The 71,821-nt window shown below is 45.0% G+C and overlaps 3 protein-coding genes and 1 long non-coding RNA gene across 11 annotated transcripts; all 4 read left to right on the top strand.

The window, feature by feature from the left end:
• Positions 1-33,185: 33,185 nt before the first annotated feature.
• Positions 33,186-36,050, top strand: LOC123114941 (uncharacterized). Of its 8 annotated transcripts, none has more exons than XR_006456575.1 (4): positions 33,195-33,469; positions 34,169-34,301; positions 35,432-35,642; positions 35,727-36,050. XR_006456575.1 is itself a non-coding variant. In XM_044536297.1 (4 exons), the coding sequence occupies exons 1-4, from the start codon at positions 33,451-33,453 to the stop codon at positions 35,744-35,746; spliced, it is 378 nt and encodes a 125-aa protein (XP_044392232.1). In that variant the 5' UTR covers positions 33,195-33,450; the 3' UTR covers positions 35,747-36,050. The 8 variants fall into 8 exon arrangements, 1 of the variants encoding a protein (XP_044392232.1); XM_044536297.1 differs by having other exon boundaries at positions 35,732-36,050; XR_006456576.1 differs by having other exon boundaries at positions 33,186-33,469; positions 34,182-34,301; positions 35,432-36,050.
• Positions 36,051-38,868: 2,818 nt separating this feature from the next.
• On the top strand, positions 38,869-43,076 carry LOC123114929 (axoneme-associated protein mst101(3)). Its single transcript, XM_044536294.1, has 3 exons — positions 38,869-39,579; positions 41,974-42,229; positions 42,427-43,076. Exons 1-3 carry the CDS (start codon positions 39,262-39,264, stop codon positions 42,789-42,791), a joined length of 939 nt encoding a protein of 312 aa, XP_044392229.1. The 5' UTR covers positions 38,869-39,261; the 3' UTR covers positions 42,792-43,076.
• A 287-nt stretch (positions 43,077-43,363) lies between these two features.
• Positions 43,364-45,651, top strand: LOC123114976 (uncharacterized). Its single transcript, XR_006456580.1, has 4 exons — positions 43,364-43,511; positions 43,545-43,932; positions 44,043-44,144; positions 45,103-45,651. It is a non-coding gene; the product is annotated as an uncharacterized lncRNA (long non-coding RNA).
• Positions 45,652-45,950: 299 nt separating this feature from the next.
• Positions 45,951-50,908, top strand: LOC123114918 (RNA polymerase-associated protein LEO1-like). The gene is made up of 3 exons (XM_044536288.1): positions 45,951-47,414; positions 49,809-50,061; positions 50,259-50,908. The coding sequence occupies exons 1-3, from the start codon at positions 47,097-47,099 to the stop codon at positions 50,621-50,623; spliced, it is 936 nt and encodes a 311-aa protein (XP_044392223.1). The 5' UTR covers positions 45,951-47,096; the 3' UTR covers positions 50,624-50,908.
• The last annotated feature ends 20,913 nt before the right edge of the window (positions 50,909-71,821 follow it).

The raw sequence follows: 71,821 nt of genomic DNA, 5'->3' as shown, positions 1-71,821 counted from the left end.
TTATCCAAAGGGCTAGAGAAGTGACCCAGAAGCGTTGGTATGTATTGCGGCGGGTTATCTGTTCGTTGAGGCGGGTCCGCCACCCATGGCTGACCCGGCGCTCCTGTCCCAGGTGCCTCGGTCCGGTTCACTGCTGCCGGGTCACTTGGTCCAGCTCCTGGCATATTGAAAAGATTCATTCCTTCATAAACCGGCGGCAGACGAGACCGATGCCTCCTCCTCAGCACTTCGTTTGATGCGTTCTGATCCAGCATGAGCCGGTAATTCTGCGCCCGGATCTGCTGTGAATGAGCATCTAAAGCAGCCCGTTCTTCAGCCATCCTGGTTTCCTCAGTCGCCAAGTCCTCCTTGGCATGAGTTATCTGTTCCCGCAGCTTTGTAACCTCGGTGTTATGCTGATCCTGAGTCTCTGGGGTAACTGTTGTGGTCAACAATGTCGTCCAGTCGTCCAATAAACCGGACAGAACTTGAGTCGGCCGGCGCGCAGGGCCTCCTGCCCCGGCTGCCGATCCAGAAACCATTGCTGCTGCAGTTGAAGATTGCAATGTGGGCTGCGTACCGGCCATGAAGATTGCAACCCGGTTTGGTGGTTCAAAGGGGTCTGGAATACTGTCGCCATCGGAACAGCCCCCGATCCGGTCGTCTTGCAATTGGTACATCGACTCGGTTTCGCCAGTAGATTACTCGCCATCTGAGTAGACGGCTGTCTCACTGTCGGACACCAGTTCAGATTCCGCACCATGGATGAATCCTACGAACGCACTCTTCATGGCAGGCTGGACCCGGGCAGGACTCGCACGCTGAGCCGTCTCGACGAGGTCGGTGGAGATGTTCGGCTCAGGGCCCGGTTCGCCGATCTTGCCGATGAAAACATAAATTCTGCCAAAGGGGACCCGGTACCCGTACTCAATTGAGCCGGCCTCGAGGCCCCAGCCTGCATCATCGATGTAGAGCTTGTCGTGACGACTCTTGGTCATCCGGCCCACCGCGTATCCCTTGAGTCCTTCAAAGTTGCCCTTTAAGAACTCGAAACCATCATGCAATAGCCCCACGGTGGGCGCCAACTGTCGTGGAATTAACACGTCAGATGTCCTAGTGAGAGGACTTAGTCGTGGAGCCATCGCAACGAGATTAGCTTAAAGGGGTTAAACCGGACAAAGGACATGGGGAGTTTATACTGGTTCAGCCCCTTGCGGTGAAGGTAAAAGCCTACGATCCAGTTGTGGTGGAATTCATGGGGTCTCGATAAGCAGGGAGCGAATCCGCTTTACCTATCTCTCGAGTTGTTGTTTCTTGTCCCTGAACCGCCGCCGGGTCGTCCCTTTATATACATAGGTTGACGCCCGGCGGTTTACAGAATACCAAGGCCGGCTCATACACGTGTCCGGCTCGGTTTCTACCTTTCCCTAACTTACAACACAAGTTATACATCTCATGGTAGTTTATGACTATGGGCCCTAATCCGCCCTTGGGCCCTAGGCCTCTAAGCTTCAATAGTACAGCACCATATTCCTTGTCTTCATGGCCTTCAATACGGACGAGCATAACCCGGCCCCTCCTGTGCGGTTTATACTCAGTAGTTATATCCCCAACAGAACCCTTGGGAATAACACGGAGGTTCATCTTGCAGAATTCTGGAGGAGGGGGAGCAAGTGCTCCAGGAGGAACAATATGGAGGTTCAGCTTTCTGAATTCTTCAACAAGCGAGGGCTGAACTTTGTGAAACTGGAGGTGGTTGCAGTAAGACTAGCGGCTCAAGGCATCAGCCATTATATTAGCCTTGCCTGGGTATACGAAATACCCAAGTTAAAATCTACTATAGTCTCCATCGATCTCTGCTGATCGAGGTTCATGTCTGCTGAGTAAACAGAAACTTCTGACTTTGGTGGTCAGTGAAGATCTCGCAACGATTACCGAGAAGGTTAATGTCGCCACTGTTTTAGTGCACATATAACAACAACAAGCTCGAGGTTGTGAACTAGATAGTTCTCTTCGTGAGGGTGCAGTTGACGAGAGGCATAAGCAATCGCTCTGCGCTCTTGCATTAGGACAACGCCTAAGCCTTGACGTGAAGCATCGCAATAAATGACGAAGTCCTTCTTAGAATCAGGTGGAGAAAGCACTGGGGCAGAACTCAACTTGTCTTTGAGCGCCTGGAAACTTTCCTGACACTTGTCAGTCCATCGGAACTTGACGCCCTTATGCAACAGGTTAGTCAGAGGTCTAGAAATCTTGGAGAAGTTCTCGACGAATCAACGGCAATAGCTGGCAAGTCCGAGAAAACTTCTGACTTGCTTGACATTCTTCGGAGGAGTCCAACCGAGAATAGCCTGAACTTGTTCGGGGTTGACGGCAATACCATCCTTGGAGATGACATGCCCAAGATAGGTTACTTCAGGAAGCCATAATTCACACTTGGAATACTTAGCATAGAGTTGATGCTCTTAAGCTTTTCCAGAACAAGACGAAGATGTTCAACATGTTCTTCCTTATTCTTGGAATATACAAGGATATCATCCATATAAACCACGACGAATTTTTTGAGGTATTCCATGAATATGTAGTTCATCAGACGAGACAAAGTTGCTGGAGCATTGGTCAAGCCGAAAGACATGACGGTGTACTCGTATGAACCCTATCGAGTCACGAATGAGGTCTTTGGGATATCCTCTTCACGAACATGGATCTGGTGGTAACCCAACCTCAAGTCGAGTTTGGAGAACACTAATGAATGAGCCAGTTGATCATACAGATCACTGATCTGAGGAAGGGAATATTTATTCTGAATGGTAGCTTGGTTGATAGGACGGTAGTCTTGGACCGATCGGTTTGTCCCATCCTTCTTCTTGACAAAGAGAGAAGGTGCTCCCCAAGGAGAGCAACTTGGGCGAAAGAAATCACTTCAAACAGATTTGTCGATTTCCTACTTAAGCTCAATGAGCTCATGCAGCAACATCTTGTAGGGTTGTTTGGCTATAGGAGTGGTGCCTCGTTTCAAGTCGATGATGAATTTGACAGCTCTAGCAGGGGGAATCCTTGTAAGTTCTTCAGGAAAGATGTCGAGGTATTCGCGCATGATGGGAATGTTTTCAATGACCTCGAGTGGTGTAGGGTTCAATGCATTAAATGCATAAAGCCTTGCCTCGGCATTCTGAACCAGACAAGCATTGTAGCTTATTATTTCACTGGAAGGGTGTAGCAGTATGCGCTTTCAACCAATCCATTCCCAGAATGAGATCAATGCTACAAGACTTTAGTATGATGGGAGAGTCAAGGAATTCCAGTCCTTCGATTTCAACGGGGACGTCATTGCAAATCATGAAGGTTCGACATTGGCCCGCAGGGGTGTGTGCTAATAGCGAAGCGTTCATGTCTTCGCTTTTATTGTCGTGCATGAATGCAACTTCTGACATGAATGAATGCAATGCACCTGTATCAAATAAAACGGATGCTGGTACTTAATTTACGAGGAGTGTACCCATCACAGTAGCAGGCTGGTCCTGAGCTTCATTCAGATCAACGTGGTTGGCATGAACTTGACCATAAGGCATGGCATTGTTATTACAGGGCTGATTGTTTCCATGGCCAGTTGCCGGAAAGTCCAGTTGATTCTGGTTCTGATAGCAGTTCCTGGCAAGGTGGCCTGATTTACCACACTTGTAGCACAACCCATCATTGGGAATGGGAGCAGGAGCTCAGGGTGGTACAGCTGGAAGTCTTGGCTGCCTAGGTGGTGGAGGAGGCAGACGCGATGCAGCATAAGACTGCCTTGGAGCAGGTGCAGTTGGACGGTACATGTTGTTCGGAATCCAGATCCTACGCTTCTGCGAGGGCGGGCCCGAAGATGAGCCTGTCTCACGGTTGCGCCTAAGAGAGCCCTGGTGTTCCTGCAGACCAGTCTCGACATTGATGGCCTTGTTCACCAAGGTGGCGAAATCGGCAAAGTCATGCACTAGCAGTGCGAGCTTGATGTCAGCTTGTAGTCCATCACGGAACTTCTCCTGTCTGCGAGCATCAGTTGCAATGTCCTCTTTAGCATAGCAGGATAAGTCCAGAAATTCCCGCTGATAAGCTTCCAAAGTTTTGTTGCCCTGGGTGAGGTTGTGGAACTCACGCTTCTTCTAGTCCATGACTCCCTGAGGAATGAAGCATGCACGAAAAGAAGCTTGGAAGTCTGGCCAGGTGATGATTGTTCCAGCTGGCAGAGTACGTCGGTAGCTATCCCACCATTGAGCAGCAGGTCCCTTTAGAAACAAAAGCAAAGGTGACATAGCTGGCAGGGGTTACATCAGCAGACTCCATCTCATAGGTGATGTCATGGAGCCAGTCATCAACATCCAGAGGCTGAGTTGAGCTGCGGTAGATAGTTGGGTTGAGGCACATGAAATCCTGCAAAGTTACTGTGGCTGGCTGTTGGTTCATATTGGGGCGAGGAAACTGAGCCAACATATTCTCCATGAACTGTCGGTTCAGATCGAACTGTTGGATAATACTAGCCATGTACTCAGGCGGTGGTGGGGCGTCGCCACCACGACCATGACCACATGGTCTAACCATCCTACTAATATATAACAGGGGTAGTTCAGCATTGAGAAATTTACAAAGACAAGAATCATTCATGATGAAACATGCATAATGAAAGGAGCACGATAGATACTACATAGTAGTCGGCATAACTTACAAAAGGGTCTTGCATAGAGTTCGGTACACAGAGTTCGGTACATAGACTAAAGACATCATAGGCGGCACCAGGCTCACGGCGAATGCATCTAATACTAATAAGCAAGACTACATCAGTCCCAGGAGGAACTGTGAAGGTAGGTGTTGATATGTCTCCAACGTATCCACAATTTTTGATTGTTCCATGCTATTATATTATCTATTTTGGATGTTTAATAGGCATTTATATGTTATTTTATATTATTTTTGGGACTAACCTATTAACCGAGGGCCCAGTGCCAGTTTCTGTTTTTTTGCCTATTTTAGAGTTTCGCAGAAAAGGAATACCAAACGGAGACCAAACGGAATGAAACCTTCGCGATGATCTTTCTTGGACCGAAAGGAAACCAGAAGACTTGAAGATGAAGTCGGAGATGCAACAAGGCGGACACGAGGCAGGAGGGCACGCCCAGGGGGGTAGGGCGCGCCCCCTACCTCGTGGGCCCCTCGTGGCTCTCCTGACCTAGTTCCTTCGCCTATATATACTCTTATACCCTGAAAACATCCATGGGAGCCACAAAACCACTCTTTCATCGCCGCAACCTTCTGTACCCATGAGATCCCATCTAGGGGCCTTTTCTGGCATCCTGCCGGAGGGGGATTCGATCACGGAGGGCTTCTACATAAACACCACTACCTCTCTGATGAAGCATGAGTAGTTTACCACAAACCTTTGGGTCCATAGTTATTAGCTAGATGGCTTCTTCTCTCTCTTTGATTCTCAATACCATGTTCTCCTCGATGTTCTTGGAGATCTATTCGATGTAATATTCTTTTGCTGTGTGTTTGCCGAGATCCGATGAATTGTGGATTTATAATCAGATTATCTATGAATATTATTTGGTTCTTCTCTAAATTCTTATATGCATGATTTGATATCTTTGCAAGTCTCTTCGAATTATCATTTTAGTTTGGCCTACTAGATTGATCTTTCTTGCAATAGGAGAAGTGCTTAGCTTTGGGTTCAATATTGCGGTGTCATTTCCCAGTGACAGTAGGGGCAGCAAGACACATATTGTATTGTTGCAATCAAGGATAAAAAGATGGGGTTTTCATCATATTGCTTGAGTTAATTCCTCTACATCATGTCATCATGCTTAAAGCGTTACTCCGTTCATTATGAACTTAATACTCTAGATGCATGCTGGATAGCGGTTGATGTGTGGAGTAATAGTAGTAGATGCAGGCACGAGTCGGTCTAATTGACACGAACGTGATGCCTATGTTCATGATCATTGCCTTAGATATCATCATAACTATGCGCTTTTCTATCAATTGCTCGGCAGTAATTTGTTCACCCAACGTAATATTTGCTATCTTGAGAGAAGCCACTAGTGAAACCTATGGCCCCCGGGTCTCTTTTCCATTATATTGAATCTATTAATTTCCCGTCAATTTGCCAATTTTTGTTGCCGTTCCTTTTAATTGCAATTTTTACTTTCCGTTCTATAAACCAAAAATATTTGCTTTACCGTTTATCCATCTCTATCAGATCTCACTTTTTGCAAGTGATTGTGAAGGGATTGACAACCCCTTTATCGCATTGGGTGCAAGTTGTTGATTGTTTGTGCAGGTACTCGGTGACTTGTGCGTTATCTCCTACTGGATTGATACCTTGGTTCTCAAAACTAAGGGAAATACTTACGCTACTTTGTTGCATCACCCTTTCCTCTTCACGGGAAAACCAACGCAACCTCAAGAGGTAGCAGGTGTAGCCTGACAGCTGGTAGTGACGCGACGGAAAGTCCTCCACGTCAGTAGCCTAGGGTCCGCGGGATACTCTGGTGCAGAACCCGACGCTCAGGTGGAAGAAGAGGACCAAGTGCGGGAGTGTAGCCTCCCACATCTGGTCAACCGACACCATGGGGCATCACGGTCCTGGCTAGGTAGATCATAGAACGCGGTAGCTCACAAGATCGGACAAAGGGGTGCAACAGCGTCAGGGCACTGTAAAGGTGCTGACGGGTGGTGTACAACTCATGGCGAAGAGCTCGGTTAGCTCGATCCAGCCCATCAGCATGCAGAACCAGGTTCTGATGGTGGAAGGGCTCTCGGGTGATGGCGGAGTAGGCAGCAGTGTAGTATCCCTCCGCACCAACGTCGGATGTGATAGCAATGTGCCTGAAAGGGGAAGTGTCCAATGCCCGATACTCTCCACGAAGACGTGCCAGAGCAGCATAAGTAGCATTGTGGAGTGCCATATCAATGGTCACTCCAACACCATGAGCGGTGTGCAACACAGTAGTGGAGTCATACTCCCGAGAGTAGAGGTGGACGATGGCACTGTACTGCTCCTGGTTAAAGTCCTGGTACTGCTCGTACATGGTGTACTCAGGGTGCCAGCGATAACCCGGATAGGTCATCATCTCAGCAAGCACAACAGGTGATCCTGAGGCACCAATGGCCATCTGGGGTGCATGACCTGCCTCGCGGGTTCCATCTAAAAACAAAGATGTTACAATGGAGTCAAATGACAATGTGGGTATTAATCAAAATACTATTCTAAGGTATAACTATGGCTTATCTAACTTTGGGGTGAATGTGGTCACGGGATGCTAATGTTAGAGTTAGTAAATTCGTTTAACCCGAGTAGAAGAGACTTCAGAATCACAGAGTATAGATGAGGAATAAAAGATCCTAATACCACCCAATGGCGATGTGGGCCCATAAGCCGCACAACCATGTTAGTAAAAAGTTTTGCAATGACTAGACTCAACTTCGGCCAAGGAGTTTGGAAGGGGATTCCTATAGGCAGTCGACTCTGATACCAACTTGTGATGCCCCCGATTGACCGTACACTAATCATGCACGCAAACATGTACGATCAAGATCAGGGACTCACGGGAAGATATCACAACACAACACTAAAAGTAAAGTAAGTCATACAAGCATCATATTACAAGCCATGGGCCTTGAGGGCTCAAATACAAGTGCTCGAACATAAACGAGTCAGTGGAAGCAACAATATCTGAGTAAAGACATAAGTTAGACAAGTTGACATAAGATGGCTAGCACAAACCGGGATACAGATCGAAAGAGGTGCAGGCCTCCTGCCTGGGATCCTCCTAAACTACTCCTGGTCGTCGGCGGCCTGAACGTAGTAGTAGGCACCCTCGGTGTAGTAGGGGTCGTCGTTAATGGTGGCGTCTGGCTCCTGGGCTCCAACATATGGTTGCGACGTCCTAGAAAATGGAAAGGGCGAAAAGAGGGAGCAAAGCAACCGTGAGTACTCATCCAAAGTACTCGCAGGCAAGGATCTACACTACATATGCATGGGTATCTGTGTAAAGGGTAATATCGGTGGATTGAACTGCAGAATGCCATAATAAGAGGGGGATAGCTAGTCCTAGCAAAGGATATGCTTCTGGCAGCCTCCATCTTGAAGCATATAGAAGAGAGTAGCTGGTAAGTGTTGGAAATATGCCCTAGAGGCAATAATAAAAGTATTATTATATTTCAATGTTCATGATAAATGTCTTTTATTCATGCTATAACTGTATTATCCGGAAATCATAATACACGTGTGAATACTTAGACCACAATATGTCCCTGGTGAGCCTCTAGTTGACCAGCTCGTTGTGATCAACAGATAGTCATGGTTTCCTGACTATGGACATTGGATGTCGTTGATAATGGGATCACATCATTAGGAGAATGATGTGATGGACAAGACCCAATCCTAAGCATAGCATAAAAGATCGTGTAGTTCGTTTTGCTAGAGCTTTGCCAATGTCAAGTATCCCTTCCTTAGACCATGAGATCGTGTAACTCCCGGATACCGTAAGAGTGCCTTGGGTGTATCAAACGTCACAACGTAACTGGGTGACTATAAAGGTGCATTACAGGTATCTCCAAAAGTAGCTGTTGGGTTGACACGGATCGATACTGGGATTTGTCACTCCGTATGACGGAGAGGTATCTCTGGGCCCACTCAGTAATGCATCATCATTATGAGCTCAATGTGACCAAGGTGTTGGACATGGGATCATGCATTACGGTACGAGTAAAGTGACTTGCCGGTAACGAGACTGAACAAGGTATTGGGATACCGATGATCGAGTCTCGGGCAAGTAACGTACCGATTGACAAAGGGAATTGCATACAGGGTTTGATCAAATCCTCGACATAGTGGTTCATCCGATGACAACATCGAGGAGCATGTGGGAGCCATCATGGGTATCCAGATCCCGCTGTTGGTTATTGACTGAGAGCGTCTCGGTCATGTTTGCATGTCTCCCGAACCCGTAGGGTCTACACACTTAAGGTTCGGTGACACTAGGGTTATTAGGAAGACTAGTATGTGACTACCGAATGTTGTTCGGAGTCCCGGATGGGATCCTGGACGTCACGAGGAGATCCGGAATGGTCCGGAGGTAAAGATTTATATATGGGAAGTTGTCAAACGGACACCGGGAAGTTTCGGGGTCATACCGGTATTGTACCGGGGCCACCGGAAGGGTTCCGGGGGTCCACCGGGAGGGGCCACCCCTCCCCGGGGGCCACATAGGCTGCGTGGGGCAGGGAGCCAGCCCCTGGTGGGCTGGCCGCACCCCCCTCCCTTGGGCCCATGCGCCTAGGGTTGAGGGGGAACCCTAGAGGGGGCGCCCCCCTTGGCTTGGGGGGCAAGCCACCCTCTCCCCTCTCCCCTAGGCCGCCGCACCCCCCCCCTAGATGGGTTCTAGGGGGCCGGCCCCCTTCTCCCTTCCCCCTATAAATAGAGGGGTGAGGGGAGGGCAGCCGCGACCACCCTCCAAGGCGCAGCCCTCCCCTCCCCAACACCTCTCCTCCTCCGTTGTGTGCTTGGCGAAGCCCTGTCGGAGTACTGCCTCTCCACCATCACCACGCCGTCGTGCTGCCGGTGGAGCTGTCTTCCTCAACCTCTCCTTCCCCCTTGCTGGATCAAGAAGGAGGAGACGTCTCCCGTCCCGTACATGTGTTGAACGCGGAGGTGCTGTCCGTTCAGCACTTGGTCATCGGTGATTCGAATCACGTCGAGTACGACTACATCATCACCTTGCAAGCTTCCGCACGCGATCTACAAGTGGTATGTAGATGCAAACTCTCTCCCTTGACTCATTGCTTAGATGAACTCATAGATGGATCTTGGTGAAACCGTAGGAAAATTTTTAATTTTCTGCAACGTTCCCCAACAGTGGCATCATGAGCTAGGTCTATGCGTAGTTCTCTTTGCACGAGTAGAACACAATTTTGTTGTGGGCGTGGATTTTGTCATCTTACTTGCCTCTACTAGTCTTTTCTTGCTTCGGCGGTATTGTGGGATGAAGCGGCCCGGACCAACCTTACACGTACGCTTACGTGAGACCGGTTCCACCGACTGACATGCACTAGTTGCATAAGGTGGCTGGCGGGTGTCTGTCTCTCCCACTTTAGTTGGAGCGGAATCGATGAACAGGGCCCTTATGAAGGGTAAATAGAAGTTGACAAAATCACGTTGTGGTGATTCGTAGGTAAGAAAACGTTCTTGCTAGAACCCAATTGCAGCCACGTAAAAGATGCAACAACAATTAGAGGACGTCTAACTTGTTTTTGCAGCGATTGATCATGTGATGTGATATGGCCAGAAGTTGTGATGAATGATGAATTGTGATGTATGAGATCATGTTCTTTCTAATAGGATTCACGACTTGCATGTCGATGGGTATGACAACCGGCAGGAGCCATAGGAGTTGTCTTTATTTTTTGTATGACCTGCGTGTCATTGAATAACGTCATGTAAACTACTTTACTTTATTGCTAAACGTTATCATAGAAGTAGAAGTAGTCGTTGGCGTGACAACTTCATGAAGACACGATGATGGAGATCATGATGATGGAGATCATGGTGTCAAGCCGGTGACAAGATGTTCATGGAGCCCCGAAGATGAAGATCAATTGAGCTATATGATATTGGCCATATCATGTCACAACTATATAATTGCATGTGATGTTTATTATGTTTTTGCATCTTGTTTACTTAGGACGACGGTAGTAAATAAGATGATCCCTTACAAAAAATTTCAAGAAGTGTTCTCCCCTAACTGTGCACCGTTGGTACAGTTCGTCGCTTCTAAGCACCACGTGATGATTGGGTGTGATGGATTCTTACGTTCACATACAACGGGTGTAAGACAGTTTTACACAGCGAAAACACTTAGGGTTAACTTGACGAGCCTAGCATGTGCAGACATGGCCTCGGAACACGGAGACCGAAAGGTCGAACATGAATCGTATGGAAGATACGATCAACATGAGAATGTTCACCGACGATGACTAGTCCGTCTCACGTGATGATCGGACACGGGCTAGTCGACTCGGATCGTGTAACACTTAGATGACTAGAGGGATGTCTAATCTAAGTGGGAGTTCATAATTTGATTAGAACTTTATTATCATGAACTTAGTTTAAAACCTTTGCAAATATGTCTTGTAGATCAATGGCCAACGCTAATGTCAACATGAACTTCAACGCGTTCCTAGAGAAAACCAAGCTGAAAGATGATGGCAGCAACTATACGGACTGGGTCCGGAACCTAAGGATCATCCTCATAGCTGCCAGGAAACAATATGTCCTAGAAGGACCACTAGGTGACGCTCCCGTCCCAGAGAACCAAGACATTATGAATGCTTGGCAGTCTCGTGCTGATGATTACTCCCTCGTTCAGTGCGGCATGCTTTACAGCTTAGAACCGGGGCTCCAAAAGCGTTTTGAGCACCATGGAGCATATGAGATGTTCGAAGAGCTGAAACTAGTTTTTCAAGCTCATGCCCGGGTCGAGAGATATGATGTCTCCGACAAGTTCTACAGTTGTAAGATGGAGGAAAACAGTTCTGTCAGTGAGCACATCCTGAAGATGTCTGGGTTGCACAACCGTATGACCCAGCTGAACATTAACCTCCCAGATGAGGCGGTCATTGACAGAATCCTCCAGTCGCTCCCACCAAGCTACAAGAGCTTTGTGATGAACTACAACATGCAGGGGATGGAAAAGACCATTCCTGAATTGTTCTCGATGCTGAAGTCAGCAGAGGCTGAAATCAAGAAAGAACATCAAGTGTTGATGGTCAATAAGACCACTAAGTTCAAGAAGGGCAAGGGTAAGAAGAACTTCAAGAAGGACGGCAAAGATGTTGCCGCGCCTGGTAAGCCAGTTACCGGGAAGAAGTCAAAGAATGGACCTAAGCCTGAGACTGAGTGCTTTTATTGCAAGGGGAAGGGTCACTGGAAGCGGAACAGCCCCAAATACTTAGCGGATAAGAAGGCCGGCAACACCAAAGGTATATTTGATATACATGTGATTGATGTGTACCTTACCAGTACTCGTAGTAACTCCTGGGTATTTGATACCGGTGCCGTTGCTCATATTTGTAACTCACACCAAAGGAGCTGCGGAATAGACGGAGACTGGCGAAGGACGAGGTGACGATGCGCGTCGGGAATGGTTCCAGAGTCGATGTGATCGCCGTCGGCACGCTGCCTCTACATTTACCTACGGGATTAGTTTTGAACCTTAATAATTGTTATTTAGTGCCAAGTTTGAGCATGAACATTGTATTTGGATCTCGTTTAATACGAGATGGCTACTCATTTAAGTCTGAGAATAATGGTTGTTCGATTTATATGAGAGATATGTTTTATGGTCATGCTCCGATGGTCAATGGTTTATTCTTAATGAATCTCGAGCGTAATATTACACATGTTCATAGTGTAGATGCCAAAAGATTTAAAGTTGATAATGATAGTCCCACATACTTGTGGCACTGCCGCCTTGGTCACATTGGTGTCAAGCGCATGAAGAAGCTCCATGCCGATGGACTTTTAGAGTCTCTTGATTATGAATCGTTTGACACGTGCGAACCATGCCTTTTGGGCAAAATGACCAAGACTCCGTTCTCCGGAACAATGGAGCGAGCAACCAACTTGTTGGAAATCATACATACCGATGTGTGCGGTCCAATGAGCGTTGAGGCTCGCGGAGGATATCGTTATGTTCTCACTCTCACTGATGACTTGAGTAGATATGGGTATGTCTACTTAATGAAACACAAGTCTGAGACCTTTGAAAAGTTCAAGGAATTTCAGAATGAGGTAGAGAATCAACGTGACCGAAAGATAAAATTCTTACGATCAGATCGTGGAGGAGAATACTTAAGTCACGAATTTGGTACACACTTAAGGAAATGTGGAATCGTTTCACAACTCACGCCGCCTGGAACACCTCAGCGAAACGGTGTGTCCGAACGTCGTAATCGCACCCTATTGGATATGGTGCGGTCTATGATGTCTCTTACCGATTTACCGCTATCATTTTGGGGATACGCTCTAGAGACAGCTACATTCACTTTAAATAGGGCACCGTCTAAATCCGTTGAGACGACACCGTATGAATTATGGTTTGGAAAGAAACCTAAGCTGTCGTTTCTAAAAGTTTGGGGATGCGATGCTTATGTCAAGAAACTTCAACCTGAAAAGCTCGAACCCAAGTCGGAAAAATGCGTATTCATAGGATACCCTAAGGAAACTGTAGGGTATACCTTCTACTTAAGATCCGAAGGCAAGATCTTTGTAGCCAAGAACGGATGCTTTCTGGAAAAAGAGTTTCTCTCGAAAGAAGTAAGTGGGAGGAAAGTAGAACTCGATGAAGTACTACCTCTTGAGCGGGAAAGTGGCGCAGCGCAGGAAACCGTTCCTGTGATGCCCACACCAACTGAAGAGGAAAACAATGATGATGATCAAGGTACTTCGAATCAAGTTACTGCTGAACTTCGTAGGTCCACAAGGACACGTTCCGCACCAGAGTGGTACGGCAACCCTGTCCTGGAAATCATGTTGTTAGACAACAATGAACCTTCGAACTATGAAGAAGCAATGGCGGGCCCGGATTCCAACAAATGGCTTGAAGCCATGAAATCCGAGATAGAATCCATGTATGAAAACAAAGTATGGACTTTGACATACTTGCCCGATGATCGGAGAGCGATAGAAAACAAATGGATCTTTAAGAAGAAGACGGACGCGGATGGTAATGTTACCATCTATAAGGCTCGACTTGTTGCTAAGGGTTATCGACAAGTTCAAGGGATTGACTACGACGAGACTTTCTCTCCCGTAGCGAAGCTGAAGTCCGTCCGAATCATGTTAGCAATTGCCGCATACTATGATTATGAGATATGGCAAATGGACGTCAAAACGGCATTCCTTAACGGACATCTTAAGGAAGAACTGTATATGATGCAGCCGGAAGGTTTTGTCGATCCTCGGAACGCTAACAAAGTATGCAAGCTCCAGCGATCCATTTATGGACTGGTGCAATGTGACGCCCCCGATTCAATCGTACACTAATCATGCACGCAAACGTGTACGATCAAGATCAGGGACTCACGGGAAGATATCACAACATAACTCTAAAACATAAATAAGTCATACAAGCATCATAATACAAGCCAGGGGCCTCGAGGGCTCGAATACAAGTGCTCGATCATAGACGAGTCAGCGGAAGCAACAATATCTGAGTATAGACATAAGTTAAACAAGTTTGCCTTAAGAAGGCTAGCACAAACTGGGATACAAATCGAAAGAGGCGCAGGCCTCCTGCCTGGGATCCTCCTAAACTACTCCAGGTCGTCGTCAGTGGGCAGCACGTAGTAGTAGGCACCTCCGGTGTAGTAGGGGTCGTCGTCGACGGTGGCGTCTGGCTCCAGGGCTCCAGCATCTGGTTGCGACAACCAGAAAGAAAGGAAAGGGGGAAAAGGGGGGAGAAAGCAACCGTGAGTACTCATCCAAAGTACTCGCAAGCAAGGAACTACACTACATATGCATGGGTATATGTGTAAGGAGGCCATATCAGTGGACTGAACTGCAGAATGCCAGAATAAGAGGGGGATAGCTAATCCTGTCGAAGACTACGCTTCTGGCAGCCTCCGTCTTGCAGCATGTAGGAGAGAGTAGATTGAAGTCCTCCAAGTAGCATCTTCAAGTAGCATCTCCAAGCAGCATCTCCAAGTAGCATCGCATAGCATAACCCTACCCGGCGATCCTCCTCTCGTCGCCCTGTAGAAAAGCGATCACCGGGTTGTCTGTGGAACTTGGAAGGGTGTGTTTTATTAAGTATCCGGTTCTAGTTGTCATAAGGTCAAGGTACAACTCCAAGTCGTCCTGTTACCGAAGATCACGGCTATTCGAATAGATTAAACTTCCCTGCAGGGGTGCACCACATAGCCCAACACGCTCGATCCCATTTGGCCGGACACACTTTCCTGGGTCATGCCCGGCCTCGGAAGATCAACACGTCGCGGCCCCACCTAGGCTCAACAGAGAGGCCAGCACGCCGGTCTAAACCTAAGCGCACAGGGGTCTGGGCCCATCGCCCATAGCACACCTGCACGTTGCGTACGCGGCCGAAAGCAGACCTAGCCTAGTGGCGTTCCAGTCCAATTCGGCGCGCGCCGCTCCGTCGCTGACGTCTGAAGTGCTTCGGCTGATACCACGACGTCGGGATACCCATAACTACTCCCCGTAGATGGTTAGTGCGTATAGGCTCGTAGCCAGACTCAGATCAAATACCAAGATCTCGTTAAGCGTGTTAAGTATCCGCGAACGCCGAACAGGGCCAGGCCCACCTCTCTCCTAGGCGGTCTCAACCTGCCCTGTCGCTCCGCCACAAAGATCCACACAGAGGGCCGTCGGGACAAAGGTCCTTTCAGCCCCCAATCCGTGAATCACTCGCGGGTACTCTTCGAGCTGACCCGACTTTAGTCACCATCTGTATAGTATGTATGTATGTATAGTATATACCCGTGATCACCTCCCGAGTGATCACGGCCCAATAGTATAGCAAGGCAGACTGACAAGAATGTAGGGCCAATGATGATAAACTAGCATCCTATACTAAGCATTTAGGATTGCAGGTAAGGTATCAACAGGTGTAGCAACAATGTCAGGCTATGCATCAGAATAGGATCAACGGAAAGCAGTAACATGCTACACTACTCTAATGCAAGCAGTATAGAGTAGAATAGGCGATATCTGGTGATCAAGGGGGGGGGCTTGCCTGGTTGCTCTGGCAAGAGAGAGGGGTCGTCAACTCCGTAGTCGAACTGGGCAGCAGCAGCGTCGGTCTCGTAGTCTACCGGAGAGAAGAGGGGGAAGAAATAATGAATACAGAGCAAACAAAGCATCACAAAATATAACAAGGCAATACGCGGTGTTCGGTGTGCCCTAACGTGGTAGTAGGTGATACCGGTGAAGGGGGGAAAACATCCGGGAAAGTATTCCCGGTGTTTCGTGTTTTCGGGCAGAGGAGCCGGAGGGGGAAAGTTGCGAGTTCGATAGGTTAGGGGTGTGTGGCGGACGAACGGACTGCGTATCCGGATTCGTCTCGTCGTTCTGAGCAACTTTCATGTTGAAAATATTTTAATCCGAGTTACGGATTAAAAGATATGATTTTCTAAAGATTTTATTAATTTCTAGAATTTAATTAATTATTTAATTAATTCGAAAAATGGATTTATGACATCAGCATGATGTCATGCTGACGTCAGCAGTCAGCGTTGACCGTTGACCTGGTCAACCTAACATGTGGGTCCTGTGGGTCCCACCTGTCATTCTCTGTTTAGGTTAATTACAGATTAGTTAATTTAATTACTATTTAATTAAGCTAACAGGTTAATTAGATTAATTAATTAAGGTTAATTAACTTAATTAATTTAGTTAATTAATTAATTAATAAATTTATTTTTATTTTAATTATTGTTTTATTTATTTTTATATACTTTTTTTTCATTTTCTTTTTTTAAGTCCCAGGGGGTGGGGCCTGCCTGTCATTGGCTCTAGGGGGCCTAGCGGGTTCGGTGGGTTCGGGCGCTGGAGCGGACAACCGGCCAGGGCGACAGGGAGCCCCGCCCAGAAGGGCGCGGCCGCGCTGGCGGGTGTCGGGCGCGCCGGCGGGCGCCGGGCGCGGCGGCAGGCGGCGCGTGAAGGGGGGGGGGCGGAGGCCACGGCAGGGCACCGCGGCCGTAGGCGAGCGGCACGGGGGAGGTGGCTGGAGGCAGGCAAGGCAATGGGCGTCGGGGACCTGCACGCGGACGGGGGCACGGTGAGCGCGCATCGGGCGCGATCGGAGATGGCGCGGGCGTGCACGACGATGGGGACCGGGGCGCACGGTGACGAGGCGAGCCAGGGAAGGCGAGTGCGCGGCCGACACGGGGAGAGGAGGAGGGAAAGGTAGCTGCTCACGGCGGGGAGTAGGGTCCAGGGCAGCGGGGGTCGAGGTAGTCCGGTGAGGGTGAGGCCGGGGAAGCGATTCGGCGAAGTCCGGCGATGTCGAGGCATCTCGGGTCGGGGGCGACGGGATCGCGGCGGCGTCCGAACCGCCGACGAAGAGGGCGGTGGGGCGATGGCGCGCAACGGGTCGGGGGCGTCGGTTGCCCCCGATCCAGATCCACCCGGGGGCGGGCGCGCCGGCGGGATGGGGCTCCAACGCGGGGAGCGCGGCGGCGACGGAGGGGGGGGGCCCTTCCGGTCCAGGAAAGGGGGAGGGGGTGAGGACGACGGCGAGCGACGGGCGGGGCGGCGCCGGTGATGCGTCCGGGAGGCGGCGATGGGTTCGTGCCCGATCCCGATTGGATCGGGGGGGTGGGGGCGAGAGGAGAGATGGGGATCGTGCGGGTGAGTGGGGTGATGAGGCTAGGGTTCGGTCGGGGGGGGTGGGGGGTTATGCGGGGAGAGGTGGGCCGGCCGGGGTGGGCTGGCCGACTGGGCCGGCCGGTTGGCTAGCTGGGTCGGTTGGCCCGGGGGTTTGGGGGGTTTCTTTTCTTTTTTTTGTTAGTTTGTTTTTCTATTTTATTTCTTTTCTTCTTTTCTGTTTTATTAAATTTCGGTGTTTATGAAAAACCCAAGTTGCACCTAAAATATTTTTAATACTTATGCCACTACCGCAATTAACTTGGCACCTAATATAAAACCATTTGTAATTGTTTATTATTTTATAATCATTTAACTAATTGTTTTGCTACTATTATATTCATTTTGAGTATTTACATAGTTTATACAAGTGTGGTTTCTCCACCATAATTACCTACGCATTATTTGGCACCACCAGAACATTTTAGTTTTATTATTTGAAAACTTTTGTTGTTTGCCTATATTTTAAATTTGAATTTGAATCGTTTTGAACTAACACGAGTTTACCAACAGTAAACGAGGTGACGTGGCATCATTAGCAGAGGTTCACTGTAGCTTAAATACCCGGGCGTCACAATTCTCCTCCACTACAAGAAATCTCGTCCCAAGATTTAGGAGCAGGAGTAAGGGGGAATGGATTTGGTTACGAAATTTTAACGAATCTCCTCATTGTGGCTTGCTCTTCTTGAAGAGACCGGTCCAATACATTGATGTCTTCATTCCTTTGTTTCCAGTCATCATGATGAAGTCGATGTCCTTCCTTCGGGATCTTCATCGTACTTACGAATAGGTTTCCGGAAGAACAGACCTCTGCAAGGTCGATCATCTGGTCGATAGCATCGAGGAAGGTGGCGGAAGTACTCTCGAATTCAAACTTAAGAAAATATCGAGAGCAAAGTAAGGAGGTGCCATGAGAAGTTTCAAACGGATAGGCAAGCGTTTGATGCCTAATTAGAAGGTGAAAGGGGTTCAGAGCAACGAGAATAAGTATTGCGTCTGATACCAGAATTGATGATCTCATCGGTAGGTGGCTCATGAATTTCATACGAGTCCACGCGCGAGGAATAACTTTGGAAACATGAGGGTGTACAGGAGAGTCAGGTTTCAATCCTGGTGGAACTGTGGGTTATGGGCCCACCATGTGGGTTAAAAGTAGGAAGGGCGGAGACGTCTTGCGCGATCATGCAAGCAAGGCATGTTAGAGGGTAGCCTGTCGATTAAGTCGGCAACAACATCGATACCAAGGGCGAGGGACGAAGAGAACCATTTTCCTGCTCGTTGGACGAGGCGGACTAATAGGCAAAGTTCCCGTCCATCGGTGGTTACCGAAATGTCATCAACAAAAGTAATAGGGTCTCACTGGCAGAGTTGTACACCGAGGTGTTTACATAAGAAGTAAATTATTACTGCTTAGGTTATATAGATCACAAGAAAGGTCAAACAAACCAATGGAAAGGAAAATGTGATCATCAGGTTAAACAGAACAATGGGAAGGAAAATGTGTTTAAACACATATTTCAGGGGTATATCCTTCCCAAGGATAAGCAGAGCATGATATCCATGACAGGATATAATGTAGAAAACTCTTTAGGTAGGGGAGAGAAATTTCATGACATTACGCAAACAACGGTGTTTGGATAATCGAGCGAGAAACATTTAGTATTGGGTTCAAATGTTCTTGTTGAAAATCGGTTTACCAGAAACATGCTTCGAGATAGCATTGACATGGTCTTCAAGCAAAGTTCGGACTACAGATACTCATTGGATCCATCAGGAACAGCTTATAAAATAGGTCTTACCACTTCCTCCAGGAGGAATGGTTATCCTTGCAAAAGAAATCATAATGATAGGTCCTCCAGCCAGGGGGGGTGCTAGGCATGACATCATGTTACCGGGCCATCAAAGGACAAACAACATAATTCCTGGAAAGTTGTCCCAACCATCATATCTAACCGAGATTCAGATCCAATTGGTGTCATGATGCCTCAGACTCAGGATGTCCGAGAAGAAAAGGCACAACACAAATCATTGAAATGGCATTGCAAGATTCTCGGGAAATGAACTATGGGAGCGGGTTCCTGAAACAATAGTTCATCATTAAACCAAGGAGAGGTGAGGAGGTGGCTGATTGACTCAGCGACAATTCATTGAGATTTTCAAAAGATGGATTTCCACAATAATGTGAACAAGAAGATGACATTTGTCAGATCAAATGGTATAAAATGTATGCTCGAGGAAAACATACACAATTAAACATTGGTTGAAAGGTGCACCCGAAATATGGGTTGGGTTGCACGACCAATGTCAGAATGGTGATTCAATAGTCAATAGCCTAAGAATGAACTTTCGACCATTAACTTCAAAAAAATAGGGTTGCTAGAAGGAAAGAATCCAAACAACACCATTCACTTGTTGGAATTAACACGGGGACCAAGAAAGAATGGTGATGGTGAGAAGTATTTCTATGTCAAGAATTCTCAAGAGGTGGAACAAATCTCAGAACATTCTTGACATAAAGGATGGTAATACTCCAAGGTAAAGAAGAACAATTGCTGGATAGCAAGGAACTCAAGGTATAACACCAAACATGAACAAGCTTGTGTTGGTGGGAAGGCAATAAAGTGGTCGACGATAATACAATTCATCGAGGGCAAGGATGTTATTTCTCATCATGAATTCAATTGATATCCTGGATGAGCTCAGAATGTTGATGATCACGACACCTTTGTCGCGAGAGTTCATGAAGATGTAATCGATCGGTAACGACATCAAGTCAAGTAATGATGAAGTGAAAGGTTATTGGAACCAAGGGTACGACACAAACTCGAAACCAAGCTTGTTGTTCAAGGCGAAATGATATGACGATGAGGATCGACGTAAGGTTAGTTCATCGTCGAAAATTGGTGCTCCGAGAATAAGGACCAGGTAGCACAGTTAGAATCGTCACGACAATGATATAGCCAAACAGGCTAGGAATGGCGTGATCGGGTACAAACTCGTACTTATAGAAGCTTACTGAAGAGTTGTTGAACCGTAGAGCGGACTCGGTTCAGTTATCGGTGTCTTTGAGTGTTCAATAACTCAGAGCCCGCGAAAAATTGGAATCAGTGGGAAGGTAGCACTTGATGAAGAACTCATAAAAAGTTATGCAGTTCCATGATAATCTCGAGATACCAGGGGGGTAATACTCGACACAAGATCAAAGTAAAGGTTGGACTGGTGTATTGATCCATAGAAGACAATTGTTTTAACTTGTCCGAGAAATGAGATCAAAGAAGAACAATCATGGTCGGAACCACGGTTGCAAGGGATCAATTCACAGATACCATAGGTTAGTTATCAAGGAAATAGTTATTGTTACAAGAAGCTTTCATGATAGGATATATATCGCGTCCATGGGCATGAACACAAGTTCAAGGTCGACTCCCACTTCTCCAATGCATAACCTTTCATTCACTTCTCACGTTCGATGAAGTTGTAGTGTTGAAATTTTGTCTGGTGAAGCACCAGAAGGGTATGACTCGTGAAAACTTTCGGGTTCACACGGTTTAGAGAAGGCATATGTTCAACCCATAGGGGCTTCTTAGAAACATATACCACAAGTTTCAAGAGTAAATAACACAAACTCGATGGCAGAGCATGGTTGAGAAAAGCAGAGGATACAATTTACCAAAGGCATTATGTATCCGAGGAAAGGCTCACAAGGTTATTGAATATGAAGGGCGTTGTTAGATAAATCCAACAAAGGACTTGATGGTCCACAAGGGATCTGATACGAGTATCGGTACTCAACTAGAGGAAGAAGAATGCAAGGAGATCAGATTATAGAAACAACTGACTAACTCAATTGTCAAAGGCAAAGGAATTATGATTTCCAAATCAAGGGATCAAAAGCAATGCTCTGATTAGGGATGGATAAGTTGAATAGCCTTAGGGTACAACCAATCGACAATTGGATTGGTCGAGAACCAACTCCAGTTAAAAGAATGGAAGCTCAGCCGGAAAGGTAATTTATAAGGATCAATGATGATTGCGTGTGTTCGCAAACATATTGAGTCAACAGACTCAAAATGATAATGACAATGAATGTCATTAAGACTACGAGACTTATGGGATTAACCATAATGCAAGCAAGCAAGAATTTCAAGAGCCAAAGGCTCCAGAGGGTTTTCGGAAGATCGAATATTATTTTGAAGACTTTTGTGAAACACAAGAACAACTGGGGATGAGCGGATACTCGGCAAGCGCGAGTAATTATCCGTAGGGGTATTCATGCAGCAAGGAACTGCAGGGCAGTAAGCGTAAAGAATTCTCGGAATATCGAAGAGTATTTCAGGACATCTTGTAATAACAAGAGCAACTGGGGATGACAATATGAACGATAGGTGTAAGTAGTTATCCAGAGGGATTTATCGATGGAAGTGAATTGCAAAAGCGATGGCACATAGTCTCGAGAGCACATCGTAGAGTATCTTCGGAATCTTCTGGTGCAGCAGGCGGTCATCGGTAACAAGTGGCTCTCCGGGAGAAAGTACTTGCGAGAACCTAAAGTTAGTTTGTTTTAGCAAAATCATTTAACCCGAATAGAAGAGAGCTCAGAGTCCCAGAGTAAAGGTCGAGGAGTAAAAGATCCTAGTACCACCCAATGGCGACGTGGGCCCGTAAGGCCACACAGCCAAGTTAGTAAAAGTTTTGCAATGTCTAGACTCGACTTCGGCCAAGGAGTTGGAAAGGGGGATTCCTACAGGCAGTCGGCTCTGATACCAACTTGTGACGCCCCCGATTCAATCGTACACTAATCATGCACGCAAATGTGTACGATCAAGATCAGGGACTCACGGGAAGATATCACAACACAACTCTAAAACATAAATAAGTCATACAAGCATCATAATACAAGCCAGGGGCCTCGAGGGCTCGAATACAAGTGCTCGATCATAGACGAGTCAGCGGAAGCAACAATATCTGAGTACAGACATAAGTTAAACAAGTTTGCCTTAAGAAGGCTAGCACAAACTGGGATACAGATCGAAAGAGGCGCAGGCCTCCTGCCTGGGATCCTCCTAAACTACTCCAGGTCGTCGTCAGCGGGCAGCACGTAGTAGTAGGCACCTCCGGTGTAGTAGGGGTCGTCGTCGACGGTGGCGTCTGGCTCCTGGACTCCAGCATCTGGTTGCGACAACCAGAAAGAAAGGAAAGGGGAAAAGGGGGGAGAAAGCAACCGTGAGTACTCATCCAAAGTACTCGCAAGCAAGGAACTACACTACATATGCATGGGTATATGTGTAAGGAGGCCATATCAGTGGACTGAACTGCAGAATGCCAGAATAAGAGGGGGATAGCTAATCCTGTCGAAGACTACGCTTCTGGCAGCCTCCGTCTTGCAGCATGTAGGAGAGAGTAGATTGAAGTCCTCCAAGTAGCATCTTCAAGTAGCATCTCCAAGCAGCATCTCCAAGTAGCATCGCATAGCATAACCCTACCCGGCGATCCTCCTCTCGTCGCCCTGTAGAAAAGCGATCACCGGGTTGTCTGTGGAACTTGGAAGGGTGTGTTTTATTAAGTATCCGGTTCTAGTTGTCATAAGGTCAAGGTACAACTCCAAGTCGTCCTGTTACCGAAGATCACGGCTATTCGAATAGATTAACTTCCCTGCAGGGGTGCACCACATAACCCAACACGCTTGATCCCATTTGGCCGGACACACTTTCCTGGGTCATGCCCGGCCTCGGAAGATCAACACGTCGCAGCCCCACCTAGGCCAAACAGAGAGGCCAGCACGCCGGTCTAAACCTAAGCGCACAGGGGTCTGGGCCCATCGCCCATAGCACACCTGCACGTTGCGTACGCGGCCGAAAGCAGACCTAGCCTAGTGGCGTTCCAGTCCAATTCGGCGCGCGCCGCTCCGTCGCTGACGTCTGAAGTGCTTCGGCTGATACCACGACGTCGGGATACCCATAACTACTCCCACGTAGATGGTTAGTGCGTATAGGCTCGTAGCCAGACTCAGATCAAATACCAAGATCTCGTTAAGCGTGTTAAGTGTCCGTGAACGCCGAACAGGGCCAGGCCCACCTCTCTCCTAGGCGGTCTCAACCTGCCCTGTCGCTCCGCCACAAAGATCCACACGGAGGGCCGTCGGGACAAAGGTCCTTTCAGCCCCCAATCCGTGAATCACTCGCGGGTACTCTTCGAGCTGACCCGACTTTAGTCACCATCTGTATAGTATGTATGTATGTATGTATAGTATATACCCGTGATCACCTCCCGAGTGATCACGGCCCAATAGTATAGCAAGGCAGACTGACAAGAATGTAGGGCCAATGATGATAAACTAGCATCCTATACTAAGCATTTAGGATTGCAGGTAAGGTATCAATAGGTGTAGCAACAATGTCAGGCTATGCATCAGAATAGGATCAACGGAAAGCAGTAACATGCTACACTACTCTAATGCAAGCAGTATAGAGTAGAATAGGCGATATCTGGTGATCAAGGGGGGGGCTTGCCTGGTTGCCCTGGCAAGAAGGAGGGGTCGTCAACTCCGTAGTCAAACTGGGCAGCAGCAGCGTCGGTCTCGTAGTCTACCGGAGAGAAGAGGGGGAAGAAATAATGAATACAGAGCAAACAAAGCATCACAAATCATAACAAGGCAATACGCGGTGTTCGGTGTGCCCTAACGCGGTAGTAGGTGATACCGGTGAAGGGGGGAAACATCCGGGAAAGTATTCCCGGTGTTTCGTGTTTTCGGGCAGAGGAGCCGGAGGGGGAAAAGTTGCGAGTTCGATAGGTTAGGGGTGTGTGGCGGACGAACGGACTGCGTATCCGGATTCGTCTCGTCGTTCTGAGCAACTTTCATGTTGAAAATATTTTAATCCGAGTTACGGATTAAAAGATATGATTTTCTAAAGATTTTATTAATTTCTAGAATTTAATTAATTATTTAATTAATTCGAAAAATGGATTTATGACATCAGCATGAGGTCATGCTGACGTCAGCAGTCAGCGTTGACCGTTGACCTGGTCAACCTAACATGTGGGTCCTGTGGGTCCCACCTGTCATTCTCTGTTTAGGTTAATTATAGATTAGTTAATTTAATTACTATTTAATTAAGCTAACAGGTTAATTAGATTAATTAATTAAGGTTAATTAACTTAATTAATTTAGTTAATTAATTAATTAATTAAATTTATTTTTATTTTAATTATTGTTTTACTTATTTTTATATACTCTTTTTTTTCTTTTTCTTTTTTTTAAGTCCCAGGGGGTGGGGCCTGCCTGTCATTGGCTCTAGGGGGCCTAGCGGGTTCGGTGGGTTCGGGCGCTGGAGCGGACAACCGGCCAGGGCGACAGGGAGCCCCGCCCAGAAGGGCGCGGCCGCGCTGGCGGGTGTCGGGCGCGCCGGCGGGCGCCGGGCGCGGCGGCAGGCGGCGCGTGAAGGGGGGGGGCGGAGGCCACGGCAGGGCACCGCGGCCGTAGGCGAGCGGCACGGGGGAGGTGGCTGGAGGCAGGCAAGGCAATGGGCGTCGGGGACCTGCACGCGGACGGGGGCACGGTGAGCGCGCATCGGGCGCGATCGGAGATGGCGCGGGCGTGCACGACGATGGGGACCGGGGCGCACGGTGACGAGGCGAGCCAGGGAAGGCGAGTGCGCGGCCGACACGGGGAGAGGAGGAGGGAAAGGTAGCTGCTCACGGCGGGGAGTAGGGTCCAGGGCAGCGGGGGTCGAGGTAGTCCGGTGAGGGTGAGGCCGGGGAAGCGATTCGGCGAAGTCCGGCGATGTCGAGGCATCTCGGGTCGGGGGCGACGGGATCGCGGCGGCGTCCGAACCGCCGACGAAGAGGGCGGTGGGGCGATGGCGCGCAACGGGTCGGGGGCGTCGGTTGCCCCCGATCCAGATCCACCCGGGGGCGGGCGCGCCGGCGGGATGGGGCTCCAACGCGGGGAGCGCGGCGGCGACGGAGGGGGGGCCCTTCCGGTCCAGGAAAGGGGGAGGGGGTGAGGACGACGGCGAGCGACGGGCGGGGCGGCGCCGGTGATGCGTCCGGGAGGCGGCGATGGGTTCGTGCCCGATCCCGATTGGATCGGGGGGGTGGGGGCGAGAGGAGAGATGGGGATCGTGCGGGTGAGTGGGGTGATGAGGCTAGGGTTCGGTCGGGGGGGTGGGGGGTTATGCGGGGAGAGGTGGGCCGGCCGGGGTGGGCTGGCCGACTGGGCCGGCCGGTTGGCTAGCTGGGTCGGTTGGCCCGGGGGTTTGGGGGGTTTCCTTTTCTTTTTTTTGTTAGTTTGTTTTTCTATTTTATTTCTTTTCTTCTTTTCTGTTTTATTAAATTTCGGTGTTTATGAAAAACCCAAGTTGCACCTAAAATATTTTTAATACTTATGCCACTACCGCAATTAACTTGGCACCTAATATAAAACCATTTGTAATTGTTTATTATTTTATAATCATTTAACTAATTGTTTTGCTACTATTATATTCATTTTGAGTATTTACATAGTTTATACAAGTGTGGTTTCTCCACCATAATTACCTACGCATTATTTGGCACCACCAGAACATTTTAGTTTTATTATTTGAAAACTTTTGTTGTTTGCCTATATTTTAAATTTGAATTTGAATCGTTTTGAACTAACACGAGTTTACCAACAGTAAACGAGGTGACGTGGCATCATTAGCAGAGGTTCACTGTAGCTTAAATACCCGGGCGTCACATGCAAGCATCTCGGAGTTGGAACATTCGCTTTGATGAGATGATCAAAGCGTTTGGGTTTATGCAGGCTTATGGAGAAGCCTGCGTTTACAAGAAAGTGAGTGGGAGCTCTGTAGCATTTCTCATATTATATGTAGATGACATACTCTTGATGGGAAATAATATAGAATTTCTGGACAGCATTAAGGCCTACTTGAATAAGTGTTCTTCAATGAAGGACCTTGGAGAAGCTGCTTATATATTAGGCATCAAGATCTATAGAGATAGATCGAGACGCCTCATAGGTCTTTCACAAAGCACATACCTTGATAAGATTTTGAAGAGGTTCAAAATGGATCAGTCCAAGAAGGGGTTCTTGCCTATGTTACAAGGTGTGAGATTGAGCTCGGCTCAGTCACCGACCACGGCAAAAGATAAAGAAGAGATGAGTGTCATCCCCTATGCTTCAGCCATAGGATCTATTATGTATGCCATGCTGTGTACCAGACCCGATGTAAACCTTGCCGTAAGTTTGGTAGCAAGATACCAAAGTAATCCCAGCAAGGAACACTGGACAGCGGTCAAAAATATCCTAAAGTACCTGAAAAGGACGAAGGACATGTTTCTCGTTTATGGAAGAGACGAAGAGCTCGTCGTAAAGGGTTACGTCGACGCTAGCTTCGACTCAGATCTGGATGACTCTAAGTCACAAACCGGATACATGTATATGTTGAATGGTGGAGCAGTAAGCTGGTGCAGCTGCAAGCAGAGCGTCGTGGCGGGATCTACGTGTGAAGCGGAGTACATGGCAGCCTCGGAGGCAGCGCATGAAGCGATTTGGGTGAAGGAGTTCATCACCGACCTAGGAGTCATACCCAATGCGTCGGGGCTGATCAAACTCTTCTGTGACAACACTGGAGCTATTGCCCTCACCAAGGAGCCCAGGTTTCACAAGAAGACCAGGCACATCAAGCGTCGTTTCAACTCCATCCGTGAAAATGTTCAAGATGGAGACATAGAGATTTGCAAAGTGCACACGGATCTGAATGTCGCAGATCCACTGACTAAACCTCTCTCGCGTGCAAAACATGATCAACACCAGAACTCTATGGGTGTTCGATTCATCACAATGTAACTAGATTGGTGACTCTAGTGCAAGTGGGAGACTGTTGGAAATATGCCCTAGAGGCAATAATAAAAGTATTATTATATTTCAATGTTCATGATAAATGTCTTTTATTCATGCTATAACTGTATTATCCGGAAATCGTAATACACGTGTGAATACTTAGACCACAATATGTCCCTGGTGAGCCTCTAGTTGACCAGCTCGTTGTGATCAACAGATAGTCATGGTTTCCTGACTATGGACATTGGATGTCGTTGATAACGGGATCACATCATTAGGAGAATGATGTGATGGACAAGACCCAATCCTAAGCATAGCATAAAAGATCGTGTAGTTCATTTTGCTAGAGCTTTGCCAATGTCAAGTATCCCTTCCTTAGACCATGAGATCGTGTAACTCCCGGATACCGTAAGAGTGCCTTGGGTGTATCAAACGTCACAACGTAACTGGGTGACTATAAAGGTGCATTACAGGTATCTCCGAAAGTAGCTGTTGGGTTGACACGGATCGAGACTGGGATTTGTCACTCTGTATGACAGAGAGGTATCTCTGGGCCCACTCGGTAATGCATCATCATTATGAGCTCAATGTGACCAAGGTGTTGGACACGGGATCATGCATTACGGTACGAGTAAAGTGACTTGCCGGTAACGAGACTGAACAAGGTATTGGGATACCGACGATCAAGTCTCGGGCAAGTAACGTACCGATTGACAAAGGGAATTGCATACAGGGTTTGATCAAATCCTCGACATAGTGGTTCATCCGATGACAACATCGAGGAGCATGTGGGAGCCATCATGGGTATCCAGATCCCGCTGTTGGTTATTGACTGAGAACATCTGCATGTCTCCCGAACCTGTAGGGTCTACACACTTAAGGTTCGGTGACGCTAGGGTTATTAGGAAGACTAGTATGTGACTACCGAATGTTGTTCGGAGTCCCGGATGGGATCCTGGACATCACGAGGAGATCCGGAATGGTCCGGAGGTAAAGATTTATATATGGGAAGTTGTCAAACGGACACTGGGAAGTTTCAGGGTCATACCGGTATTGTACCGGGGCCACCGGAAGGGTTCCGGGGGTCCACCGGGAGGGGCCACCCCTCCCCGGGGGCCACATAGGCTGCGTGGGGCAGGGAGCCAGCCCCTGGTGGGCTGGCCGCACCCCCCTCCCTTGGGCCCATGCGCCTAGGGTTGAGGGGGAACCCTAGAGGGGGCGCCCCCCTTGGCTTGGGGGGCAAGCCACCCTCTCCCCTCTCCCCTAGGCCGCCGCACCCCCCCTAGATGGGTTCTAGGGGGCCGGCCCCCTTCTCCCTTCCCCCTATAAATAGAGGGGTGAGGGGAGGGCAGCCGCGACCACCCTCCAAGGCGCAGCCCTCCCCTCCCCAACACCTCTCCTCCTCCGTTGTGTGCTTGGCGAAGCCCTGTCGGAGTACTGCCTCTCCACCATCACCACGCCGTCGTGCTGCCAGTGGAGCTGTCTTCCTCAACCTCTCCTTCCCCCTTGCTGGATCAAGAAGGAGGAGACGTCTCCCGTCCCGTACGTGTGTTGAACGCGGAGGTGCTGTCCGTTCAGCACTTGGTCATCGGTGATTCGAATCACGTCGAGTACGACTACATCATCACCTTGCAAGCTTCCGCACGCGATCTACAAGTGGTATGTAGATGCAAACTCTCTCCCTTAACTCGTTGCTTAGATGAACTCATAGATGGATCTTGGTGAAACCGTAGGAAAATTTTTAATTTTCTGCAACGTTCCCCAACAGTAAGTTCACCAAGTATCATCGCATAGCATAATCCTACCCGGCGATCCTCCCCTCATTGCCCTGTGGAAAAGCGATCACCGGGTTGTCTCTGGAACTTGTCTGGGTGTGTTTTATGAAGTATCCGATTCTAGTTGTCATAAGGTCGAGGCACAACTTCGGGCCGTCCTTTTACCGAGGGACACGACTATTCGAATAGATAAATTTCCCTATAGGGGTGCACCACATTTCCCAACACGCTCGATCCCTCTGCTCGGACACACTTTCCTGGATCATGCCCAACCTCAGAAGATCAACACATCGCAGCCCTACCTAGGCTAAACAGAGAGGTCAGCCAGTCGGTCTAAATCCTGTGCGCGCAGGGGTCTGGGCCCATCGCCCATTGCACACCTGCACATTGCGATGGCGACCGGTGAGCAGACCTAGCAACCTCCATTATAAAGGAAGTTGCGTTACGTGGTCAAACTCGGTGTGCGTCGCTCACTCGCCAACGTCAAGAAGGCTTGGCTGATACCACGACGTCATAACTGTTCCCGCATAGTTGGTTAGTGCGGATAGGCCAGTGGCCAGACTAAGATTAAATATCAAGATCTCGTTAAGCATGTTATTTTGAAGTAACCGCGAACACTGATCAGGACCAGGCCCACATGTATCCCAGGTGGTCACAACTTGCGCTGTCGCTCTGCCACAAAGTAACACTCGCGGGCCGTCGGGAACCCAGGTCCACCACTACCTGGATGGAGCCATCTGTCCTTTTAGCCCCCATATCCGAATCACTTGTGGGTACTCAATGAGCCGACCCGACTTTAGTCACCACTTGTATCATGTATAATATATATGTAAATATATACTTGTGATCACCTCCCGGGTAATCACGACCCGATAGTATAGCATGGCAGACAGACAAGAATGTAGGGCCACTGACGATAAACGAGCATCCTATACTAAGCATTTAGGATTGTAGGTAAAGGGAACAACAGTAGTAGCAAAGACAGGCTATGCAGCAGAATAGGATTAATCGAAAACAGTAACATGCTACAGTACTCTAATGCAAGCAGTAGAGAGTAGGAATATGCGATATCGGGTGATCAAGGGGGGGCTTGCCTGGTTGCTCTGTCAAGAAGGAGGGGTCGTCAACAACGTAGTCGGTCGGGGGAGCAGCGACGACGTCAGTCGCGTAGTCTACCAGAGAGAAGAGGGGGAACAAACAATGAATACAATGCAAACATATGCATAAGATGCATGACATGACATTTAGCGCTGCTAGGTATGCCCTAACGCGGTAGTATGTGATACTGACGAAGGGGGGAAACATTCGGGAAAGTATTCCCGGTGTTTGACGTTTTCGGACACATGAACCGGAGGTGAAATGTTGCATGTTCGCTATGCTAGGGACGTGTGGTGAACGAACGGACTGCCTATTCGGATTCGTCTCGTCATTCTGACTTCTGAGCAACTTTCATGTACAAAGTATTTTCATCCGAGCTATGGATTATTCTATATTAATTTTTAAGTTTTAATCATTTTCTAAATTATTATTATTAAATTAATTTGAAAATTAGCATTATTGTACCAGCATGACGTCAGCAGTCAACAGGGGTGTTGACTGGGTCAAACTGACATGTGGGCCCCATTGTCATTGACTGTTTAACTAATTAACCAAGTTAATTAGTTTAATTAACAGATTAATTAGGTTAATTAATTAATTAATTAATTTAATTATTAATTATATTATATTTTCTTTTCTTTTTTTGTTCTAAATAGTACAGGGGCGTGGGCCCTTACTAGAAGTGGCCCAGGAGCCTTAGCGGGTTAACGGGCGCTGGGCGCCACGCGAAAACAAGGCGGGCGAACGCCTGAAGCCTGCCCGGGTCGGGGCGAGGCCGTGGCCACGGCTGGGCACAACACCGGCCAGTGATGGGCGCGGGCCACAGCGGATGCGTGGGACAGGCAGCGGGATCGCACGCAGCGTGGCGGAGCCGGGGCAGCAGGTAGAAGGGCGAGTGGGGACGGACTGCGAGGCGCAGCGGCCGCACGCGCAGGCGGCGGCGGGCGCGGTGGGATGGCGAGGCCAGGGGCGCGTGTGCGAGCGCGGGTGCGCGAGCAGCCAGGGAGGCGCGGGAGGAGGCAGGCTCGCGGCCAGGGAAGGCAGAGCGACGGAGGCGGCCATGGTGGCGCGCGCGGGGCAGGGCGCGAGCGAGGCACGTCCACGGGCGCGAGGTGCGCGGCACCGCCGTGCAGCATTGCGCGGCCAGAGAAGGCGGGCGCGTGCCACGATCAGAAGCGGGTGGTGTGGGCGCTGGGCGGCGGTGGAGTGCGCGGGACAGGGCGTGGCGAGGGAGAGAGAAGGAGAGGGGGAGCTCACGAGGGTCGTAGGGGAGTGGCAGTGGGGCACGGGGAGGAGGACGGGGACGACAGTGTTGACGGAGGCGACGATGGCAATGGCGCCCAGCGAGGAGTCGAGGAGAAGGACGACGAGGCTGCGTCAGGCGGTGTCGAGGCGGCGGGGATCGGCGACGGGGTTGGGGCACCGTGCCCCGATCCAGATCGGGCAGAGGGGAACGATAGGAGTGGGGGAGTGCGGGGGCGTCAGTTAGGGTTTCGGGGTAGTGGGAGGGATAATGGGGGAGTGGGGGAGGGGCGCTAATGGGCCACTTGCGGCAGCCTGGTCTGTGAGCTGGGCCAACTGGTCCAGTGGGGGGATTTCCTTTTGTGTTTTCTGTTTTGTTCTTTTCCTTTTTCTTATTTTTCTTTTCTTTACTGTTTTATTTTAGTTTCACACACATATATATATACATACATATATATATATATATAGTTTTTTAAGTTATAAAGTAGTCCCTAATTTAGTATATGTAATAATGCCACATTCCGAACATTTTAGTTTTAATGTTTGAATTTTTTTGATGTTTGACAAAAATTCAAATTCAAATTTGAATCGTTTTGATCTAACATGAGATTAGCAAGAGTAACAGAGGTGATGTGGCATCATTACATGGGTTCACTATAGCATAATTATCCGGGCGTTACACATGTATCCTCGGGAGCGCTTTGCTTTATATAAGAGTTCGTCCAGGCTTGTCCTTTGCTACAAAAAGGATTGTGCCACTTTGCTGCACCTTAATTATTTCTATTACTTGTTACCCGTCGAATTATCTTATCACAGGTCTATCCATTACCGATAATTTCAGTGCTTGCAGAGAATACCTTGCTAAGAACCGCTTGTCATTTTCCTTCAGCTACTCGTTGGGTTCAATACTCTTACTTACCGAAAGGATTACGATAGATCCCCAATACTTGTGGGTCATCACTGACTAGGCCTAGTCGGCCTGTTGTGGGCTGACTAGGCCCAATCGGCCAGCAGCCGGCCGATGGTGTATTATTTTTGAAAATTATGTATCCGACATAATCTTTATGCAAATTGATAAAAAATGTATTATTTATAAAAATAGCCATCGGGGATATTTTCAGTGGGACAAAGAGGAGCTCGTGATTTTCAGGTCGGGCAAATGGGGAATCATGCAAGGATGACACGTTAATGTGTCTGACAAATCCTGTGCGGAAGACTTGGGCCCAGTTTTTTTGGGCGATTCTCCCAGAATCTTGAGAATCGACCCTTTACCCAGTTTCTTTCAGAATCTTATATCCATATTTTTTTAGGATTGTAAAAGAAATATGGGTTCAAGATTCTGGGAGAAGCTGGGTGAAGGGTTGATTCTTAAGATTATGGGAGAATCGGCAAAAAAACTAGGCCTTGCAGTCTGGAATTTTTTTCCTGTTGCAACCCACGGGTATATGTGCTAGTAAATAAATAAACAACGAACCAACAAGAAAAAATGTCAATGAAAGGCCCACAAAAAGATGTGACATTTTTTTATTTTAGATGTGGATAGACGGACCCTATTATTAACCGTGCGCTCACTCATCGAGAAATAAGAGATCCAGTAACTCCCGGGCGTCCTCAGCGATTTGGATTCCTGGCCGTTGGATCTGGCTGCTTGATGCGATCTGGGCCATTGGATCTTCCTCAGAAATCACCTCACCCGTCGGATCAGATTGAAACACTATTGCAATGAATAGTATTAGAACTAGGATGCCACCGCCTGTAATTCCCAGAGCCCGCCGAGGGCATTTTCGTCACTTCACGTGGTTGGAAAAGTCCCCAATAGTGTGGAGAGTGAGCACCGGGTCATTGCCCTCCACCTCCCACCTGGTCTCCTCTCTTCCCGCCTCCTCCCACGAAACCCTAGCCGCCGCACCGTGCAGCCGCCGCCGCCGCGCCCTCCTCCTCCTTCCACCTCCTGGCCGGCGCCCAACCACCGCGCCCTCTCCTTCCCCCTACCGCCGGCCTCTCCCTAGGTGGCGGCCAGATCTGCCACAGCCACAGCCACGACGAGGGCTTCTGGATCCGCGCCGCCGTCGAGCTGGGCGCGACCATTAACCTCGGACCACACCGCCGCCACCATGGATGCACCATATCAAGGTCTCCTCCCCTGTCCCCTATGCTTCTTCTTCTTCTTCTCCTTCTCTCTCTCTCTCTCTCTCTCAATCCCTGATGTGTTCCGATTTGGTAGGCTTGGTTCCCTCCCTGATCATGATGCGTGTAGACACATGCACAAGTTAGGTCTTGTGATCTGTTTCAGGAACAACTACTGCTGCTAGCCTTGTAGTTAGTTATATCCTATTCTTATGTATGATGTGTACCAGGTGCTTCGTAGGTAGTGTGTGTAACGAGCTTTCGTTGTCATGTACCTTTGGCTGGATCATTGCACTGGTTATGTAGATATATCCTTTTGAAGTTCTTATATCCTGGTGCACGAAAACCACACAGGCCTTTAGAATATGTATGTGAATTGTTTGACTATGGTCACCTGACCACTACTCCGTGGATGGTTGGTCCTTCTGCCATTAGGCAGGATATCTTTTGTTTTTCTCTACGAACTGCAGGTGCTTGAAATAAGTCAGTTGGTAGCCAGTTCTTCAATAAGAACAACTGAGACAGATTTGAAACATGTTTTAGACGTTTTAGAGGTGGTATATAGCAGTTCATTGTCCGTGTATATTTTACTGAGACTACAAATAAATTTTAAAGCTACTGATTTAGGCTGAGTAAGCAAAACATATAAACATGAATAAAGTAAATTATTCTTTTAGCAAATCAATGTGAGCTTTATTGATCCAGGGATTGTCTATAGGAATTGCAAGAAAATCATGAGGAATTTCTTTCAAGTCGAATGGCTGACAAAGAGCTTCAGGTTCATGGTTCACCAGGTTCTGCTGGCTCCACTAACAGTTGCCTACAAGCACTTGCACAGGTCAGCTGAGATACGTCTTGCACACCTACGAGTTGATTCTTCTAGGGATCTTTCTAAACGAACTTTCAGTTGCAATGCACAAATATGTTGCTAGATGAGGTTTAGAACTTAGTTGGCAGAAGCTGTTTTAAGATTAGTATATTGTAGTATTTCTCTGAGGGAATTCTGTGAATATTTGGTCATTGCCAACAAATCTAAAATAGAATGGAAGTGATTGTTTGGAATGGATATTACTCTGCTGCTCATGTTTGTTACTTTTATTGCATACAATATTTTGCTTACATGTTTGCTAATAAACTTCTGTGAGGACCCCTGCTGGAGACATACGGAGTTGAGGAATAATGCAAGTGAGTGGAGCTTGTTGAGTTGTTGTTCGCCTGATCATACATGATACGTCGAGTGTGAACTACCCATTCTCCGCCTCTCCTACAGTCTGTAACAAAAGCGTTAGGCCTGAGTGTGTGAGTCTGTGAGAGTAGATGGTAGGTCATTGGATATAAAAGGGGCCTTTAGTAGTCCATTTATCTTTCCAGAATGAAGTTGGAAGAGCACGAGCTCCTCTGCTCCACCCTTCGGGTCCCTTCCTCTGTAGTATTTAGTTTCTTCGTTGTACGTTGTATTTAGTTAGTACTTTTCAGATGGCTTAACTCCCTTTCTCTGTAGTAATTGGAGCCCATAAGTGGAGGTGTTTGTTCCTCATATGCAACCTTATTATCTGATAGATAGATTGGGAAACACAGCAGGAGTTTGAGTTTATTTTCATTCAGCAGAACACAACAACAGTAGTAGACTCCCGTAAAAACCAGCAGTCGAACTGAACTAGAATACTGTGTGTATTTTAGCTTAAGCAATCTAGGATTCACTCCTGGATGTTAGAGCAACATATTTCAGAATGTAATTAATTAATGTTGCTTCCCACGAAGTATATTTCTTTTGTTTCAATAAGCATTATGCACAACTCGATGCTTGGTGCGACGTCGAGTTCATCTTATTATGTGAATATAGTGGTTGGCATGCTCAATTCGTCCTCATTGGCATCTGAACCTGAGGCTCTTGACTTACTCAAATGTTCTCCAGTCATTTCCCCCTCTCCTACAAATGTGATCAATTTGGCATGGGTATGCGTACAGTTGGAGGGCGTGTTCGGGAGCCCTCCCGCTTCTCAACTCCTCAACTCCACGTGAGGAGTGCAGCCGAACGATCCAAATCCTGGTTATGAGCGAGAGAAGCTGGCGAAACTTGCAGTGCAATTTTTGCGGAGTCGCGGAGCTGGCAAACTCGAGCTCCTCCAAAACAGCGAAGCAGGAGTTGCCAAGAATTACATCTAAGTGCCACCGCCAAGTGAGTTACCGGTTCGTTCGTTTATTGCAAATATTACAAATATGTGCCACCGCCAAGGCAGTTACCGGTTCGTTCGTTCGCCAGAGCAGGCTTCCCACGCGTAGATGGGCTGTCACGCCTAGTTGGGCCCTCCCGAGCTGCTATTTCTCATAGCTAGGTGGCTGGCGGCCTGTTTCAACGGCCAGAACGAGGAGCTACTCTACCGAACGATTTGTAACTCCAGGATTTTAACTGAGAAGCCGGCTGCTGGTTTTGGGCTATGGAGTTGAGGATTTTGAGGCTGTGGAGAGCTACCGAACACGCCCGGAATTAGGCACCATGGGAAGGATTCAAATCTCTGAGAAGTGTGCTAAATCAATAGTGCCAATCGGTTCAGTTTCAGCTTCAAAAACATTAGGTGGTTGAAAATGGCATGCTATATTTCTGCAACAAGGCTCCCTAAATATTCCCTATGTTCTAAACTGGATTCTGACAAGGGTAAAGATATCTGAGACATCCCTCATTTTATTTTAAGACCATTACTTTTTTGCCTACCTCTCCTCATATAATCTCTAACATGGCCGGCTCTCTATTCTCTGTGGTTTAAGGTGTACACCCTGCTATTTGGTCAGAAGTTCGGGAGTTCATACTTGGTTGTTTGATCTCGAGAACACCTTTGATGACCACGAGCAAATTGGGCGAACCAGAAGGTACTCGACTCATTCTATGCTTTTCTTGACTGCAATTTCCATCAAGTAAATATATGATGTATTCACACTCCATTATAATCAATAATTGCCTTACTGTAAAGGACTCATTCATTTTGCGTTCATTAATCTTGAACTATAGATTAAATCTTTTTGCTGCATGTTAAGTTATGTGTGAAAGGATGATTAATATGAGGCACACATTCTTTGTTTTATGGATAATACATTAACTGCTGCATGTATATCATCACAAGCAAAAAATGTGTATTTTTGAACTTTTTTCCTAAAAAATATATTTTCTTATGTTCTTGTGTATTTACGTATGATGAGTGTGGGAGGGCTTATGGCTTTTATGGTGACGAGTCACGATTGTCGCTGATCTCTACTGCCGGTAATTTATTTTACACGGTCACCATCCCATCTCTTGTTGTTATTTATGGTCCAAGTAAAAGAGGCTTTTCCTGCATTGTTTATTTGTATTAGATGACCAGTACAGGAAGTTGTAGTAGCTTCCCCGTCCTTTTTTAATGTAAATGATGGTAAGCACGAGTTAGGTTCTATGTCGACCGGCTGTGCATATTATCACAGCATGTGCTATGTTGGATCGTATCGATTTTACTGATGTAGTACATGATTTTATAGTTTTTTACTAGCACATATATATACATTTATTATTCTTTATACAAAAATAAACATATGTTGAAATCTACTGATAAATGGAAGTATGCACCTCTTGCTTACTAATATAGGATGCTATTTGCGTATCTGACCAACTTCGATTTAATTTCTGCATGTTCTTGCCTTGGTGACCTTAGTGCACAACCTTATACACTAATGGGAAGGAAATATAATACATAAAAACCTGTGAAAGACCTGGTGGACAATAATTTAGCATGCTTTGTTGTGACATTTTAGTCGCCTTCTGCTTTATTGTGACTCTTTCTATTCATCCATTTAGGTACTTCTAGAACACGGACAATTTCCCTCAAGGTCAAGACCTCACATCAACGCTTCCAAGCCCCTGATGAGCCTGTTCCTTTTTTTAAAGTTTCTCAATGTCACTTCTATAGGTTTACTTGAGATGTTATGTTGCATATGTTGTGCTGAGGTTTTCCCACTTCCCTTTTAACTTCTCTGAAGTTGATCATCACATGTTTATGCAATTGGACCAAAGCGACGACATTACTTACAGCTTACCCGGTTAACATAACAGTTATGAACTAGGATGAACTTATACATGCAGAGAGAGAGAGAGAGAGGTTGTTTAAAGAATCCGGTGTCTTTGTGTTTGCCTACAGAATTCAATATTTGTTCATGCGGTGATCCTCGGCCTCTCTCTCTCTCTCTCTCTCTCTCTATGTGTGTGTGTGTGTGTCCTGACTCTTTGTGCCTGTGTTGACCCTTTGTTTGTCCATGCGATTTTACTGTGGACTACTCTTTCTAATTTGGCATGTAGATAGGGTCATTTTTAGATATTCTATAGGGTGATTACTGTTGTTGCAGCGCTGGATGGCATGTAGCAGTGCTGGATCCGGTGGCCAGCCGTCGCCGTTGCCTGTCCTCTTTGATGCGAGATCCACGCTGCTCCACTCAGTCCAGGTTCACCCACCCCCCCCCCCCTCTCTCTCTCTCTCCCTCCCTCCCTCCCTCCCTCCCTCCCTCCTCTCTCTCTCTCTGACCGCTGCTACATCCATCGTTTTGGCTTGCAGGTTGCCGGCATCATGGAGCTTGATAATGTTTCCGGCCGGTTCGTCACATAACTTGCAGTCCAGGTCATTGACATATTCGGGTTCTAGGTCACAGAAACAAAATTTGGAGTTATTTTATCTGGCTCAAAATGTTTTGGCTCAGCAAATTGCTGCATTAGATATCTTTTTGTGCTTTTTTTTTGTGAATTCTACAATTTGTAGCATTGAGCTAAACTGACATTCGTTTTAGTTAACTTACATTCCTGGATGTTTTTAAACTGATATTATTTCCATAAGTTCAGGTTTATACTTGGCTTTATCAGAATTGAGAATATGCAGAACATGTGTTGGAGAAGTGCCCATTTGGTTTTATGAAATAATATTCATGTTGATTGCATTTTGTTATAGAAACGCGCAAAGAAACTAATGTTTGATCATGTCGTTGAGAGGCTCTGTTATGATAGTTCTTTGACAAAGTGGTCACATTCCACATGAAGAACCCGTAGTACCATGTTTTACCATCTCTATCGCCACTCTGTTTGGCTTTTGCTTTCTTTTTATTTTCCTGCTCTGAGTACTCGCCCCCTCATGTTGTACATGTAAATGTTTGTTCTTTCTTTTGAACTAAAAAATCTGAATATATAAGCTGAACCATGCTTCCTACAAACTTGATTATTATCTGTTTGAGAATATCGTTGGGACCGGCACCCCGCGCCAAGGCGTGATACCAATCTAGTTATAGAGGTTGATGATGCCTCCTGGTGAACTTAATATCTCTCGACAGCTCCGACGGCTCAGATCTCCACCATGGCCTTCCGACGGATAGAAACCGTGCCCGAAGGAAGGGCACGTGTCGGCTGCAAGACCAAGGTTCCCGTTCAACTCCAGATAAGAGTACGATACGATCCGAGTTGTACTACCATCTGCCGTGGCGAAAGCGAAACGCAGCGAGAGGCGTAGAGTAGCACGCACGCCGCCGCCGCCGCCCTCTTCGTCTTCTCCACTGCTAACCCAACAGACGACGGAACCCAAATCGCGCAAATTCCAATCCGGCCTCCAACAAGCAACCCCGCGGAAGCTCTGCCCGTTGGTGTGTCTCCTTGGTTCCTCGCGCCCGATTCTCCCCGATCCGGAGCAAGCAAGCGTGGCCGCGTGCCCCGCCTTGCCGCAGATCGGGGAGTTAAGAGAACCCCAGGCAAGACCAGATCGGCAGCGGTTGCGGTTGTTGTTGTGGCTGACGGAGAGATGGCCGGGGGAGGGAACAGGAGAGGGGCCGGCGCCGAGGAGCTGAGGATCGGCAGCGGCAACGTGTTCGCGGCGCTCGAGACGCTCAAGAAGAAGAAGCCGGCGGCAGCCGAGAAGAAGCAGGCGCCGGTGGTGGAAAAGCCGGAGGTGTTCTCGGCGCCCGCGCCGCTCACTGCCAAGTCCTGGGCCGACGTTGAGGACGATGACGATGACGACTACTTCGCCACCACCGCCCCGCTGTGCCCCGTGCGGGAGGCCCAGGGGGACGACGCTGATGCCGGCCACGAGGACGACAAGGAGCACTCTGCCCTTGAACAGGTCCACCTCGCTTCTCCCACTGCTTGCTTGCGTCCCCTTCTTTATCTCTGCTCCTATAAAGACCAAACCTAAGTTGGACCTAAGTTGGAGTTGGTGATGATGGTGTGCCTGCCATCTATCACCAATAGCCGCCGGATCTGGATCTGACGCATACAAAGCAAACTGCTGCAGTTTTGCAAAAAGATGCACGCACTTGTTTTCATATTTACAAACCATTCCTTGCCTCTCACAATCAGCCTTATCTCTTCCTAAAACATCCAGAAGGTCATGGAACAATCTGGTGTAATGACCGCTGCCAGCGCCGTTCACCCCCAATCTTGGTGTTCCGTGAAATGCACGGGTATCTTACTAGTATTCTTTATATGCATGTTTAGTTGTTTGCATATGTGATGTCTCTGGACTACGACGATTCAGCGACACCTCAACATTGCGATACTCTCTTCATGTGCCGGTTTATTTGTGTTCTGTATGCATGGCATGATGTAATGCCGTGGGAACAAGTGGTATTGGGGTCTCCAGGATAGAAATTCACACCATGAGCCAATTTTTGTCTGTCGTCTTCGGGGCATCAATAAGCTCTGCGGCGTCACGCACTGCATTCGCGGGTAGGACGGTTGACTGCTATGGACAATTTATCGTTGCATGAAATGTGATTTGACCATTTTTTCTGTTACCGGAATGTTTTGAGATCGTTGGCACGCTCTATTTATGAAGGCTTAAATTTGCTGTTCACGAGGTTGCCAATTTAGGTAATGTTATTGCACGGGTATTTGACGTGTGAGGATATGGCGATATGTAACTAGAATTAGTTTATTTATGGCGTACTTGATATTGGTGGCACCGATAGTATAATGCTTGCTGGCCTAGCCTGTATTGAATCGGGAAGAACAATAATGCAAATAATTAAGTTAAAAAAAACATATGTCCTGACTGCAATAAGAGAACTGAGTACAACTTACTAGTGGCATATTTCAAAGAATATTTATGTTAGGCTAACAGTCTTTGGGCAATCAGGTTGAAGTTAAAGATAGATTTGGATGTGTGAGGATTTACCTGGCATAATTAGCACGGAATCACGTGCCTACATTCGGTGTATGCCTTCAGCATACTCTTCATATGGAATCAGACAAACAATACTGCAAATAATTAAGTGGGAAACAACTAGGTTGTATAATTGAACTACTAAATGACCCATATCAAATAATACTGATGTCAGAGTCCTTCTGTAATCAGGTGGAATCTACATATATATTTGGATGGTGGCATTACTACCACTTGCCTGTTTGGGTATGTGCCATAGAAGCGTTTTTGGGCATGTGTGATTTTTTGATTGATAAGGGGTGTCTGGCCATAGTTATTCCTAGGTTCTAGCTCAAAATGATACATTTGTTTTCTTTCCAGATTTGGTCTTACTTATTCTCATTTTATTTACTCCAGAAATCTAGCTGGTGTTCTGCCTTCCTTTGAATTAAAGGAAACAGGGTGAAAAAAAAACTGTAAGCAATTGTCACTCATGGTCGGGAAACAATGCCGGCAGCCATGGCTTATTTTTTTTCCTTTAGCATTTGCTTCTGGTTTTGGGTCCAACCAATGATAAAAAAAGGGAAGGGCTGCTAGGTGTGTGCTTAAGCTTGTGCCTAGGCGCTAGGTGTTAGCAGAATGCCTGACCTTAAGCTTAAAGTGTGCTTAGGCGAGATATGCACTGGGCAGAGGCAATTCTAGGAATTTAAGCCCAGTTTTTTTTTACCGTGAGTCTAATCAAGGATATATTTCATCGTAGCCCACAATGGCCCAGTACCCGGTCCGGGGCTTGGCAAATTCCCTGCTCTGCCTGACTCAATTGTGACATGGGATCATTCGTACATGATGTTGACTTGTGCTGTGGACGGCATCCTGCATCTTTACTTAAGTTTTAATAAGTTCTACAGAACTGGATTTTTGTTGTATAAGATATTCCTCTTTATCTTTATATGGATACAGTGATTCTATGGGGTTATTACTTAGTAAGTCTATTTTGTACATGTTGACTTGTAGAATACTCTTAGTATCAGAAGAAGCGACTTTACTGGGCTGTACCTCCGGAAAAATCTGAATTCAAGGTCATGTTATTGTGATTTGTGAGCAATTCCAACTACCTGAAAACAGAAAAAGTACTTCAATTGATCTGTTTTATTTAGCTTCCTCCATATCTTGCGGTGTTAGCTTTAGATTCTAGGTTTCATGATGAGTGAAATTGGGAGTGCTGCTCCTACATTCGAGAATTTTTTTAGATTTCAAGTCAAATTGAATGGGATCACACAAAACATCTACTGCTCTGAAGTACAATATAGTATGTGCCCTTTATATTTTGTAGTGTTAAGTGTTAACTCTCCATATGCCAATTGTATACTGCAGGAAATTGAGAGTGAAGATGATAGCCTTGATGATGAGGTTGATGCTGCTGCTGAGGATGAACATGAAGCAGGAGATGCTGTCCCTTCTGAGCCGGCAGTTCAGAAAGCTATAGCTCCACTAGTACCTCCTAAAGATACCGAAAGACAGCTCTCCAAGAAGGAGTTAAAGAAAAAGGAGTTGGAAGAGCTTGATGCTGTATTGGCTGAGTTGGGAATTTCATATGAATCAAGTAATGCTACTCAAGATGAAACAAATGGTAAGTAAAAATATCTTCTTCTTGCCATTAAATTTTTCCAGAAGAAACATTCTGTGAAAATTGAGCATACCTAGATATGTTTTTATATTGGTAACTGTTATGCTGTTAATATTTTGTGACTTCTTTTGTAAGGCCTGAAGACGGTGATTCTGAAGGTTTATTAAGCATTGTGTTCACATGTTGAGCATATTTTGCAGACAAGGAAGGTATGGGCCAGGCTGCTGAAGCAGGGAAAAAGGAAGATGCATCCGCTCCTCTGGAGAGTAAGACCTCCAAGAAGAAGAAAGCTAAGAAAGACAAGTCTTCAAAGGAGGCAGAAGAAACACTGGATCAGAACAATGTGGTCGACAATGCTGCTGGTGTGGAACCTGATGAAGATGTTGCTTCAGTGGATGTCAAGGAGCGCATAAAGAAAGTAGCATCAATGAAGAAAAAGAAATCGAGCAAAGAGATGGACGCAGCAGCAAAGATTGCAGCATCTGAGGCGGCCGCTAGGAGAGCAAAGCTTGTGGCAGCGAAGAAGAAAGACAAGAACCACTATAATCAGCAGCCCCTGCGGTGAATTACTGCTCAGATTATGCAATTCCTTAGATACTGTGCGCCTCCACTAGGAGGAGGCCACCCTCTGGTGCGCATCTTGGAATTCTCTATAGATGGACTTGTTGTGTGCTGAGCTCTGAATTGTTCATGACAGAAACCCTTTTGAATACTCCCTCCGTGGTGAAATACTTGTCAGCGAAATGGCTAGACATATTTTAGTTCTAGATACACCCATCTTTATCCATTTATGCGACAAGTATTTTCGGACCGAGGGAGTACATGGTAAATGTGGGTATTTCGTACTACATGTTTTGTTTTGTGGTTGCTTGCGTTGGTTTGCTGATTTGCTTTGATTTTGCTTGTTGTTTTGATTTTTCTTGAACGGAATCTGGTACACTCCCTAATAGTGTGCGTCAGGTTGAGTTATTTCTACTGATTTTTTTCTTCTGTACAATTCATCCAGTGGTTTTTTGTTGTTGGAAAGGCCTTGATAGCTAGCTTTATTGAAACAGGCAAGCTAAAACTCAGTCTGTCAAGTCTCCCAGTCGACTGCGCTGGCCATTAGATTTCTTTGCTGCTATAAGATATGTGCAGCCGAACGATCCAAATCCTGGTTATGAGCGAGAGAAGCTGGCGAAACTTGCAGTGCAATTTTTGCGGAGTCGCGGAGCTGGCAAACTCGAGCTCCTCCAAAACAGCGAAGCAGGAGTTGCCAAGAATTACATCTAAGTGCCACCGCCAAGTGAGTTACCGGTTCGTTCGTTCGCCAGAGCAGGCTTCCCACGCGTAGATGGGCTGTCACGCCTAGTTGGGCCCTCCCGAGCTGCTATTTCTCATAGCTAGGTGGCTGGCGGCCTGTTTCAACGGCCAGAACGAGGAGCTACTCTACCGAACGATTTGTAACTCCAGGATTTTAACTGAGAAGCCGGCTGCTGGTTTTGGGCTATGGAGTTGAGGATTTTGAGGCTGTGGAGAGCTACCGAACACGCCCGGAATTAGGCACCATGGGAAGGATTCAAATCTCTGAGAAGTGTGCTAAATCAATAGTGCCAATCGGTTCAGTTTCAGCTTCAAAAACATTAGGTGGTTGAAAATGGCATTCTATATTTCTGCAACAAGGCTCCCTAAATATTCCCTATGTTCTAAACTGGATTCTGACAAGGGTAAAGATATATGAGACATCCCTCATTTTATTTTAAGACCATTACTTTTTTGCCTACCTCTCCTCATATAATCTCTAACATGGCCGGCTCTCTATTCTCTGTGGTTTAAGGTGTACACCCTGCTATTTGGTCAGAAGTTCGGGAGTTCATACTTGGTTGTTTGATCTCGAGAACACCTTTGATGACCACGAGCAAATTGGGCGAACCAGAAGGTACTCGACTCATTCTATGCTTTTCTTGACTGCAATTTCCATCAAGTAAACATATGATGTATTCACACTCCATTATAATCAATAATTGCCTTACTGTAAAGGACTCATTCATTTTGCGTTCATTAATCTTGGACTATAGATTAAATCTTTTTGCTGCATGTTAAGTTATGTGTGAAAGGATGATTAATATGAGGCACACATTCTTTGTTTTATGGATAATACATTAACTGCTGCATGTATATCATCACAAGCAAAAAATGTGTATTTTTGAACTTTTTTCCTAAAAAATATATTTTCTTATGTTCTTGTGTATTTACGTATGATGAGTGTGGGAGGGCTTATGGCTTTTATGGTGACGAGTCACGATTGTCGCTGATCTCCACTCCCGGTAATTTATTTTACACGGTCACCATCCCATCTCTTGTTGTTATGTATGATCCAAGTAAAAGAGGCTTTTCCTGCATTGTTTATTTGTATTAGATGACCAGTACAGGAAGTTGTAGTAGCTTCCCCGTCCTTTTTAATGTAAATGATGGTAAGCACGAGTTAGGTTCTATGTCGACCGGCTGTGCATATTATCACAGCATGTGCTATGTTGGATCGTATCGATTTTACTGATGTAGTACATGATTTTATAGTTTTTTACTAGCACATATATATATATACATTTATTATTCTTTATACAAAAATAAACATATGTTGAAATCTACTGATAAATGGAAGTATGCACCTCTTGCTTACTAATATAGGATGCTATTTGCGTATCTGACCAACTTCGATTTAATTTTTGCATGTTCTTGCCTTGGTGACCTTAGTGCACAACCTTATACACTAATGGGAAGGAAATATAATACATAAAAACCTGTGAAAGACCTGGTGGACAATAATTTAGCATGCTTTGTTGTGACATTTTAGTCGCCTTCTGCTTTATTGTGACTCTTTCTATTCATCCATTTAGGTACTTCTAGAACACGGACAATTTCCCTCAAGGTCAAGACCTCACATCAATGCTTCCAAGCCCCTGATGAGCCTGTTCCTTTTTTTAAAGTTTCTCAATGTCACTTCTATAGGTTTACTTGAGATGTTATGTTGTATATGTTGTGCTGAGGTTTTCCCACTTCCCTTTTAACTTCTCTGAAGTTGATCATCACATGTTTATGCAATTGGACCAAAGCGACGACATTACTTACAGCTTACCCGGTTAACATAACAGTTATGAACTAGGATGAACTTATACATGCAGAGAGAGAGAGAGAGAGAGGTTGTTTAAAGAATCCGGTGTCTTTGTGTTTGCCTACAGAATTCAATATTTGTTCATGCGGTGATCCTCGGCCTCTCTCTCTCTCTCTCTCTCTCTCTATGTGTGTGTGTGTGTGTGTGTGTGTCCTGACTCTTTGTGCCTGTGTTGACCCTTTGTTTGTCCATGCGATTTTACTGTGGACTACTCTTTCTAATTTGGCATGTAGATAGGGTCATTTTTAGATATTCTATAAGGTGATTACTGTTGTTGCAGCGCTGGATGGCATGTAGCAGTGCTGGATCCGGTGGCCAGCCGTCGCCGTTGCCTGTCCTCTTTGATGCGAGATCCACGCTGCTCCACTCAGTCCAGGTTCACCCACCCCTCTCTCTCTCTCTCTCTCTCTCTCTCTCTCTCTCCCTCCCTCCCTCCCTCCTCTCTCTCTCTCTCTCTGACCGCTGCTACATCCATCGTTTTGGCTTGCAGGTTGCCGGCATCATGGAGCTTGATAAGGTTTCCGGCCGGTTCGTCACATAACTTGCAGTCCAGGTCGTTGACATATTCGGGTTCTAGGTCACAGAAACAAAATTTGGAGTTATTTTATCTGGCTCAAAATGTTTTGGCTCAGCAATTTGCTGCATTAGATATCTTTTTGTGCTTATTTTTTTTTGTGAATTCTACAATTTGTAGCATTGAGCTAAACTGACATTCGTTTTAGTTAACTTACATTCCTGGATGTTTTTAAACTGATATTATTTCCATAAGTTCAGGTTTATACTTGGCTTTATCAGAATTGAGAATATGCAGAACATGTGTTGGAGAAGTGCCCATTTGGTTTTATGAAATAATATTCATGTTGATTGCATTTTGTTATAGAAACGCGCAAAGAAACTAATGTTTGATCATGTCGTTGAGAGGCTCTGTTATGATAGTTCTTTGACAAAGTGGTCACATTCCACATGAAGAAGAACCCGTAGTACCATGTTTTACCATCTCTATCGCCACTCTGTTTGGCTTTTGCTTTCTTTTTATTTTCCTGCTCTGAGTACTCGCCCCCTCATGTTGTACATGTAAATGTTTGTTCTTTCTTTTGAACTAAAAAATCTGAATATATAAGCTGAACCATGCTTCCTACAAACTTGATTATTATCTGTTTGGGAATATCATTGGGACCGGCACCCCGCGCCAAGGCGTGGTACCAATCTAGTTATAGAGGTTGATGATGCCTCCTGGTGAACTTAATATCTCTCGACAGCTCCGACGGCTCAGATCTCCACCATGGCCTTCCGACGGATAGAAACCGTGCCCGAAGGAAGGGCACGTGTCGGCTGCAAGACCAAGGTTCCCGTTCAACTCCAGATAAGAGTACGATACGATCCGAGTTGTACTACCATCTGCCATGGCGAAAGCGAAACGCAGCGAGAGGCGTAGAGTAGCACGCACGCCGCCGCCGCCGCCCTCTTCGTCTTCTCCACTGCTAACCCAACAGACGACGGAACCCAAATCGCGCAAATTCCAATCCGGCCTCCAACAAGCAACCCCGCGGAAGCTCTGCCCGTTGGTGTGTCTCCTTGGTTCCTCGCGCCCGATTCTCCCGATCCGGAGCAAGCAAGCGTGGCCGCGTGCCCCGCCTTGCCGCAGATCGGGGAGTTAAGAGAACCCCAGGCAAGACCAGAGCGGCAGCAGTTGCGGTTGTTGTTGTGGCTGACAGAGAGATGGCCGGGGGAGGGAACAGGAGAGGGGCCGGCGCCGAGGAGCTGAGGATCGGCAGCGGCAACGTGTTCGCGGCGCTCGAGACGCTCAAGAAGAAGAAGCCGGCGGCAGCCGAGAAGAAGCAGGCGCCGGTGGTGGAAAAGCCGGAGGTGTTCTCGACGCCCGCGCCGCTCACGGCCAAGTCCTGGGCCGACGTTGAGGACGATGACGATGACGACTACTTCGCCACCACCGCCCCGCTGTGCCCCGTGCGGGAGGCCCAGGGGGACGACGCTGATGCCGGCCACGAGGACGACAAGGAGCACTCTGCCCTTGAACAGGTCCACCTCGCTTCTCCCACTGCTTGCTTGCGTCCCCTTCTTTATCTCTGCTCCTATAAAGACCAAACCTAAGTTGGACCTAAGTTGGAGTTGGTGATGATGGTGTGCCTGCCATCTATCACCAATAGCCGCCGGATCTGGATCTGACGCATACAAAGCAAACTGCTGCAGTTTTGCAAAAAGATGCACGCACCTGTTTTCATATTTACAAACCATTCCTTGCCTCTCACAATCAGCCTTATCTCTTCCTAAAACATCCAGAAGGTCATGGAACAATCTGGTGTAATGACCGCTGCCAGCGCCGTTCACCCCCAATCTTGGTGTTCCGTGAAATGCACGGGTATCTTACTAGTATTCTTTATATGCATGTTTAGTTGTTTGCATATGTGATGTCTCTGGACTACGACGATTCAGCGACACCTCAACATTGCGATACTCTCTTCATGTGCCGGTTTATTTGTGTTCTGTATGCATGGCATGATGTAATGCCGTGGGAACAAGTGGTATTGGGGTCTCCAGGATAGAAATTCACACCATGAACCAATTTTTCTCTGTCGTCTTCGGGGCATCAATAAGCTCTGCGGCGTCACGCACTGCATTCGCGGGTAGGACGGTTGACTGCTATGGACAATTTATCGTTGCATGAAATGTGATTTGACCATTTTTTCCGTTACCGGAATGTTTTGAGATCGTTGGCACGCTCTATTTATGAAGGCTTAAATTTGCTGTTCACGAGGTTGCCAATTTAGGTAATGTTATTGCACGGGTATTTGACGTGTGAGGATATGGCGATATGTAACTAGAATTAGTTTATTTATGGCGTACTTGATATTGGTGGCACCGATAGTATAATGCTTGCTGGCCTAGCCTGTATTGAATCGGGAAGAACAATAATGCAAATAATTAAGTTAAAAAAAACATATGTCCTGACTGCAATAAGAGAACTGAGTACAACTTACTAGTGGCATATTTCAAAGAATATTTATGTTAGGCTAACAGTCTTTGGGCAATCAGGTTGAAGTTAAAGATAGATTTGGATGTGTGAGGATTTACCTGGCATAATTAGCACGGAATCACGTGCCTACATTCGGTGTATGCCTTCAGCATACTCTTCATATGGAATCAGACAAACAATACTGCAAATAATTAAGTGGGAAACAACTAGGTTGTATAATTGAACTACTAAATGACCCATATCAAATAATACTGATGTCAGAGTCCTTCTGTAATCAGGTGGAATCTACATATATATTTGGATGGTGGCATTACTACCACTTGCCTGTTTGGGTATGTGCCATAGAAGCGTTTTTGGGCATGTGTGATTTTTTGATTGATAAGGGGTGTCTGGCCATAGTTATTCCTAGGTTCTAGCTCAAAATGATACATTTGTTTTCTTTCCAGATTTGGTCTTACTTATTCTCATTTTATTTACTCCAGAAATCTAGCTGGTGTTCTGCCTTCCTTTGAATTAAAGGAAACAGGGTGAAAAAAAAACTGTAAGCAATTGTCACTCATGGTCGGGAAACAATGCCGGCAGCCATGGCTTATTTTTTTTCCTTTAGCATTTGCTTCTGGTTTTGGGTCCAACCAATGATAAAAAAAGGGAAGGGCTGCTAGGTGTGTGCTTAAGCTTGTGCCTAGGCGCTAGGTGTTAGCAGAATGCCTGACCTTAAGCTTAAAGTGTGCTTAGGCGAGATATGCACTGGGCAGAGGCAATTCTAGGAATTTAAGCCCAGTTTTTTTTTACCGTGAGTCTAATCAAGGATATATTTCATCGTAGCCCACAATGGCCCAGTACCCGGTCCGGGGCTTGGCAAATTCCCTGCTCTGCCTGACTCAATTGTGACATGGGATCATTCGTACATGATGTTGACTTGTGCTGTGGACGGCATCCTGCATCTTTATTTAAGTTTTAATAAGTTCTACAGAACTGGATTTTTGTTGTATAAGATATTCCTCTTTATCTTTATATGGATACAGTGATTCTATGGGGTTATTACTTAGTAAGTCTATTTTGTACATGTTGACTTGTAGAATACTCTTAGTATCAGAAGAAGCGACTTTACTGGGCTGTACCTCCGGAAAAATCTGAATTCAAGGTCATGTTATTGTGATTTGTGAGCAATTTCAACTACCTGAAAACAGAAAAAGTACTTCAATTGATCTGTTTTATTTAGCTTCCTCCATATCTTGCGGTGTTAGCTTTAGATTCTAGGTTTCATGATGAGTGAAATTGGGAGTGCTGCTCCTACATTCGAGAATTTTTTTAGATTTCAGGTCAAATTGAATGGGATCACACAAAACATCTACTGCTCTGAAGTACAATATAGTATGTGCCCTTTATATTTTGTAGTGTTAAGTGTTAACTCTCCATATGCCAATTGTATACTGCAGGAAATTGAGAGTGAAGATGATAGCCTTGATGATGAGGTTGATGCTGCTGCTGAGGATGAACATGAAGCAGGAGATGCTGTCCCTTCTGAGCCGGCAGTTCAGAAAGCTGTAGCTCCACTAGTACCTCCTAAAGATACCGAAAGACAGCTCTCCAAGGAGTTAAAGAAAAAGGAGTTGGAAGAGCTTGATGCTGTATTGGCTGAGTTGGGAATTTCACATGAATCAAGTAATGCTACTCAAGATGAAACAAATGGTAAGTAAAAATATCTTCTTCTTGCCATTAAATTTTTCCAGAAGAAACATTCTGTGAAAATTGAGCATACCTAGATATGTTTTTATATTGGTAACTGTTATGCTGTTAATATTTTGTGACTTCTTTTGTAAGGCCTGAAGACGGTGATTCTGAAGGTTTATTAAGCATTGTGTTCACATGTTGAGCATATTTTGCAGACAAGGAAGGTATGGGCCAGGCTGCTGAAGCAGGGAAAAAGGAAGATGCATCCGCTCCTCTGGAGAGTAAGACCTCCAAGAAGAAGAAAGCTAAGAAAGACAAGTCTTCAAAGGAGGCAGAAGAAACACTGGATCAGAACAATGTGGTCGACAATGCTGCTGGTGTAGAACCTGATGAAGATGTTGCTTCAGTGGATGTCAAGGAGCGCATAAAGAAAGTAGCATCAATGAAGAAAAAGAAATCGAGCAAAGAGATGGACGCAGTAGCAAAGATTGCAGCATCTGAGGCGGCCGCTAGGAGAGCAAAGCTTGTGGCAGCGAAGAAGAAAGACAAGAACCACTATAATCAGCAGCCCCTGCGGTGAATTACTGCTCAGATTATGCAATTCCTTAGATACTGTGCGCCTCCACTAGGAGGAGGCCACCCTCTGGTGCGCATCTTGGAATTCTCTATAGATGGACTTGTTGTGTGCTGAGCTCTGAATTGTTCATGACAGAAACCCTTTTGAATACTCCCTCCGTGGTGAAATACTTGTCAGCGAAATGGCTAGACATATTTTAGTTCTAGATACACCCATCTTTATCCATTTATGCGACAAGTATTTTCGGACCGAGGGAGTACATGGTAAATGTGGGTATTTCGTACTACATGTTTTGTTTTGTGGTTGCTTGCGTTGGTTTGCTGATTTGCTTTGATTTTGCTTGTTGTTTTGATTTTTCTTGAACGGAATCTGGTACACTCCCTAATAGTGTGCGTCAGGTCGAGTTATTTCTACTGATTTTTTTTCTTCTGTACAATTCATCCAGTGGTTTTTTGTTGTTGGAAAGGCCTTGATAGCTAGCTTTATTGAAACAGGCAAGCTAAAACTCAGTCTGTCAAGTCTCCCAGTCGACTGCGCTGGCCATTAGATTTCTTTGCTGCTATAAGATATGTGCACTTTTACGTTTCGTGTGAACAGCCCACAACGCCTGGGGATGGGCTCGTTTGCATTTGTTTTTTCTATCGTGGCTTTTTTTAACACAGTAGACGCAAACCCTCATATACATGTGGATACACTCACCTCTATAAACGCACACATGCATCCCATATCCGTATGAGCACCTTCGAAAGACTGAGCCGGCTATCATCTTGAAATTTATGAAGTCACCGTAGGCACCTCGTCGTCGAACAGAGCGTCGAGATTTTAATCGAAGTCCCAAAATAGGATATTAGTTCTTTCTCTTGTTCTTGATGATATTGTAATGGAATGACAAACCTATTTCTTCGCTTTTTTTGCCAACAAATCTGAATTATCTTAAAAAATAGAAGGATAGATAAAATTCCAACTGTTTCGATCCGACGTTGAATAATCAAGAATTTTCCTATCTTTTTACCGTATTTCTGATGGGCTGGGGATACCACAGTCTTTCTAACCATCCAACCACACACAGGTTGATTCGCTGTTTTTTTGTCGTGGCTGGGGTTCACGTTACGGGGGTCTGGCCAGGGGCTTGTTGGTCTTTCCCTTGTTAGTCGGTCTTTTCTTTTTTGTTGGGCTGCCATTTTTATTTTTATTTGTTCTACAATTTCTATTTACTCTTATCTAGTTTCTTAAAAAAATTACTCTATTCTATATGTTTGTTTTTCCTTCCTATTTTTCATTTTCTCATGTATTTTTGTGCTTTTGTATCTTTTATTTTCTAGAAATAGTATTCTTTTTTTATATTGTTTTGATAATTTATCTTTTTTCTTTTGGCTAAATCCCAGCCGACGGAGACTTCACGAAGTCTCGGTTGGATCATTCAATGATTTAGGATTTGTATAATTGTAGTGTTTTGTATCATTTCAACCTGTTAATGCGCGCTACCAGCCCTGTGACGCCTGGATAACTAAGCTACAGTAATACCCTGCTAATGATGCCACGTCACCATGATCCCTATTGCTAATCTCGCGTTAGTTGAGAACCGATTCAAATTCAAATTTGAAGTAAAGGCAAACATCAAAAGTTTTTCAAACATTAAAACTAAAATGTTCGAGAGGTGACATATAATGCATAAGTAATTATGGTGATGAAGCCACATTTGTATAAAATATGCAAATGCTCCAGAATAACTAAAACATTGGTTATAACAATTAAATTAGTGCCTTTTGTAAATATTAAATTGTTAAACTATTTTATTTGGGGCCCCAACCTTTTTGTGGCAGAGGGCTAGACCATGACACTAATTTAGGAGTTAAATAAAGTATTTTATAAGACTATACTAAATCAAAAACTAAGGTAAAACAGAAAAGGAAAATAAGTAAAAAGAAAAAACACACAAATAAACAAAAACCAAAAGACATAAAAAGACCCCCCTGCTGGGCTGTAACCCAGCTGGCCACCAGGCCAGCAACCGGCCGGCCCAGCCCCTGGCCTATACCACCTGGGGGCACCGAACCCTAGCCCCACGACCACCACTCCCCCCCACTCGTTCGTTCCCCTCCCCCCGATCCAGATCTGGATCGGGGCTCGACGTCGGTCCCCGCCGCCCGACCTGCTCGACGCCGGCGCCGCATCACCACTGCTTGGAGGACCTTCCCGCCGTCGCCGTTCATCGGGGCAACCTCACCGAAGCTCCTCTGCCTCGACCCCGCCGTCGCCGGAACGCCACCTCGCCGGAGCCGCCCCACCGTCTTCGCCGGCGTCGCCACGCCCTGCCCCGCGTTGGACGCCACCTCGACCCCCTCGCCGGACCTCGCATCCTCGGCCTCTTCCCTGCCGGCCGCCAGCAAGCCTCGGCGCCCCCTCTCCCCATCAACGCTGGTGAGGCCCTGGGCCTCTCCCCTTCTCTGCCTCACGCCTCGCTCGCGGTCACCGCACGCTAGACGACCCCACAAGCGCACCCGCGGTGAGCACGCGCTCACCGTGCCCCGCGCGCCCTCTGCGCCGAGCTCCCCGTGCCCGAGTCATCCTCGTCATGCGCTGCCTCCCTACACCGATCACGACGGTCTACACTGCCGCTGTTGGCCCCGTGCTCCCCCTCGTGCTGCTCTACTGCGACGGCTACCGCTGCGGGCGCTGCGCCACCGTGGCCTACGGCCACTGCCGCCGCTGCCTGCCAGCCAAGTGCCGCCGTGGCCGGCACCCCTCTGCCCAAGCGCGCGTGCAAAATCCCCTGCTGGGGCCTGCCATTTAGTTAGCAGATAACCCACCCCTAGCACACTGACTATGGGACCCCCATGCACTAATTAGGAGTTTGGGTCAAACTAAAATTAATTAACTAAAATGTCTCACTGACCTTTGGGTCCCACCCCACCTAAATAACCTATTTAAACAATCTGTTAAAGAGAGGTTCACATATAAATGTATTATCTTGGACATCTTTTATGATTGTGAGCACTCATTAAAATATTATATGCTAAGAAGTTGATGTTGGACAAGGAAGACAATATAATGAGTTATGTTTGCTTATTTCCGAATAGAAGTTATATTGCCATGGATCCTCCAACATGTGACGTTTTCTTCCACCTCACACTAGCCAAAACTTGAGCACCAAGTAGAGATACTACTTGTGCACCCAAACACCTTTAACCCAGTTTTGCCATGAGACTTCAATATACCTACCCATGGATTGAGTAAGATCCTTCAAGTAAGTTGTCATCGGTGCAAGCAATAAAAATTGCTCCTTAAATATGTATGATCTATTAGTGTGAGGAAAATAAGCTTTATACGAACTTGTGATACGGAAGAAATAAAAGCGACGGACTGCATAAGAAAGTTATTTATCACAAGGGGCAATATAAAGTGACGTTCCTTTGCATTAAGATTTTTGTGCATCCAACCGAAAAGCGCATGATAACCTCTTCCCCCCTCTGCGAAGGGCCTATCTTTTAATTTTTAGTATGCACCTTTATGAAAGAGTCATGGTGATCTACACCACTTCCTACATTTCACCTTTTTGTCTTGGCAAGCGTCATGTGTTGGGGAAAGATCTAGACACATATATCCACTCAGATGTAGGTGATCATGAGTTATTATTGTTGACATTACCCTTGAGGTAAATAATCGGGAGGCAAAACTATAAGCCCCTATCTTTCTCTATCTCCGGTTGAAGCTTTGATCTCATAAGTACCGCGTGAGTGTTAGCAATTATGAAAGACTAAAAGATGATTGAGTATGTGGATTTGCTAGACAAGCTCTTATATTGACTCTTTCCAATGTTATGATAAATTGCAATTGCTTCAATGACTGATATCATAGTTTGTTGGTTCTCAATAGAGTTCTGGATTCATACTTTATGTTGTGAATGAATTTTCACCTTCGCATAAGAAATTATATGCCAATATATTTTGTTGTTCTAAAGATGATCATGATGCCTTCATGTCCATATTTTATTTTTAACGACACCTCTATCTCTAAACATGTGGACATGATTATCGATTTCGGCTTTCGCTTGAGGACAAGTGAGGTCTAAGTTTGCGGGAGTTGATACGTCCATTTTGCATCATGCTTTTATATTGATATTTATTGCATTATGGGCTATTATTACACAATATGATACAATACTTATGCCTTTTCTCTCTTATTTTACAAGGTTTACATGAAGAGGGATGATACGTCCATTTTGCATCATGCTTTTATATCAATATTTATTGCATTATGGGCTGTTATTACACACTATGTCTCAATACTTATGGCTCTTCTCTCTTATTTTACAAGGTTTACCATGAAGAGGGGGAATGCCGGCAGCTGGAATTCTGGCTGGAAAAGGAGCAAATATTGGAAACCTATTCTGCACAGCTCCAAAAATCCTGAAACTCCACGGAAGTCAGTTTTGGAATTAATAAGAATTATTGAGCGAAGAAAACACCAGAGGGGGCCAACACCCTGGCCAGGAGGGTGGGGGGCGCACCCACCCCTACTAGGCGCGCCCCCCTGTCTCTTGGGCCCCTTGTGGCCCTTCGGTGCCCATCTTCTGCTATATGAAGGCTTTTACCCTGGAAAAAAAAATCAGAGGCAAGCTTACGAGACGAAACTCCACCGCCACGAGACAGAACCTTGGCAGAACCAATCTAGGGCTCCTGCAGAGCTGTTCTGTCGGGGAAACTTTCCTCCGGGAGGGGGAAATCATCACCATCGTCATCACCAACGATCCTCTTATCGGGAGGGTTCAATCTCCATCAACATCTTCACCAGCACCATCTCCTCTCAAAACCCTAGTTCATCTCTTGTATCCAATCTTGTATCAAAACCACAAATTGGTACCTGTGGGTTGCTAGTAGTGTTGATTACTCCTTGTAGTTGATGCTAATTGGTTTACTTGGTGGAAGATCATATGTTCAGATCCTTAATGCATATTATTACTCCTCTGATTATGAACATGAATATGCTTTGTGAGTAGTTACGTTTGTTCCTGAGGACATGGGTGAAGTCTTGCTATTGGTAGTCATGTGAATTTGGTATTCGTTCGATATTTTGATGAGATGTATGTTGTCTTTCCTCTAGTGGTGTTATGTGAACGTCGACTACATGACACTTCACCATTATTTGGGCCTAGAGGAAGGCATTGGGAAGTAATAAGTAGATGATGGGTTGCTAGAGTGACAGAAGCTTAAACCCTAGTTTATGCGTTGCTTCGTAAGGGGCTGATTTGGATCCATATGTCTAATGCTGTGGTTAGGTTTACCTTAATACTTCTTTTGTAGTTGCGGATGCTTGCAATAGGGGTTAATCATAAGTGGGATGCTTGTCCAAGTAAGGGCAGTACCCAAGCACTGGTCCACCCACATATTAAATTATCAAAGTACCGAATGCGAATCATATGAGCGTGATGAAAACTAGCTTGACGATAATTCCCATGTGTCCTCGGGAGCGCTTTTCTCATTATAAGAAATTATCCATGCTTGTCCTTTGCTACAAAAAGGATTGGGCCACTTTGCTGCACTTTATTTACTTTCATTGCTTGTTACTCGTTACAATTTATCTTATCACAAAACTATCTGTTACCTACAATTTCAGTGCTTGCAGAGAAAACCTTACTGAAAACCGCTTGTCATTTCCTTCTGCTCCTCGTTGGGTTCGACACTCTTACTTATCGAAAGGACTATGATAGATCCCCTATACTTGTGGGTGATCAAGACTCTTTTCTGGCGCCGTTGCCGGGGAGTGAAGCGCCTTTGGTGAGTGGAACTTGGTAAGGAAACATTTATATAGTGTGCTGAAATTTTCTGTCACTTGTCACTATGGAAACTAATCCTTTGAGGGGCTTGTTCGGGTATCTTCACCCCGACCAGAAGAGCAAATAGTTTCTCCTCAACCTACTGAACCTACTGAAAATATTTACTTTGAGATTCCTTCGGGTATGATAGAGAAACTGCTAGCTAATCCCTTTGCAGGAGATGGAACATTGCATCCTGATTTACACCTTATCTTTGTGGATGAAGTTTGTGGATTATTTAAGCTTGCAGGTATTCCCGATGATGTTGTAAAAAGTAAGGTCTTACCTTTATCTTTGAAGGGGCATGCATTGACATGGTATAGGCTATGTGATGATACGGGATCATGAAATTATAAACGATTGAAGTTGGAATTTCACCAGAAGTTCTATCCTATGCATCTTGTTCATCGTGATGGTAATTACATATATAATTTCTGGCCTCGCGAAGGAGAAAGCATCGCTCAAGCTTGGGGAAGGCTTAAGTCAATGTTATATTCATGCCCCAATCATGAGCTCTCAAGAGAAATGATTATTCAAAACTTTTATGCTCGGCTTTCTCCCAATGATCGCACCATGCTTGGTACTTCCTGTGCTGGTTCTTATATGCTGAAGACTACTGAATTCAAGTGGGACTTATTGGAAAGAATTAAAAGCAACTCTGAAGATTGGGGTTCCGACGATGGTAAGGAGTCAGGTATAACACCTAAGTTTGATTGTGTTAAATCTTTTATGGATACCGGTACTTTTCGTGGATTTAGCGCTAAGTATGGACTTGACTCTGAGATAGTAGCTACTTTTTGTGAATCTTTTACTACTCACGTTGATCTCCCTAAGGAGAAGTGGTTTAAATATAATCCTCCCATTGAAGTAAAAGTAGTTGTACCTATTACAGTTGAAGAAAAGACTGTCACTTATAATGATTCTATTGTTCCTACTACTTATGTTGAGAAACCTCCTTTTCCTATTAGGATAAAGGATCATGCTAAAACTTCAATTGTTGTTCGTAAGAGTAATACTAGGACTTATACACCTCCTAAGCAAATCAAAGTTGAACCTAGTATTGCTATGGTTAAAGATCTCTTGGATGATAATTTAGATGGGCATGTTATTTATTTTTGTGGTGAGACTGCTAATATTGTTAGACCAGATGCTAAGACACATAGACCTGTTGTAGGCATGCCTGTTATTTCTGTTAAAATAGGAGATCATTGTTATCATGGCTTATGTGATATGGGTGCTAGTGCTAGTGCAATACCCTATGACTTATATAAAGAAATTATGCATGAAATTGCACCCGCTGAAATAGAAGATATTGATGTTACCATTAAGCTTGCTAATAGGGACACCATTAAACCAGTTGGGATTGTTAGAGATGTCGAAGTCTTGTGTGGGAAGGTTAAATACCCTGCTAATTTTCTTGTTCTTTGTTCCCCACAAGATGACTTTTGTCCCATTATTTTTGGTAGACCCTTCTTGAATACTGTTAATGCTAGGATTGATTGTGAAAAGGATATTGTTGCAATTGGCTTAGGGGATATGTCTCATGAGTTTAATTTTGCTAAGTTTCATAGACAACCCCGTGATAAAGAATCACCTAGTAAGGATGAGATTATTGGTCTTGCTTCTATTGCCGTGCCTCCTACTGACCCGTTAGAACAATATTTGCTAGACCATGAAAATGATATGTTTATGAATGAAAGAAGGGAAATAGATGAAATGTTCCTTCAACAGGGTCCTATTCTGAAACACAATTTACCTGTTGAAATCCTAGGGGATCCCCCTCCACCCAAGGGTGATCCTGTGTTTGAGCTCAAACATTACCTGCTAATCTTAAGTATGCTTATCTTGATGAAAAGAAAATATATCTTGTTATTATTAGTGCTAACCTTTCAGAGCAAGAAGTAGAAAAATTATTGAAAACTCTAAAGAAGCACCCTGCTGCTATTGGATATACTCTGGATGATCTTAAGGGCATTAGTCCCACTCTATGCCAACACAAAATAAATGTGGAGAAAGATGCCAAACCAGTTAGAGACCCTCAACGACGGTTAAATCCTAAGATGAAAGAAGTGGTAAGATAGGAGATACTAAAGCTCCTTGAGGCAGGTATAATTTATCCCATTGCTGATAGTGATTGGGTAAGTCCTGTCCATTGCGTTCCTAAAAAGGGAGGTATTACTGTTGTTCCTAATGATAAAGATGAATTGATCCTGTAAAGAATTATTACAGGTTATAGGATGGTAATTGATTTCCATAAATTTAATAAAGCTACTAAGAAGGATCATTACCCTTTACCTTTTATTGATCAAATGCTAGAAAGACTATCCAAACACATACATTTTTGCTTTCTAGATGGTTATTCTGGTTTCTCTCAAATACCTGTGTCAGGGGAGGATCAATCAAAAACTAATTTTACTTGCCCTTTCGGTACTTTTGCTTATAGACGTATGCCTTTTGGTTTATGTAATGCACTTGCTACCTTTCAAAGATGCAGGATGGCTATATTCTCTGACTTTTGTGAAAATATTTGTGAGGTATTCATGGATGATTTCTCCGTTTATGGATCCTCTTTTGATGATTGGTTGAGCAACCTTGATCGAGTTTTGCAGAGATGCGAAGACACTAGTCTCATGTTGAATTGGGAAAAGTGCCACTTTATGGTTAATGAAGGCATTGTCTTGGGGCATAAGATTTCCGAGAGAGGTATTGAAGTTGATAAAGCTAAAGTTGATGCTATTGAAAAGATGCCATCTCCCAAGGACATAAAAGGTATAAGAAGTTTCCTTGGTCATGCCGGTTTTTATAGGAGGTTCATTAAGGACTTTTCTAAAATCTCTAGGCCTCTGACTAATTTATTGCAAAAAGATATTCCTTTTGTCTTTGATGATGATTGTGTAGAAGCATTTGAAATACTTAAGAAAGCTTTGATCACTGCACCTATTGTTCAGCCACCTGATTGGAATTTACCCTTTGAAATTGTGTGTGATGCTAGTTATTATGCTGTAGGTGCTGTTCTAGGGCAAAGAGTTGATAAGAAATTGAATGTTATCCAGTATGCTAGTAAAACTCTTGATACTTCCCAGAGAAATTATGCTACCACTGAAAAAGAATTCTTAGCAGTTGTGTTTGCTTGTGATAAGTTCAGACCTTATATTGTTGATTCCAAAGTTACTATTCACAATGATCATACTGCTATTAAATATCTTATGGAAAAAAAGATGCTAAGCCTAGACTTATTAGATGGGTTCTCTTGGTCCAAGAATTTGATTTGCATATTATTGATAGAAAGGGACTAAGAACCCCGTTGCAGATAACTTGTCTAGGTTAGAGAATGTTCTTGATGACCCACTACCTATTGATGATAGCTTTCCTGATGAACAATTAGCGGTCATTAATGCTTCTCGTACTGCTCCTTGGTATGCTGATTATGCTAATTACATTGTTGCTAAATTTATACCACCTAGTTTCACATACCAACAAAAGAAAAAGTTCTTTTATGATTTAAGACATTACTTCTGGGATGACCCACACCTTTATAAAGAAGGAGTAGATGGTGTTATTAGATGTTGTGTACCTGAGCATGAACAAGAACAGATCCTACGCAAGGGTCACTCTTAATCATATGGAGGACACCATGCTGGAGATAGAACTGCACATAAGGTATTGCAATCCGGTTTTTATTGGCCTACTCTCTTCAAAGATGCTCGTAAGTTTGTCTTATATTGTGATGAATGCCAAAGAATCGGTAATATTAGTAGGCGTCAAGAAATGCCTATGAATTATTCTCTTGTTATTAAAGCATTTGATGTTTGGGGCTTTGATTATATGGGACCTTTTCCTGCCTCTAATGGTTACGCACATATTTTAGTTGCTGTTGATTACGTTACTAAGTGGGTAGAAGCTATCCCAACTAGTAGTGCTGATCATAACACCTCTATTAAGATGCTTAAAGAAGTTATTTTTCCGAGGTTTGGAGTCCCTAGATATCTTACGACTGATGGTGGTTCACATTTTATTCATGGTGCTTTCCATAAGATGCTTGCTAAGTATGATGTTAATCATAGAATTGCATCTCCTTATCACCCGGGATCTAGTGGTCAAGTAGAGTTGAGCAATAGAGAGCTCAAATTAATTTTGCAAAAGACTGTGAATAGATCTAGAAAGAATTGGTCCAAAAAACTTGATGATGCATTATGGCCTATAGAACTGCATATAAAAATCATATGGGTATGTCTCCGTATAAGATGGTTTATGGAAAAGCATGTCACTTACCTCTAGAACTTGAACATAAAGCATATTGGGCTATTAAAGAGCTCAACTATGACTTCAAACTTGCTGGTGAGAAGAGGTTATTTGATATTAGCTCCCTTGATGAACGGAGAACCCAAGCCTATGAGAATGCCAAGCTATTCAAAGAAAATGTTAAACGCTGGCATGACAAAAGGATACAAAAGCGAGAATTTAACTTAGGTGATTATGTGTTATTATTCAACTCTCGTTTAAGATTTTTTGCAGGAAAACTTCTTTCTAAATGGGAAGGTCCTAACGTTATCGAGGAGGTCTATCATTCCGGTGCCATAAAAATCAACAACTTCGAAGGCACAAGTCCGAGGGTGGTGAACGGTCAAAGAATCAAACATTATATCTCAGGTAATCCTATCAATGTTGAAACTAATATTATTGAAACCGTAACCCCAGAGGAATACATAAGGGACACTTTCCATAATGTTTCAGACTCCGAAAAGGAATAGGTATGTGGTACGGTAAGTCAACCGACTCCAAAACAACTCTAATGGCATTTTTTATCCGTTTTGGAATATTTAAGAATTTTAGGAAGAAAGAAGTAATTCGGGAAGGACACGAGGCCTCCACGAGGGTGGAGGGCGCGCCCACCCTTCATGGGTGTGCCCCTGTCTCGTGGCCACCTTGTGCGCCTCCCGGACTCCGTTTTCTTGCACGTCACGTATTTTGGTTGGTAAAAATTCATTATATAATCTCCCAAAGGTTTTGACCACCGTATCACGCAAATATCCTCTGTTTTTGTTTCGAGCTATTCCTGTTGTAGTTTAAGAGCAAGATGTCTTCTCAAGAGTCAGTCGGGGAGATTCGAGTGTCTCACCTAACACCAGGCCCAGGAGCAAACAGCGATGCTTATCACTTTGGACCATCAATGGAGGATGAGATGGAGGCCGACTTGAAAAGGATAGATGCCATGGATGAAGATCAAGAAGTTACCTATCGTCTCCAAGCAGGATTCATGATGGGGGAACTACAGAGCTCGGCTATTCCAAATTCGGTCATCCCTTCCAATGTTAAATTTCTTTCTTATGAAAATATGAAAAAGAACGTCACTTGTTCTCCAGAAGCTATGCAGCATCCTTGGGTAAAAGGAGCTTTAGCCATTACGGGCAAGCTCCGTAAAGAAATTATGGACCTCAAACAACAAGTCAATAAGATCAAGGAGGAGAATTGTATCCCGAGGGGCATCATTGCCAAGAAGATCACAACACCAACTATGAAGAAGGAGACATAATCACTTGGGTATGGGCACTCCCCTTGGCAACTGCCAAGCTTGGGGGAGGTGCCCCGGTATCGTATCACCATCACACTCCTATCTTTACCGTTTTACTTAGTTTGATCCTTCTAGTAGTATCTTGATTTAGTAGATTGAAGTTTTAGTATCAAGTAGTTTTTGAGTTTTGCTTTGTGATCTCTTTATGTAATCGAGTCCGTGAGCTATCTATAATAAAAATTAGTGTTGAGTCAAGGGCTTGCTATCTTGCTATGATCTTGAGGAAGTAGAAAGAATAAAAAGAATAAAAGAGTTCATATTGATCTTATGGATAGTAATGACTTCACACATAAAAAGTATGAGGCATAAAAGTTGTTGAGAGTTGACAAACATAGTTTTGGTCATAATTGCAATTAATAGGAAGTAATAAGGAAAGAGAGGTTTTCACATACAAATATATTATCTTGGACATCTTTTATGATTGTGAGCACTCATTAAGTATGACATGCTAAAAGAGTTGATGTTGGACAAGGAAGACAACGTAATGGTTTATGTTTTCTCACACCTCAGTTAAAGTATATTGTCATTGATCTTCCCAACATGTTGAGCTTGCCTTTCTCCCTCATGATAGCCAAATTCCTTGCACCAAGTAGTGATACTACTTGTGCTTCCAAATATCCTTAAACCCAGTTTTTGCCATGAGAGTCCACCATACCTACCTATGGATTGAGTAAGATCCTTCAAGTAAGTTGTCATGTTGCAAGCAATAAAAATTGCTCTTTAAATATGCATGACTTATTGTAACATCCCAAATTTTCAATTTGGAATGTTGTACATAGATCATCATTGCATATCATATTTTATTGCATTTTCGCTTGATCCTAAAAATTTTTACGCAACTCAAGGACCCACGAAGAGAGTTGGGGATTTCGTTATTTTCATATTTGAGTTTTCTCAAATTTTGAAAATAGGATCATTTGATTTTAATAATTTTATCTTCAATTATTTCTATCATAAAAATATGAGAGAGGGAATAAAATGACTTTCCCAAAATAACGAAATATTGAGGATTTAATAATAAAATCAAATAAGATTTTATTTCGGAGTTTTGTCGCTATTTTATTCGAATTAGGAAAAATGCGCGTTTTTCAAAATTGCATTTAGGCCCCAAATAAATGTTCATCTTGTCCGTCTTGATTTTAGAAGTCGGAAAAAATCTATTTCGGGATTTTTGGAGTCCGTTTAGTATTTCTTTTAATTGTTTTTCTGCATGTAATTATTTTTCAAAAACCCGAACCGACCTAACCGGGCCGTGTCCGACTAGGACACTTGGCCTGGCCGGCCTTTATAAGAGCCGGGAGGCCACCCCGAGCCCACCTGAAACCCTAGCCCCGCCCCCGATCCGTGCCTCCGCCGCCGAGTCCCGCCGCCTCGCCGCTGGAGCCCCGCGCCGGAGCCGCCGCCGCCCCGTTCCGCCACCGGATCCCCTCGCCGCCGGAGTCGCCATCCACCGCCGCCGCTGTCGAGGTAGCCGCCGGAGTCCGCCGCCGCCGCCGGCGGTTTTCCTGAAAAAACCACCCGTTTTTTAAAAACCACGGTTTATTTTTTTATAAATCGGTTTTATTTTTTTCTCGGTTTAGTCTATTTAGCGGACATTCGTCCGCATGTTCGTTTTGACTTATGGTTTTCGTCTTTTAGCCGCAAACAGCGAACGTTTGTTCGTTACCCTGTTCGTCCGTTTTTCTTTTTCTCGGATTTACCGCGATTATTCCCGATCGCGATTTCTGATCCAATTTTCGTTCTAGTATAACTTTTCGCCCGTTTATCGGAATTAGACAATTCAAGTGCCTAGAGTTTCGTCTCGAAACCCTCTTTCCATTTAACCAACTCAAACAAGTTTTTGCTACTGTAAAATTTGACTTAGGTCCAGATTAGTAAAATGAAGCTTGTTTCTTTCGCCGTTTGAGTTTCGTTGCTTCGTTTGTTTTGATTCTTTTTGCAAACTGGAGTTCTTAAGTTGAACTTTCTGGTTAGATCTCTTATTTGAGTTTTACTTGTGCATTAGATGAGTGCTTATTGTATGCCTATTTGTTTGCGATAGAGTACCCGGAGTGCGCCGCTTACTACTTCGAATCTCTAGGTTTCACGGATCATCAGCAAGGCAAGTAACACTTTGATCATACCTCTTTACTACCCAGTTTTATTGCATTAGATCAATCCTCAAACAATTGCATGATTAGGATCTGATTAATATGTGGGTTTTGGGAAGTAGATGAGGTAGTACCTATATCCTGTTTTACTTTCAAACCTTTGGGAGTTACTTCTACGATTGCTTATATTGCTATGCTATGCTAGTAGACGTGGATTGGGTGAGTGTATCCATGACAAATGTGAGATTGTTAATTAATGGTTTACTTAAGGTGGCAACTTTAATACACATCTGGGTGGACTGAGGTACCTGGAATTCCAGTGATTGCCTGTTATTTTTTCTTTATGGGCCGCCACCCAGGCTCAAAGGGATCATGAGATTATTCATGCTAGAAACTTCCATGTGCAGCCGCAAGCTACTATGGGCTCTAGCATAGTTGATTAAGTCATGTGAACTCTTATAGTGGTAGACTAGCAGATGTAGGGGAAAGTAGGTGTAACTATCTACCCATCGTAAGGTGCAAACGCTTCTGAAAGACTATGTCTCGGTCATCCGTTTCTCAAACACCATGTAGTGCGAGAATTCCAATGGAGGAGATCGAGTCTTGCGGGGAAAAGTGCGCAAACCTCTGCAGAGTGTATAAACTAATCATGGTTAGCCGTGTCCTCAGTTATGGACGTTTTGAGTATCTAGTACCTGGATTATCATGTGAATCTCATCATGTTACTTTAATTAATTTTGCTGGGTTTAATGATGAAGCTTAATTGGGATTGAGTTGGGTGAACCTTCTCAATGTTTAACAACCACCATGATAGTTAAATAAAATTTATTGCTTTGCAGTAGGGAAAAATTGGCTTTATGCAAAACTGTAACCATAGAGCTTTCCACCAGCCATATATGCATGTAGTATAGCATTATTCTGTTCATTACTCTCTACGTGCTACATGCCAGCATATTCCATGTGCTGACCCATTTTCGGGCTGCAACGTTCATGTTGCAGACTTTTCAGATGACGAGTAAGGTGCCTTAGGTCGTGGTCTTATACTCAGTGATGCCGTTGGAGTTGATGGACTCGCTTATCTTCCAAGCCTTCCGCTGTTATCGTTATTAGATGGCCTTAAGCCATATTTATTGTAATAAGCTCTCTTTTGAGACATTCGATGTAATAAGTGTGTGATTGCTACTCTGTTATAAATCCTTCAAGTACTGTGCGTGTCAGCATTACTGATCCAGGGATGACACTGAAGCATAGAGATCAGACTGTTTGAGGTCTGGTCGCTACAAGATGGTATCAGAGCACACGCTGACTGTAGGACACGACCACTAAGCTAAAGCCCTAGATCACTACTCTCTCTTCTCATTTCTGACTCCTCATCTTTTCTACTCTTTTAGGATGGCGGATGCAAGGAACAAGTTCACGCAACCGGATGAAGATACACCCTTTGGACGCCACTTGAAGGAAGTCACTAGTGTTGGGGAACGTAGTAATTTCAAAAAATTTCCTACGCACACGCAAGATCATGGTGATGCATAGCAACGAGAGAGGAGAGTGTTGTCTACGTACCCACGCAGACCGACTGCGGAAGCATTGACGCAACGTAGAGGAAGTAGTCGTACGTCTTCCCGATCCGACCGATCAAAGTACCGTTACTCTGGCACCTCCAAGTTCTTAGCACACATACAGCTCGATGACGATCCCCGGGCTCCGATCCAGCAAAGCTTTGGGGAGGAGTTCCGTCAGCACGACGGCGTGGTGACGATCTTGATGTTCTACCGTCGCAGGGCTTCGCCTAAGCATCGCTACGATATGACCGAGGTGGAATATGGTGGAGGGGGGCACCGCACACGGCTAAGGAACGATCACGAAGATCAACTTGTGTGTCTAGAGGTGCCCCCTGCCTCCGTATATAAAGGAGCCAAGGGGGAGAGGTGCGCCGGCCAAGAGGAGGGCGCGGGAGGAGTCCTACTCCTATCGGGAGTAGGACTCCCCCCCAATCCTATTCCAATTAGGATTCCCAAGGGGGAAAGAGGGAGAGGGGTGGCCGGCCACCTCTCCTAGTCCTAATAGGACTAGGGGAGGGGGGGGGGGAGGCGCGCAGCCCTTATGGGCAGCCCTTTCACCTTTCCACTAAGGCCCAATAAGGCCCATATGACTCCCGGGGGGTTCCGGTAACCTCCCGGTAATCCGGTAAAATCCTGATTTCACCCGAAACACTTCCGATGTCCAAACATAGGCTTCCAATATATCAATCTTTATGTCTCGACCATTTAGAGACTCCTCGTCATGTCCGTGATCACATCCGGGACTCCGAACAACCTTCGGTACATCAAAATGCATAAACTCATAATAACTGTCATCGTAACGTTAAGCGTGCGGACCCTACGGTTCGAGAACAATGTAGACATGACCGAGACACGTCTCCGGTCAATAACCAATAGCGGGACCTGGATGCCCATATTGGCTCCTACATATTCTACAAAGATCTTTATCGGTCAGACCGCATAACAACATACATTGTTCCCTTTGTCATTGGTATGTTACTTGCCCGAGATTCGATCGTCGGTATCCAATACCTAGTTTAATCTCGTTACCGGCAAGTCTCTTTACTCGTTCCGTAATACATCATCTCACAACTACCATATTAGTTGTAATGCTTGCAAGGCTTATGTGATGTGTATTACCGAGAGGGCCCAGAGATACCTCTCCGACAATCGGAGTGACAAAACCTAATCTCGAAATACGCCAACCCAACATGTACCATTGGAGACACCTGTAGTACTCCTTTATAATCACCCAGTTACGTTGTGACGTTTGGTAGTACCCAAAGTGTTCCTCCGGTAAACGGGAGTTGCATAATCTCATAGTTATAGGAACATGTATATGTCATGAAGAAAGCAATAGCAACATACTAAACGATCGGGTGCTAAGCTGATGGAATGGGTCATGTCAATCAGATCATTCAACTAATGATGTGACCTCGTTAATCAAATAACAACTCATTGTTCATGGTTAGGAAACATAACCATCTTTGATTAACGAGCTAGTCAAGTAGAGGCATACTAGTGACACTTTGTTTGTCTATTTATTCACACATGTATTATGTTTCCGGTTAATACAATTCTAGCATGAATAATAAACATTTATCATGATTATAAGGAAATAAATAATAACTTTATTATTGCCTCTAGGGCATATTTCCTTCAGTCTCCCACTTGCACTAGAGTCAATAATCTAGATCACATTACCATGTGATTAACATCGATAGTTCACATCATCATGTGATTAACACCCATAGTTCACATCGCCATGTGACCAACACCCAAAGGGTTTACTAGATTCAGTGATCTAGTTCACATCGCTATGTGATTAACACCCAAGGAGTACTAAGGTGTGATCATGTTTTGCTTGTGAGAGAATCTTAGTCAACGGGTCTTCCACATTCAGATCCGCATGTATTTTGCAAATTTCTATGTCAACAATTCTCTGCATGGAGCTACTCTAGGTAATTGCTCCGACTTTCAATATGTATCTAGACCGAGACTTAGAGACATCTAGATTAGTGTCAAACTTGCATCGGCGTAACCCTTTACGATGAACCTTTTTTTTCACTTCCATAATCGAGAAACATATCCTTATTCCACTAAGGATAATTTTGACCGCTGTCCAGTGATCTACTCCTAGATCACTATTGTACTCCCTTGCCAAACTCAGTGGTAGGGCATACAATAGATCTGGTATACAGCATGGCATACTTTATAGAACCTATGACTGAGGCATAGGGAATGACTTTCATTATCTTTCTATCTTCTACCGTGGTCGGGCTTTGAGTCTTACTCAACTTCACACCTTGTAATACAGGCAAGAACTCTTTCTTTGACTGCTCTATTTTGAACTACTTCAAAATCTTGTCAAGGTATGTACTCATTGAAAAAACTTATCAAGCGTCTTGATCTATCTCTATAGATCTTGAAGCTCAATATGTAAGCAGCTTCACCAAATTCTTTCTTTGAAAAACTCCTTTCAAACACTCCTTTATGCTTTGCAGAATAATTCTACATTATTTCCGATCAACAATATGTCATTCACATATACTTATCAGAAATGCTGTAGTGCTCCCACTCACTTTCTTGTAAATACAGGCTTCACTGCAAGTCTGTATAAAACTATATGCTTTGATCAACTTATCAAAGCATATATTCCAACTCCGAGATTCTTGCACCAGTCCATAGATGGATCGCTGGAGCTTGCATATTTAGTCAACACCTTTAGGATCGACAAAACCTTCTAGTTGCATCGTATACAACTCTTCTTTAGTAAATCCATTAAGGAATGCAGTTTTGTTTGTCCATTTGCCAGATTTCATAAAACGCGGCAATTGTTAACATGATTCGGACAAACTTAAGCATAGATACGAGTGAGAAACTCTCATCGTAGTCAACACCTTGAACTTATCGAAAACCTTTTGCGACAATTCTAGCTTTGTAGATAGTAACACTACTATCAGCGTCCGTCTTCCTCTTGAAGATCCATTTATTTTCTATGGCTTGCCAATCATCGGGAAAATCCATCAAAGTCCATACTTTTTTCTCATACATGGATCATATCTCAGATTTCATGGCCTCAAACCATTTCGCGGAATCTGGGCTCATCATCGCTTCCTCATAGTTCGTAGGTTCATCATGATCTAGTAGCATGACTTCCAGAGAAGGATTACCGTACCACTCTGGCGCGGATCTTACTCTGGTTGATCTACGAGGTTCAGTAGTATCTTGTTCTAAAGTTTCATGATCATCATCACTATCTTCCTCACTAACTGGTGTAGGTGTCACAGAAACAGTTTTCTGTGATGTACTACTTTCCAATAAGGGAGCAGGTACAGTTACCTAATCAAGTTCTACTTTCCTCCCACTCACTTCTTTCGAGAGAAACTCCTTCTCCAGAAAAACTCCGAATTTAGCAACAAAAGTCTTGCCTTCGTATTTGTGATAGAAGGTGTACCCAATAGTCTCCTTTGGGTATCCTATGAAGACATATTTCTCCGATTTGGGTTCGAGCTTATCAGGATGAAACTTTTTTCATATAAGCATCGCAACCCCAAACTTTTAAGAAACGACAGCTTAGGTTTCTTGCCAAACCATAGTTCACACGGTGTCGTCTCAACGGATTTAGATGGTGCCCTATTTAACGTGAATGCAGCTGTCTCTAATGCATAACCCCAAAACGATACTGGTAGATCGGTAAGAGACATCATAGATTGCACTATATCCGATAAAGTACGATTATGACGTTCGGACACACCATTATGCTGTGGTGTTCCATGTGGCATGAGTTTGTGAAACTATTCCACATTGTTTTAATTGAAGACCAAACTCGTAACTCAAATATTTTACCTCTGCGATCATATCGTAGAAACTTTTATTTTCTTGTCACGATGATTTTCCACGTCACTCTAAAATTCTTTGAACTTCTCAAATGTTTCAGACTTATGTTTCATCAAGTAGATATCCCCATATCTGCTCAAATCATCTGTGAAGGTCGGAAAATAATGATACCTGCTGCAAGCCTTAATATTCATCGGACCACATACATCAGTATGTATGATTTCCAACAAATCTATTGCTTGCTTCATTGTTCCGGAGAACGGCGTTTTAGTCATCTTGCCCAAGAGGCATGGTTCGCAAGCATCAAGTGATTCATAATCAAGTGATTCCAAAATCCCATCAGCATGGAGTTTCTTCATGCGCTTTACACCAATATGACCTAAACAGCAGTGCTACAAATAAGTTGCACTATCATTATTAACTTTGCATCTTTTGGTTTCAATATTATGATTATGTGTATCACTACGATCGAGATCCAACGAACTATTTTCATTGGGTGTGTAACCATATAAGGTTTTATTCATGTAAACAGAACAACAACTTATTCTCTTACTTCAATGAATAACCGTATCACAATAAACATGATCAAATCATATTCATGCTTAACGCAAACACCAAATAACACTTATTCAGGTTCAACACTAATCCCGAAAGTATAGGGAGTGTGCGATGATGATCATATCAATCTTGGAACCACTTCCAACACACATCGTCACTTCACCCTTAACTAGTCTCTGTTTATTCTGCAACTCCCGTTTCGAGTTACTAATCTTAGCAACTGAACTAGTATCAAACACTAAGGGGTTGCTATAAACACTAGTAAAGTACACATCAATAACATGTATATCAAATATAATTATGTTCACTTTGCCATCCTTCTTATCTGCCAATCACTTGAGGTAGTTCCGCTTCCAGTGACCAGTCCCTTTGCAGTAGAAACACTCAGTCTCAGGCTTAGGACCAGACTTGGGCTTCTTCACTTGAGCAGCAACTTGCTTGCTGTTCTTCTTGAAGTTCCCCTTCTTCCCTCTGCCCTTTTCTTGAAACTAGTGATCTTGTCAACCATCAACACTTGATGTTTTTCTTGATTTCTACCTTCATTGATTTCAGCATCACGAAGAGCTTGGGAGTTGTTCCGTTATCCCTTGCATATTATAGTTCATCACGAAGTTCTACTAACTTGGTGATGGTGACTAGAGAATTCTGTCAATCACTATCTTATCTGGAAGATTAACTCCCACTTGATTCAAGCGATTGTAGTACCCAGACAATCTGAGCACATGCTCACTAGTTGAGCGATTCTCCTCTATCTTTTAGCTATAGAACTTGTTGGAGATTTCATATCTCTCAACTCGGGTATTTGCTTGAAATATTAACTTCAACTCCTGGAACATCTTATATGGTCCATGACGTTCAAAATGTCTTTGAAGTCCCGATTCTAAGCCGTTAAGCATGGTGCACTAAACTATCAAGTAGTCATCATATTGAGCTAGCCAAACGTTCATAACATCCGCATTTGCTCCTACAATAGGTCTGTCACCTAGCGGTGCATCAAGGACATAATTCTTCTGTGCAGCAATGAGGATAAACCTCAGATCACGGATCCAATCCGCATCATTGCTACTAACATCTTTCAACACAATTTTCTCTAGGAACATATCAAAATAAACATATGAAAGCAACAACGCGAGCTATTGATCTACAACATAGATATGCTAATACTACCAGGACTAAGTTCATGATAAATTAAAGTTCAATTAATCATATTACTTAAGAACTCCCACTTAGATAGACATCCCTCTAATCCTCTAAGTGATCACGTGATCCAAATCAACTAAACCATGTCCGATCATCACGTGAGATGGAGTAGTTTCATCGGTGAACATCATTATGTTGATCATATCTACTATATGATTCACGCTCGACCTTTCGGTCTCCGTGTTCCGAGGCCATATCTGTATATGCTAGGCTCGTCAAGTTTAACCTGAGTATTCTGCGTGTGCAACTGTTTTGCACCCGTTGTATTTGAACGTAGAGCCTATCACACCCGATCATCACGTGGTGTCTCAGCACGAAGAACTTTCGCAACGGTGCATACTCAGGGAGAACACTTCTTGATAATTAGTGAGAGATCATCTTAAAATGCTACCGTCAACCAAAGCAAGATAAGATGCAAAAAAAGATAAACATCACATGCAATCAATATAAGTGATATGATATGGCCATCATCATCTTATGCCTGTGATCTCCATCTCCGAAGCACCGTCATGATCACCATCGTCATCGGCGCGACACCTTGATCTCCATCGTAGCATCATTGTCGTCTCGCCAATCTTATGCTTC

The sequence above is a fragment of the Triticum aestivum genome, chromosome 1B, assembly GCF_018294505.1.
Source record: "Triticum aestivum cultivar Chinese Spring chromosome 1B, IWGSC CS RefSeq v2.1, whole genome shotgun sequence".
Taxonomy (NCBI): domain Eukaryota; kingdom Viridiplantae; phylum Streptophyta; class Magnoliopsida; order Poales; family Poaceae; genus Triticum; species Triticum aestivum.
Note: the sequence above shows the minus strand (reverse complement) of the source record. Positions and strands in the feature narration are given on the sequence as shown.

Excerpts from the sequence above, each read along its gene's own strand:
- LOC123114941 (XM_044536297.1), top strand. Across the intron at positions 34,302-35,431 it reads GCCTACAAGCACTTGCACAG|TTGGAGGGCGTGTTCGGGAG; the intron begins GTCAGCTGAGAT and ends GTATGCGTACAG.
- LOC123114929 (XM_044536294.1), top strand. The coding sequence starts at position 39,262 with ATGGCCGGGGGAGGGAACAGGAGAGGGGCCGGCGCCGAGGAGCTGAGG. Across the intron at positions 39,580-41,973 it reads AGCACTCTGCCCTTGAACAG|GAAATTGAGAGTGAAGATGA; the intron begins GTCCACCTCGCT and ends TGTATACTGCAG. Across the intron at positions 42,230-42,426 it reads TACTCAAGATGAAACAAATG|ACAAGGAAGGTATGGGCCAG; the intron begins GTAAGTAAAAAT and ends CATATTTTGCAG.
- LOC123114918 (XM_044536288.1), top strand. The coding sequence starts at position 47,097 with ATGGCCGGGGGAGGGAACAGGAGAGGGGCCGGCGCCGAGGAGCTGAGG. Across the intron at positions 47,415-49,808 it reads AGCACTCTGCCCTTGAACAG|GAAATTGAGAGTGAAGATGA; the intron begins GTCCACCTCGCT and ends TGTATACTGCAG. Across the intron at positions 50,062-50,258 it reads TACTCAAGATGAAACAAATG|ACAAGGAAGGTATGGGCCAG; the intron begins GTAAGTAAAAAT and ends CATATTTTGCAG.